The 71738-nt window shown below is 42.8% G+C and overlaps 3 protein-coding genes across 5 annotated transcripts; all 3 read left to right on the top strand.

The window, feature by feature from the left end:
• The first annotated feature begins 6228 nt into the window (after positions 1-6228).
• CCDC105 (coiled-coil domain containing 105) lies at positions 6229-22706 on the top strand. Of its 2 annotated transcripts, XM_021683186.1 has the most exons (7): positions 6229-6798; positions 8195-8299; positions 20680-20878; positions 21282-21448; positions 21582-21677; positions 21767-21880; positions 22458-22706. In XM_021683186.1, the coding sequence occupies exons 1-7, from the start codon at positions 6229-6231 to the stop codon at positions 22704-22706; spliced, it is 1500 nt and encodes a 499-aa protein (XP_021538861.1). The 2 variants fall into 2 exon arrangements, 1 of the variants encoding a protein (XP_021538861.1); XR_002479968.1 differs by lacking the exons at positions 6229-6798; positions 8195-8299; positions 20680-20878; ... (1 more) ...; positions 21582-21677; positions 22458-22706 and adding an exon at positions 22272-22334 and having other exon boundaries at positions 21844-21880.
• A 16864-nt stretch (positions 22707-39570) lies between these two features.
• Positions 39571-39966, top strand: LOC110574484 (60S ribosomal protein L31-like). The gene has a single exon (XM_044917691.1). It carries the CDS (start codon positions 39592-39594, stop codon positions 39964-39966), a length of 375 nt encoding a protein of 124 aa, XP_044773626.1. The 5' UTR covers positions 39571-39591.
• An 8842-nt stretch (positions 39967-48808) lies between these two features.
• CASP14 (caspase 14) lies at positions 48809-55691 on the top strand. Of its 2 annotated transcripts, XM_021683182.1 has the most exons (7): positions 48809-49021; positions 51069-51140; positions 51951-52100; positions 52198-52423; positions 52576-52692; positions 52872-52975; positions 53474-55691. In XM_021683182.1, exons 2-7 carry the CDS (start codon positions 51114-51116, stop codon positions 53576-53578), a joined length of 729 nt encoding a protein of 242 aa, XP_021538857.1. In that variant the 5' UTR covers positions 48809-49021; positions 51069-51113; the 3' UTR covers positions 53579-55691. The 2 variants fall into 2 exon arrangements, with proteins under 2 accessions (XP_021538857.1, XP_021538858.1); XM_021683183.1 differs by lacking the exon at positions 48809-49021 and having other exon boundaries at positions 51875-52100.
• Positions 55692-71738: the final 16047 nt, after the last annotated feature.

Raw genomic sequence — 71738 nt, 5'->3', positions numbered from 1 at the left:
GGCTAGACTGGGAAAGAATATGCTTCTAGGCTCAGTCATGTGGTTGTTGGCAGGATTCAGTTCCTCATGGGATGTTGCACTAAAGGCTTCAGGTCGTTGCTGGCTGATAGCCAGAGGCTCCCTTAATTCTTGCCATGTGGGCTTCTCCATTTCTGAAAGAGTGAGCAAGACAAAAGCCATGATCTCTTTATAACTTAATTCAGAAGTGGCATCTTATCACTTTTGCCATATTCTAGTGGTTAGAAGTGAGTCATTAGGTCCAGCCCACACTCAAAGGGAGGAGATTACACAAGGTATGAAGACCAAAAGGTAGAAACCATTGGGGGCCATCTTCAAGGCTGCCTCACTCACCTGAAGAACACTACGCTTGACAGGTGGATGGCAGACAACCAGCCCATGAAGGACCAAGACCAGAGGCAAAAGGGGAAAGGTGTGAACAAGTAGAGGGGAGGATATTCAAGTTCCAGGTGGTTGATAATTTCAAATGGCACCTAGAGGTCAAGTTGAACGGGAGAGAAAAGAAACTTATGGAATTTGTCAATTGTAAGATGACATTGATGATCTTTTGTTTAAACCATTTCAGGGGACTGATGGGGACTAGAGTCATAGGAACAAGTCTTTATCCCTCACCTACAAGCATGATCACCACCTTCGCAGGAGGTGACTGGGAAGAACCAGGAAGAACCTCCTCTCCTAGCCTGGGGCTTCCCACTGTCTCCTGACACCTCCCCCAGGAGAGTGACCTCATTTCTCAAAGACAAAATTGATTCTAGGTCATATCCCCCTGGAACAAGAGACCAATTGATGTGATTATCTCCAAGAGAAAGGGGGGCACCTACTAAAAGTAGAACCTGGTGCCCCAGAAGGGAAGACATTGGGGAACCTAAAAAGGGGTCTCTGATAATTACCTGCCAAAATTTCAGAGTGAAGGGCATCTCCATGTAATACCAAAGAAAAAAAGAAAGAAAGAGAAGCTAGAAGTTTTAGAAGGTTCTCCTTCCTCATATATCCTGCAATTTCACACTATATAACTGAAGGGCAAAATTCTGTTCCCCACTTTGCAGTACTTGTTGGGTAGAATGCAGGATGGAAGAATGCAGCAAAGATGGCTGAAAAAAGGAGGTGCTGTAAAGTATTCTTCATTATAAAAATCAGAGAGCTAATTTCACAAATATTCCCCATTGGGCTGAGTTAGAAATATTTGAACTTTGGTATGTTGGGAGGAGGGAGATGTGCATAACCACAACTATAGATATGGGGGAAGGAGTATAGGGAAATAGAGTGAAGTCAAAATATGTTCAAAATAGATGTGTCTGGGTGATAAAATTACAGATGATTCTTATTCCCTTCATTCTATTTTTCTGTATTTTACACGTTTTGCACAACGTGTATCTGTTACTTTTGTAGCATAAAAGCAAGCTTATTTGTTAGCTTAAGAGAGTGATTTGTGTTTGAAGGGTAGTGAAAAACTTTCTGAGTCCTCTGCTCATGTATATAAAAGTTTCTGAGGCATTTTCTGAATTTCATCATTTCTGTTCAGCCACACGTAGTTGAATCTCTTGGAGGCTGAATGCTAATCCCAGTGCTGCCATGGCTCTTTCCAAGCACCTGCAGTCTTGGTATATTTGGGATGCTATAACAGAATACCATAGGCAGTGTGGCTTATAAACAACAGAAATGTATTTCTCACAGTTCTGGAGGCTGGGACATCCAAGATCAAGATGCCAGCAGATTCACCATCTCATGAGGACTTCATGGTTCATAGACATCCATCTTTTCACTATGCCTTCTCATGGAAGAAGGGGCAAGGGAACTCTCTGGGGTCTCTTTCATAAGGCACTAATTTCATTTATAAGGGTTCCGCCCTCGTTACCTAATCATCTCTCAAAGGCCCCACCTCCTAATACCATCACATTAGGCGTTAGAATTTAACATACACAAATGTTTGGGAGGACACAAACATTCAGTTTTTAGCAGGTGCCAACCCAGGCTGTGACCAGCAGACTTTGAAAGCAGAGCAGAAGATGGTTCATTCATTCCTTAAACATACACATATATGTGTCAGGCTAGAGAAAAGTATCTAAAACAGGCCATCAGAGCCGGGAACCAGAGGTGAATTTTAGAAGTTGATATAGTCCAACTTGGGTCGGAAGATGAAAATAAGAAGTTGGCATATTGAGCACTGAGCAGTAGTATGCACTGATTTATGTTCAAAAAATGGTGGTATACATTAGGAGTTCGTTGACGTGAACGGGTTGAGCCAACAAAAACCCAGAACAGAACAGACTGTGCACCCACACACACACACTCATAGCCCAAGTGTATTTCACCAGAGACGCTTGTTAGAGCCCAAATCCTTCATATGTGGTCTGGCATAAGAAAGCCTCCTCAGGTGTCCCTCGGGTAGCTTGGCAGGAACAGTGCTCCATACACCAGGCAGCAAACTAACCCAGTACAATCCTCTGGTTGGGAAAATGGAAGCACTTAATGGACAAAGCAAAGGTTGGGTACAGAATGTTGTCCCAACTGGGCTTTCTCCCTGGTTCTTTGGGAAATCCTCTCTGCCTCTCCTGGTGTTAGAGTAGCTCATTCATGTATTCATTCAATTACTGAAAATGAAAAGTAAGCACTTGAATCATGCTTATTCTATGTGAGCCACCATATTAAGCTCTTTTCTCATACTGACACATTTAATCCATGACATGATCCTATTATCCTAGTTGACAGATGAGGAAACGGAGGCGCAGAGAAGTCAGTGACTTACCCAAGATCACACAATCATTATGTCAGAATCATAATGTGAACCTAAGTCATCCAGCTCCAGAATCTTAACCATGGCACTATCCTGACTCTAGTGAAGGGCTGTTGTGCCAGATACCACTGGGCCCAGTGACTATGCTAAATCCACATTCTTATAAACCCTGGAAACAAGTCTCCATCACCAGGGGTCACCTGCCTCCATCCCTCCCTGGTGACCCTGGTAGGTCTCCAGCATGGCTGGCCTGGGAGGCTTCGGTTGACCATCCTATCCCTCCCCATTACTGAATGATCCTTTGTTTTGCAAAGCCAGGGATATTCATTCCCTCTTCATCCTTGCACCTCTCAATCACTCAACAAGAAAACACATACTCATTCCCTTATGCATATGTTCATTTAATAAATGTTTATTGAGTACTTAGTATGAGTCACAATCTGTGCTGGATCCCAGGTACAGTAACATATAAGAGAGACAAGGTCACTACCCTCCTAAAACTCACAGTCTGATGGGGAATATGAACCAAGGAGACAAGTAAAAAAAAAACAAATTAACTGTCCATCAATGGATAAACAAAGTTGTGATATAGAAATATAATGGAATTTGGTCATAAAAAGGAATGAGGAATGAAAAACTGCTACATGATGCACCATGCGCAAACCTTGAAATCATTATGCTAGGAGAAAGAGGACAGACACAAAGGGTCACTGTGTATGATTAATTTACATGAAATATGAGAACAGGCAAATCCATGGGGACAGAAAGTAGACTAGTGGTTGCCTAGAGCGGGGTGGGGAGAATGCGGGGCAGAAATGGGAAGTGACTGCTGATGGGTATGGGGTTTTATGTGGGAGTGATGAAAATGTTTTGGACCTAGATAGAGCTGGTGGTTACACAACATCATAAATATACTAAATGCCTCTGAATTGTGTGCTTTAACATCATTAATTTTATTTATGAGAATTTCATCTCAAAAGAAAGAAAGAAAGAAAGAAAGAAAGAAAGGAAGGAAGGAAGGAAGGAAGGAAGGAAGGAAGGAAGGAAGGAAGGAAGGAAGGAAGGAAGGAAGGAAGGAAGGAAGGAAGAAAGGAAGAAAGAAAGAGAAAGAAAAAGGAGCAGCACCTGGGGCTCAGTTGGTTAAGCATCTGACTCTTGGTTTCAGCTCAGGTCATGATCTCAGGGTCCTGGGATCCAGCCCCACGTCGGGCTCCATGCTCAGCAGGGAATCTGCTTGAGGATTCTCTCTGTCCCTCCCCCCACTCGTGTGCTCTTTCTCTCTCTCAAATAAATAAATAAATCTTTAAAAAAGGAAAGGAAACAAATAAAATGATCACAGCATGTGATTACCATCCATTCCTTCATCGCATGTGTACTGAGAACCTACTATATGCCATGAGCTGTGCTAGGCACTTGAGAGCAAGGTTCCTTCTAGGAGAGGTGGGGGGAGATCAAAAATTAAAAGGAAACAAATGGATAAGAGACTTCCAGGTAGTAATGAGTGCTGTGAAGAAACTATATGAAGGAACTGTAAGACTAAAAGAGCTACTTTTGAGTAAGTAGTCAAGGAATACCTGTCTAAAAGGTGAGACCTCCTTGAGGGACACCAAGTATCCAGCCAGGCAAAAATGTTACGGGAAAGAGATCTGAGCAAAAGATAATAGCAAATGCAAAGGTCCTGGGGTAGGAACTAGCATGATGTGTTAGAGGAATTCAAAGATACCCAGGGAAGCTGGAGCACAGTGAGTGGGCCTGGGGGTGGGAGGTAGAAGATGAGTTAGTTCAGGGTAGTGAGAAAAGCCAGATCATGCAGAGACTTGTGAGTAAAGAGTTTGGATTTTGTTCTAAGTACAGTGGGATTCACTGAAGTGTTTTAAGTAAGAAAAGGATGTGCTCTAGTTTAAAGCATAGTGCTGGCTGTGGTGTGGAGAATGAATTGGAGGAGGCAAGGGGGCAGGTATAGGCAGAGAAACCATGTAAATGAGACATGATGATGGGAGCAAGAATAAGAATGTTGGTTGTTAGGACACCTGGGTGGCTCAGCCGGTTGAATGTCTGACTCTTGATTTCAGCTCAGGTCATGATCTCAGGGTTGTGAGTTCAAGCCACAGGTCTGGCTCCACACTCAGTGCCGAGTCTGCTTGAGCTTCTCTCTCTCACTCTCCATATGCCCCTCCCCATGCTCACACACACTCTCTCTCTCGCTCTCTGTCTCTCTAAATAAATAAATAAAATCTTTGAAAAAAATAATGTTGGTGGTAGCAATGGAGAAAAGGATGATCATATTGGGGATAAATTTTGAAAGTAGGGCTGGCACATCTTGTTAATGGGTTGGCTGCAGCCATGAAAAATTAAGGAAGCTTCTAACTTTTTAACATAAGCAACTGGGGTGGATGGTGGGCCAACTATCAAGTCAAGCAATACTAGTGGAGGAAAAGATCTGGGAGATTAATCAAAAGTTTGGTTTTGCGCCTGTTGAGTTTGAGGTGCCTACCAAATGCTCAAGTAAAAATGCCACGGCTAGAAAGAAACAAATAAGGTGATGTGATGGAGACTTATGGGAGAGGGATGGAGAGCAGTCCTCTCTTTATTCTTCCTCAGACTCCAACCTCCTTCCTATGTTGAAGAAAATCCACATCAGATGAGTCTCAGTAGGAAATAAAGTTCTCCTTCCTGCCATAGAAACAGGAAGTTGAGACATGACTCACTTTCCCAGCTTCCCTTGCAGCTAGGGCATGGCCATGTGACACAGGTTCAACCAGTTAGAGGCAGCCAGCTTAGACTAGAAAGGCAAAGAAGCAGGTGCCACAGAGAGCCGACTCCGTGGGTGGCTGCAGTGGCAGCCTCCAAGACGGACAACACAGCTGAGCTTCTACAATAGTAACCATGATGTTCTCAAGAGCCATTGCTTGTCTTTTTATTTTTTGGCTGTGATTCTGTGAGGCCATCTTTTCTGTTTCTGTGGTTTGCACAAACAAATCCTGAGTGATGGAAAAGAAGAGTTGGGCTTAGAGATAGTACTAATGAAAGAGCCTTTTGACATGGTGATATTTAAGTTGGGTTCTGAAGACTGGAGAAGAGCTAGCCATGGAAAGGACCTGGAAAGGAGTATGCCACCCAAAAGGAACGATGAATGCAAGGCTCTGAGGTGGGAAAAAGCTTAGTGTGGTCCAAGAGCTGGAAGAAGGCCTGTGTGGCTGGGGGTAAGAAGCAACAGAAAGAGATGTGCTCAATGAGGTCGGCTTCCTCAAGGAGCCAAGATTCCAAGCCACCGTGGCCAAGTTCCAAAGCAAAGACCCGGTTCCCCTCCCCCACCCATGGAACTCCTTCTGCGCTGTTGCCACCGTTGTCAGGGTGATAGGCACTGCAGTGCGTTTCACTCACTGTTCAGGCCAGAAAGGAGTTGGCGCGTCTTTGGGAGTCCCTGCCCCTCCCCGTGGAGGCCCCGGGCCAGGCCGAGACAGCAAGCAGGGACAATGCCCGTGTTGATACCCCCAGCTGAGCGTAGCCAGGACACCCGCATAGGGGCTCCAGCATGGCGCGAGGCAGCCAAGGCCATCACGCAGAAGGCGCACCACCTGACCGACCGCTGCGGGCAGGAGGCAGTGACCATGTGGCAACCCAAGGACAGCGTGAGGGACCCACACGTGGCGCGCCATCTCTGCCGCGCTGCCTACATTCTGCCCTGGCGTTTCCGCGTGGAGATGCTCAAGGGCGGTGGCACCTTGGAGAAGCCGCCGCCGGGCGAGGGCGTCACGCTGTGGAAGGGCAAGATGAAGCCCCCCGCCTGGCACGCCCTCCTGCCGCTGCCCATGCACCGCGATGCGCGGGCCCTGCAGACTGCCGAGGTGGTGCACGCGCACGCGCGCGGAGCGCGCCTCACCGCCGCCCGCTTGTGCCGCGCGCAGCACCAGATCAATGGACAGCTGCGGCTGCTGCTTCGCCAGCGGGAAGCTACCGACCGCAGGCTCAGCGAGGTGCGCAAAGGCCTGCTCATTAACCAGCAGAGCCTCAAGCTTCGGGGCTACCGGCCCAAGTCTGAGAAGGTGGGACCATCCTCCCTGCCCTCTCAGAGACCGAGGCCTCAGCGCCCGGATGCTCGGCCTGGGAAAACCCCTCCCCGTAGAGAGAACACCCACCTCCACCCCAGGCCCCAGCTCCCATCGAGTGAGGGCACAAGAAGATGAGGACGCTCCCAAGAGGAGGTGCCTCGATTCCGAGCCCAGAGGGTGAGACCCTCCCGAGGGGATGAGATCCTCAGGCCCCTTGCCCCAAAGGCAGTGTCTATTCCAGTCCCCCAACCAAGGAGAGAAAGTGGGACTCTGAATAATCAGACTAGATGAAATTCTTCCCAAAGGGCAACCACAGCCCTCAGCCCAGGTATGAAATGACCCACCCAGCCCCCAGGCCCAGAAAGTGAGACCCTCCCTAAGACCCTCAATGCCCCAATCCCAGTGAAAACACACCCAAAGCCCCCCGCTGAGGAGAGTGGGTGATGTCCTTGTCCCAACCAATGAAACTCTCCTCAAAATGTTTGTTGTTGTTGTTGTTGTTGTTTTAAGATTTTATTTGAGAGAGAGAGCGCAAGCAGGGGGACAGAGAGGGACAAGCAGACTCTGCACAGAGCACGGAGCCCAATGTGGGGCTCAATCCCAGGACCTTGAGATCATGACCTGAGCTGAAATCAAGAGTCAGCACTTAACCTACTGAGCCACCCTGGCACCCCTCCTCAAAATGTTTTTTTAAACCCCAAGTCCTCCCCCACAGCCCCAGAAAGTGAGAACCCTCCCCAGGCCTCATCTGGGGAGAAAAGAACAGGTCCCACCTACAAGTTGAGACCCTCAGACTCCAAGTCCCTGCACCTGAGAACTAAGTCCCCAGCCAGAGAAAAGAGTGAGACTCCTAGTCTCAGCCCTGGTGAAATCCTCCCCCTAAAGTGAAACTGCAACCATCACCCCAAAAGTGGGGAACATTTTAGCCTCTCTAAGGAGAAATGAAACCCCCACACACCAGGTGGGATTCCTACTCCCAGCCCCCAAATCCAGATAGTAAGAACCCAAAAAGGCAACCCCTCATCATCCCTATGATGAGTCCCCTGTACTTCTGGCCAGGGAGGGAGGATAAGACCATCACCAAGGAAGGGGGGACCCCCAGCCCCAGAGTGAGAACGACCTTCCCCCAAGCTAAATCACCTTCATCCCATCTCACTGGACTCCTACCTATGAAACAGAGAAGCCCCCAGCCCCATTCTCTAAAGGATAAGACCTCCCCCCCAGTGAAAGCCCCCTCAGAGTGAGGTCCCCAAAGGGTGAGAGCACCCCCAACTCCATTCTCCAAACCCAAAGTTTATGACATTAACAAGCCCTCTACTATACACTGGAAGGAGAAATCTCCCTCCAGCCCCCTCTGGAAGGTGTGAGAGATTCTCTCCTTGTTTTCTAGGTCCCTGACAAAGCTGACTGTATGCTTACCTGGGAGAAGGAGGAGCTAAAGAGCATGAAGAGGAAGATGGAAAAAGATATGGAAAAATCAGAGGCTCTGCTCAAGGTTGAGAATACCTAGGGCCAAGTTAGGAGGGGCGGAGGTGGATCCGAATGGGTGAACTGCTCTAACCTTGGGGACTGTAGCCACAGCAAACCCTCAAACCACACCCCTGTCCATCCTGCCCTGACATTCACTGTATTTCCACTTTGTGCAGTGGGAAAACCGAGGCTCTGAGAGATGGAGTTGGGCCCCAAAATAACAACGAACACCCCTTCTGTGCCAAGCCCTGTGTAGTCACTGGGTTAACTTCTTAAAACTCTCCTGTGAAACAGAAACTATGATCCCCTCATTAGAGATGGGGAAACTGAGACTCAGAGAGACACAGACTCACCCAAGGCACAGGGCTAGTCAATGGCAGGGCTGTGGCTTCAGCTCAGGCATCTTTTTGTTTTCCATCTTTACCGAGGTATAACTGACCATTTAAAATTGTATATATTTATATGCAGCCATCAAAAGGAATGAGATCTTGCCATTTGCAACGACGTGGATGGAACTGGAGGCTATTATGTTGAGCGAAATAAGTCAAACAGAGAAAGACATGTATCATATGATCTCACTGATATGAGGAATTCTTAATCACAGGAAACAAACTGAGGGTTGCTGGAGTGGGGGGTGGGGTGGGAGGGATGGGGTGACTGGGTGATAGACATTGGGGAGGGTATGTGCTCTGGTAAGCGCTGTGAACTGTGCAAGACTGTTGAATCTCAGATCTGTACCTCTGAAACAAATAATGCAATATATGTTAAGAAAAAAAAAAGAAGAAGAAGAAGAAGGTAGCAGGAGGGGAAGAATGAAGCGGGGGAAATCGGAGGGGTAGACAAACCATGAGAGACGATGGACTCTGAAAAACAAACTGAGGGTTCTAGAGGGGAGGGGGGTGGGAGGATGGGTTAGCCTGGTGGTGGGTATTGAGGAGGGCACATTCTGCATGGAGCACAGGGCGTTATACACAAACAATGAATCATGGAACACTACATCTAAAACTAATGATGTAATGTATGGGGATTAACATAAGAATAAAAAAATAAAATAAAATAAAATAAAATAAAATAAAATAAAATTGTATATATTTAGTACAACTTGATGATTTGATATATGTATACATTGTGAAATAATCACCATAATCAAAGTAATTAACATATCCATCACATCACATAGTTACCTTTATGTGTGTGTGGAGAGAACACTTAAGATCCAAACTCTTAGCAAATTTCAGTTATAAAATACAGTACTGTTATCTATAGTCACATTGTTCTACATTAGATCTCCAGAACTTAATCATTGGTGCACAACTAAAACTTTGTGCCCCTTGACCAACATCTTACCATTTCTCCCTCCCCTGCCCCAGGCCCTGGCAACCACCATTCTACACTCTGGCGCTCTGGATTTGCCTATTTTAGGTTCCAAATATAAGTCAGATCTTTCTGCATCTGGCTTATTTCACTTAGCATAATAAAGAATCTTCAGGCTCATCTATGTTGTCACAAATGGCAAGGTGTCCTTTTTTAAGGCTGAACAATATTCCATTATATATATTTTATTGTGTATGTTTTACATTATATATTACATATCATATATTCTTATTCTATATTAATATAATACATAATATATAATTACATAATAATTAATATTATAACACATATATTATTATCTATTATTATATAATTTATAATGTCATATATCATATTATATATTAATATATTCTATAACAATATATTATATGCTTTATACTGTATATTAAAACATATGTACTATATAATGTATTCTATATATACTAATATATATTATATACTGCAATATAATATAATATATAACATGTATTAATATATAATGCATATTATATATTAAGTATCTTTTTAATACATATTATAATTATATTTTATATATTATATATTCCATATACAATATATTTTATATATAAATATAATTATATTTTATATTATCTATTATATATTATAATTATATAATTTATTATTATAAATTTTATATGGTTTCTATGATATAAAATATTATATAAAATATAATTTCTATATATCATATTATATATAAATATACAATATATTGTATAAAATAGTACATACTATAATAATATATTATTTATTATATATAACTATTTTATAATATGTTAAGATATCAGTGTTTTGATTATTAATACATTAATATTTTAATAGCATATATATCACATTTTCTTTATCCACTCACCTGTCAAAAGACACTTCTATTGTTTCCATGTCTTGGCTATTGTGGATAATGCTGAAATGAACATGGAGTGCAGATATCTCTTTGAGACCCTGATCTTTTTTGGATATATACCAGGAAGTGCCAGAACTACCTTATGATTCAGGTCAGGTCTTGAGCCTAGCTCTTTACACTGTGATATGTGCTCAATCTTTGTCAGCTCCAGCCAGAGATGGTCTCTCCACTACATCCTTCGCTCTTACAACAAGAATTTCTTTATGAGGGCACTAATGGAGATGAGAGAGCAGCCAGGTTTGATGGAGCCTTTGGAACTGGTTAAAGTTAGCTGGTACTCTGTGTGTGCTTTTGACTCATCTATTTGACAAATATTAATCCAGCACCCTGGTGTCTGGGCACCATGCTTGGCATTAGGGACAAACAGTGAAGAGGACAGAGCTGACCTTGCCCTCACAGACTTCACATTATAAGGACATTCAAATAAGAGACAGATCAGGGTAGTGGGTGAGGATGGGGGAGGAAATTTAGGAGCTGGCGCACCACTGTCCGTGGTTCAGAACCTTCCTTGTGCTCATCCCACCAAACCCCCAGGCCACCAGTCATATTCCTTTAAATCTGGTGAGTCCTGAAAAATCCTTCAAGAAAGTCTGAAACAGACAGGGGAGAAGACCCTGAGGGTGGCCCCAGTAGGGAAGGGTTTGCAAGAGAGAAAGGGGAATGGAGAGATGGGGAAAAAACAGACATAGATGGAAACTGAGAATGGCCACTGGAGAAAAATGCTTACAACCAAACAGATGTGTTTCAGCTTGAGATCGTGAATGCAAATTGGCACTCAGAACTTTCCCAGGGATCTTACCATGTGTCTCTAGAAGGCTTGTTGTCCCACTGGGTAAGTTATTTCATACTTTCTCTTCCTTCAAACCTCTCCAGCTCTCTGCTTTCCTCATTCTCGGTGAATGACCCCAATGCATGGAAGCCACTGAAGGGAACCTCTCTTTTTTTTTTTAATTCTTATGTTAATCCCCATACATTACATCATTAGTTTTAGATGTAGTGTTCCATGATTCATTGTTTGTGCATAACACCCAGTGCTCCATGCAGAATGTGCCCTCCTCAATACCCACCACCAGGCTAACCCATCCTCCCACCCCCCTCCCCTCTAGAACCCTCAGTTTGTTTTTCAGAGTCCATCGTCTCTCATGGTTCGTCTACCCCTCCGATTTCCCCTGCTTCATTCTTCCCCTCCTGCTACCTTCTTTTTCTTCTTCTTTTTTTTTCTTCTATTTTTTTTTTAAAGATTTTTATTTATTTATTTAACAGAGATAGAGAGAGCGCACAAGTAGGCAGAGCGGCAGACAGAGGGAGAAGGAGAAGCAGGCTCTCCGCTGAGCAGGGAGCCCAATGCGGGGCTCGATTCCAGGACCCTGGGATCATGACCCGAGCTGAAGGCAGCCACTTAACCGACTGAGCCACTCAGGAGCCCCCCTTCTTTTTTTTTTTTTCTTAACATATATTGCATTATTTGTTTCAGAGGTACAGATCTGAGATTCAACAGTCTTACACAATTCACAGCGCTCACCAGAGCACATACCCTCCCCAATGTCTCTCACCCAGCCACCCCATCCCTCCCACCCCACCCCCCACTCCAGCAACCCTCAGTTTGTTTCCTGCGATTAAGAATTCTTCATATCAGTGAGATCATATGATACATGTCTTTCTCTGTTTGACTTATTTCACTCAACATAATACCCTCTAGTTCCATCCACATCGTTGCAAATGGCAAGATCTCATTCCTTTTGATGGCTGCATAATATTCCATTGTATATATATACCACCTCTTCTTTATCCATTCATCTGTTGATGGACATCTTGGATCTTTCCACAGTTTGGCTATTGTGGACATTGCTGCTATAAACATCGGGGTGCACGTACCCTGTCAGATCCCTACTTTTGTATCTTTGGGGTAAATACCCAGTAGTGCAATTGCTGGATCATACGGTAGCTCTATTTTCAACTTTTTGAGGAACCTCCATACTGTTTTCCAGAGTGGCTGCACCAGCTTGCATTCCCACCAACAGTGTAGGAGGGTTCCCCTTTCTCCGCATCCCCGCCAACATCTGTCGTTTCCTGACTTGTTAATTTTAGCCATTCTGACTGGTGTGAGGTGGTATCTCATTGAGGTTTTGATTTGGATTTCCCTGATACCGAGCGATATTGAGCACTTTTTCATGTGTCTGTTGGCCATTTGGATGTCTTCTTTGGAAAAATATCTGTTCATGTCTTCTGCCCATTTCTTGATTGGATTCTTTGTTCTTTGGGTGTTGAGTTTGATGAGTTCTTTATAGATTTTGGATACTAGCCCTTTATCTGTTATGTCATTTGCAAATATCTTCTCCCATTCTGTCGGTTGTCTTTTGGTTTTGTTGACTGTTTCTTTGGCTGTGCAAAAGATTTCTATCTTGACGAAGTCCCAATAGTTCATTTTTGCCCTTGCTTCCCTTGCCTTTGGCGATGTTTCTAGGAAGAAGTTGCTGCGGCTGAGGTCGAAGAGGTTGCTGCCTGTGTTCTCCTTTAGGATGTTGATGGACTCCTGTCTCACATTGAGGTCTTTCATCCATTTGGAGTCTATTTTTGTGTGTGGTGTAAGGAAATGGTCCAGTTTCATTCTTCTGCATGTCGCTATCCAATTTTCCCAACACCATTTGTTGAAGAGACTGTCTTTTTTCCATTGGACATTCTTTCCTGTCTTTGTCAAAGATGAGTTGACCATAGAGTTGAGGGTCCATTTCTGGGCTCTCTATTCTGTTCCATTGATCTATGTGTCTGTTTTTGTGCCAGTACCATGCTGTCTTGATGATGACAGCTTTGTAATAGAGGTGGAAGTCCGGAATTGTGATGCCGCCAGCTTTGCTTTTCTTTTTCAACATTCCTCTGGCTATGCGGGGTCTTTTCTGGTTCCATACAAATTTTAGGATTATTTGTTCCATTTCTTTGAAAAAAGTGGATGGTATTTTGATGGGGATTGCATTGAATGTGTAGATTGCTCTAGGTAACATTGACGTCTTCACAATATTTGTTCTTCCAATCCATGAGCATGGAACATTTTTCCATTTCTTTGTGTCTTCCTCAATTTCTTTCATGAGTATTTTATAGTTTTCTGAGTACAGATCCTTTGTCTCTTTGGTTAAATTTATTCCTAGGTATCTTATGGTTTTGGGTGCAATTGTAAATGGGATTGACTTCTTAATTTCTCTTTCTTCTGTCTTGTTGTTGGTGTATAGAAATGCCACTGATTTCTGTGCATTGATTTTATATCCTGCCACTTTACTGAATTCCTGTATGAGTTCTAGCAGTTTTGGGGTGGAGTCTTTGGGGTTTTCCACATAAAGTGTCATATCATCTGCAAAGAGTGAGAGTTTGACTTCTTCTTTGCCGATTTGGATGCCTTTGATTTCTTTTTGTTGTCTGATTGCTGTGGCTAGGACTTCCAATACTATGTTGAATAGCAGTGGTGATAGTGGACATCCCTGCCGCGTTCCTGACCTTAGGGGGAAAGCTCTCAGTTTTTCCCCATTGAGAATGATAGTCGCTGTAGGTTTTTCGTAGATGGCTTTTATGATATTGAAGTCTGTACCCTCTATGCCTATACTCTGAAGAGTTTTGATCAAGAAAGGATGCTGTACTTTGTCAAATGCTTTTTCTGCCTCTATTGAGAGGATCATCTGATTCTTGTTCTTTCTTTTGTTAATGTATTGTATCACATTGATTGATTTGCAGATGTTGAACCAACCTTGCAGCCCAGGGATAAATCCCACTTGGTCATGGTGAATAATCCTTTTAATGTACTGTTGGATCCTATTGGCTAGTATTTTGGTGAGAATTTTTGCATCCATGTTCATCAGGGATATTGGTCTGTAATTCTCCTTTTTGATGGGTTCTTTGTCTGGTTTTGGGATCAAGGTAATGCTGGCCTCATAAAATGAGTTTGGAAGTTTTCCTTCCATTTCCATTTTTTGGAACAGTTTCAGAAGAATAGGTATTAATTCTTGAAATGTTTGGTAAAATTCCCCTGGGAAGCCATCCGGCCCTGGGCTTTTGTTTGTTGGGAGATTTTTGATGACTGCTTCAATTTCCTTAGTGGTTATAGGTCTGTTCAGGTTTTCTATTTCCTCCTGGTTCAGTTTTGGTAGTTAATACATGTCTAGGAATGCATCCATTTCTTCCAGGTTATCTAATTTGCTGGCATAGAGTTGCTCATAATATGTTCTTATAATTGTTTGTATTTCTTTGGTGTTGGTTGTGATCTCTCCTCTTTCATTCATGATTTTGTTGATTTGGGTCATTTCTCTTTTCTTTTGGATAAGTCTGGCCAGGGGTTTATCAATCTTGTTAATTCTTTCAAAGAACCAGCTCCTAGTTTCGTTGATCTGTTCTACTGTTCTTTTAGTTTCTATTTCATTGATTTCTGCTCTGATCCTTATTATTTCTCTTCTCCTGCTGGGTTTAGGCTTTATTTGCTGTTCTTTCTCCAGCTCCTTTAGGTGTAGGGTTAGGTTGTGTACTTGAGACCTTTCTTGTTTCTTGAGAAAGGCTTGTATTGCTATATACTTTCCTCTTAGGACTGCCTTTGCTGCATCCCAAAGATTTTGAATAGTTGTGTTTTCATTTTCATTGGTTTCCATGTATTTTTTTAATTCTTTAATTTCCTGGTTGATCCATTCATTCTTCAGTAGGATGCTCTTTAGCCTCCATGTATTTGAGTTCTTTCCAACTTTCCTCTTGTGATTGAGTTCTAGTTTCAAAGCACTGTGGTCTGAAAATAGGCAGGGAATGATCCCAATCTTTTGGTACCAGTTGAGACCTGATTTATGACCTAGGATGTGATCTATTCTGGAGAATGTTCCATGGGAACTAGAGAAGAATGTGTATTCCGTTGCTTTGGGATGGAATGTTCTGAATATATCTGTGAAGTCCATTTGGTCCAATGTGTCATTTAAAGTCTTAATTTCCTTGTTGATCTTTTGCTTGGACGATCTGTCCATTTCAGTGAGGGGGGTGTTAAAGTCCCCCACTATTACTGTATTGTTGTCAATGTGTTTCTTTGCTTTTGTTATTAATTGCCTTATATAATTGGCTGCTCCCATGTTAGGGGCATAGATATTTACAATTGTTAGATCTTCTTGTTGGATAGACCCTTTAAGTAGGATATAATGTCCTTCCTCATCTCTTATTACAGTCTTTGGTTTAAAACCTAATTTGTCTGATATAAGGATTGCCACCCCAGCTTTCTTTTGGTGTCCATTAGCATGGTAAATGGTTTTCCACCCCCTCACTTTCAATCTGGGGGTGTCTTTGGGTCTAAAATGAGTCTCTTGCAGACAGCATGTCGATGGGTCTTGTTTTTTAATCCAGTCTGATAGCCTGTGTCTTTTGATTGGGGCATTTAGCCCATTTACATTCAGGGTAACTATTGAAAGATAGGAATTTAGTGCCCTTGTATTATTTGTAATGTGACTGTTACCGTATATTGTCTGTGTTCCTTTCTGGTCTATGTTGCTTTTAGGCTCTCTCTTTGCTTAGAGGACCCCTTTCAAGATTTCTTGTAGGGCTGATTTTGTGTTTGCAAATTCCTTTAGTTTTTGTTTGTCCTGGAAGCTTTTTATCTCTCCTTCAATTTTCAATGACAGCCTAGCTGGATATAGTATTCTTGGCTGCATATTTTTCTCATTTAGTGCTCTGAATATATCCTGCCAGTCCTTTCTGGCCTGCCAGGTCTCTGTGGATAGGTCTGTTGCCAATCTAACGTTTCTACCATTGTAGGTTACATATCTCTTCTCCCGAGCTGCTTTCAGGATTTTCTCTTTGTCTATGAGACTCGTAAGTTTTACTATTAGATGTCGGGGTGTGGACCTATTTTTATTGATTTTGAGAGGGGTTCTCTGTGCTTCCTGGATTTTGATGCCTGTTTCCTTCCCCAAATTAGGGAAGTTCTCTGCTATAATTTGCTCCATTATACCTTCTGCCCCTCTCTCTCTTTCTTCTTCTTCTGGGATCCCAATTATTCTAATGTTGTTTCGTCTTATGGTATCGCTTATCTCTCGAATTCTGCCCCCGTGATCCAGTAGTTGTTTATCTCTCTTTTTCTCAGCTTCTTTATTTTCCATCATTTGGTCTTCTATATTACTGATTCTCTCTTCTGCCTCATTTATCCTAGCAGTTAATGCCCCCATTTTTGATTGCACCTCATTAATAGCCTTTGATTTCTACTTGGTTCGATTTTAGTTCTTTTACTTCTCCAGAAAGGGTTTCTCTAATAACTTCCATATTTTTTTCAAGCCCAGCTAGTATCTTTAAAGTGATGATTCTGAACTCCAGATCTGACATCGTACTAATGTCCGTATTGAGTAGGTCCCTGGCAGTCGGTACTATCTCTTGTTCTTTTTGTTGAGGTGATTTTTTCCGTCTTGTCATTTTGTGCAGAGGAGAATAGATTAATGAGAGAACAAAATGCTAGCAGAGTAACAACGTCCCCAGAAAATATATTCTAAACAAATCAGAAAAGACCTGAAGCAGTGGAAAAAGAAAGGGAAAGAGAGAAAAAAGAAAAAGAAAAAGATAAAGATAAAAACAAACAAAAACAAACAAAACAAAAGAACAACAACAAAAAAAACCAGAATGTGATCAAATATGATCAGGCTGGTATATAGATCAGTGCCACACACTAGATTTGGGGTGTATTTTGGTCTGTTAGAAGAAAGTGCCTCCCAAAATTTTAAAGAAAGAAAAACTTATATATGTACAAAAATAAGGGTTGATATGATGAAGGGATGGAATATGACAGTAAAGATGGAAATTATTAAAAATTTTATAAAAGGAATTGATAAGAAGTTGTTTGAAAAAAGAAAGAAGAGGATTTAAAAAAAGAAAAAAAAAGGGAGAGAATGTGATCAGGCAGGGGAGTAGAAAAAACCATATACTAGAGATTTAGGGTATATTTTAATCTGTTAGAAGAAACTATCTCAAAATTTTAAAGAGAGAACAACTTATATATATATCCCAAAAATACGGGTAACTACTATGAAGGGATAGAATATGACTCTAAAAATGAAAAATAAAAATGTTTTTTTAAAAAAAGGGATTGATAAGATGTTGGTTGAAAAAGGGAAAAAGAAAAATTCAAAAAGAAAAAAAAGAAGAAAAGACAGTTAAAAAAAAATTAACTTTGAAAGACTAAAGAATCATGGTAAAAAGGCCATGAATTCTATGTGCAGTATTCTTCTAGCGCTGGAGTTCTGCCGTTCTCATTGATCGGTAAAATTGGTCTTGGCTGGCTGTTCTCGCTGATCTTCTGGGGAGGGGCCTGTTGCCGTGGTTTCCAAGTGTCTCTGCCGGAGGCGGAATTGCCCCGCCCTTGCCCCCTCCCAGCTAAGTAATCTGCTCGGGTTTGCTCTCCGGAGCTTTTGTTCCCTGCAAGCTTTCTGTACAGCTTTGGAGGCGGAGAGTGAAAATGGCGACCTCCCAATCTCCGCCCCAGAGGAGCCGAGAACTCGAGGCCCCGCTTCTCAGTGAGCCCCCAGAGAAAAACCGCCAGTCACTCCCGTCTCCCCGGTCTCTGGCTGCACTCCGTGCTCACCCGGCCTGTGACCGCGCGTTTCTATCTCCGGCACCCGACCCCGGGTGGAGTCTCCAAACCCAGCAGATCCCTGTGGTGCACTCCCGCGCAGCTCCTCCCAGGGGAGGAAGGTGAGTCTCCCCGGATCTGCCACTTGTTGGGTCCCTGCTGGAGGAGCAGTGGCCCGACTGTGCCGCGGATCACAGTTTATGGCAACCCCAAGGCTGAGAGCCCGCGCCTGGGCTCCGCCTCTGCAGCCGGCTTCCCGCTCCGATACCTGGGAGCTCTGCCACACTCAGGCACCCCTGGTCTTTCTGTGACCCTGAGGGTCCTGAGACCACACTGTCCCACGAGGGTTCCACCCCCAGCTTAGCCACCGGAGTGACGTCCCTCAGCGGAGCAGACTTTTAAAAGTTCTGATTTTGTGCTCCGCGGCTCTATCACTTGCCAGAAGCAGCTGAATGAGGCCCCTCCCCCGCCGTCTATCCTCCCGAATATCGCCTCAGATTCACTTCTCCGCACGTCCTACCTTCCAGAAAGTGGTCGCTTTTCTGATGAGAGAGTTGTTGCTATTCTTTTCTTCGATCTCCTGTTGAGTTTGTAGGTGTTCAGAATGGTTTGATCCCTATCCAGCTGAATTCCTGAGAGGAGACGAAATCCAGGTCTCCTACTCCTCCGCCATCTTGCTCCGCCCCACTAAGGGAACCTCTCTTATTATTCCCTGCCAATGTTATAATTCCATCTACCTCTGCATCCACCTTCTCCCCATTCTCCTGCATCACTAATATTTCCATCTTTATTGGATTATCCTCACCAGTGAACAAATGGAGAATTATTCTCTAATGGGTACAGATCTGTTTGGGATGATGAAAAAGTTCTGGAAATGGATAGTGGTGGTGGTTGCACAACATTAATACCCCTGAACTCTACACTTAAAATTGTTAAAATGGCAAATTTTGTTATGTCTATTTTATCACCAAAAACAACCCCTCTGGATCCCATGCTCCCCTCCAGATAATCTCCATTTCTCTGATCCTCTCACTAGCCCATCTTCTCTGCACATATTGACCCCATCCCTTCTTTTGGGCAGGAACGGGATCAGTTTTCCCCACTGCATTCCCCACTCCCTGATACATTGCCCAGCACACAGGAGGGGCTTGATGAATATTTGAATGAATGAATGAATGAATGACTTTTTTAAATCTACTTTTACTCAAATGGATGAACCCCAAAGAGATTATATTCAGCAGAAGAAGCTAGACATAGGATACACACTGTGTGATTCCATTTATATGAAGTTCTAGATGTCAAAAGCATTTTCTTGAAGGGCCAGGTAGTAAATATTTTAGGCTTTGTGCAAGATGCAGTCTCTGTTACAATTGCTCAATTAGGCCAGTGTAGCATAAAAGAGCCAGAGACAATATGCACATGAATGAGCATGGCGGTATTCCAGTAAAGCTTTAGTTACAAAAAGAGGCAGCCGGTCCATAGGCTGTAGTTTATGGACACCTTAAAGTACAGGCAAAACTAATCTGCAAGGCAGCTTAGTAGGGAGGAGGGAAGGGGCACCAGAGATATTTTTGGGGTGATGGAAATATCCTATATTTTGATGAAGGTGGTATTTATATATGGATATATATATTTATATACTGTCCATATATATTATGCATTTATATATTATGTATTTGTAATACATAATATATAAATGCATAATATATTATAAATATATATAAATACATTATAAATACATAATGTATTATAAATACATAATAAATACATAAAATACACAATATATACAATATATAAATATATAATATATATCCATATATAAATACATAATAAATATATATACATTTATATATACACACACAAAAGACTTGTTTTAATATATGGATATATATATATGGATTTATATGGATATATATACAAAAGACTTGTTTTAATATAACTTTCAAATAATTGCAAGTATCAAAGAAATGCAATATGCTTCATTTTATAATGGTGGAAGTAGGGTTTGGATGGGAGTAGGAGTTCAGATGAGATAGATGTTGGTGGGGGAGACACTCTGAGGACAGCAGAGGGCTCCTGATACTAAAAAGAGCAGAGGAGGAGAGACCCTGAGGCTAGGGGAAGGGATCAGCCCTGAATGCAGCTGAGGAGCAAAGGACTGGTACAGGAAGACTATTGGTGTAGGTTCAGGCTACACCTCTCCTCTTTACAGGTGGAACAATTGAAGGGAGCTGGGGTTTTCTTGCAATGCCAGAGCAAAGCCAGGCACAGAATGCAAAAGAAAATGACACCCAGAACAAGGAAGCTACCACCAGTCCCTTCTGCTCCTCCCCTCTCCACCCAGGAATCATTGAAGGCTTCTGGACAGGGGGAGCGGTGTGGGAAGTGTCTGAGCTTCCACCTAGAAATCAATTCTTTCTGCCAGGAACCAGAACTGGACAGGGTCAGTTTGGAGGTGGAAAAGTTTTGCAGCCAGCAGCAGAGTAATCGCTTCCAGCCACCTCTCCCAATCTCCCCACTCACACTCTGCCTTTTTCTCTGCCCCTCTCTGCTTCCTTGCCCCCAGGCCCTGGCGTCCTGCCACGACACTCTGGCCTTCTGCTGTAAGGAGAGGCTCCAAGCTGTGGACTTAATGAACCAGCCACTGGATAAGGTTCTGGAGCAGGCTGGCCGCCACTCCTGGGTGAACCTCTCCCGCGTCCCTTCCCCGCGCACTCAGGGCCAGAAAACGCCTCCCCCAGACCCTGTGGGCACTTATACCCCAGGTAAGCCCCCACAGAAAGAAGCCCACTACTGTAGGTACTCTTGGGTGCCCAGTCGGCCTCCACTTCTCAGCCACTGCCTTCCCTGGGGAATTCCACCCCCTCCCCCCAGACCAAGTGAGAGGGCTGAGAGCCCATCTCCACTGAGGCCATGTTCTTAATTAGCTCTTTCCCTTGCACACTCCTGCTTCCCACACTCCTGTGGGCAAGCACTCCTTCAGTCAATCTGGGACACTACTTATACCAACTCCACCAACAGCCTCTCCCCTGGACTTGCTCCAAGTCCTTCAATAAACCCCCTCGCCCAGGGGCCAACACAACCTGAGAATAGAGAGGGAGACTCAGACAACCAGGATCGGGAAAAGGAGGCCCTGGGTCTCCACGCGTGACCCCACCCCGCCCGCAGAGTGCGCCACTGCGCTGTACGAAGCCAAGCGACTGTTGATGGAGTCCAAGGACACCTTGCTAGAAATGACAAAGAACGAGGAGGACGTCCGGGAGCAACAACAAGAGATAAGCGATCGCGTGTGCGCCTCGCTGGCACAGAAGATGCGTGAGACCTTGGAGCTGAAGGTGGGCGCGGCAGGGGCGACTCCTAGTTGGTGGCGGGAGGCTCGGGTGGACTAGAGCTGACTACGGAGATGGGGACGCGGCAGCAGAGGAGGCCGGAAGTCAGTGTGATCCCTCTGTGCTCCCACCCACCCAGGAAAGAATGAATATGACCTTAGGACTAATGAGGGGAACTATCCATCGGTGCACGAAATTCAACCAGGAAATGTACATCGCTCGTGGCCTCATCAAGGTGTGCTGTGGCGCAAGAGTGTGAGGGGGTGGGGCCAGGGTTGTCCGCCTAGCCTGGGCCTCACTGCTCAGCACACCGCACTCCGCCAGGGTCCTCTGTCAAAACGTCACCTGGAGACTCGAGAGAAACTGGACAGACCTCTGGTTCGAGTGTATCAGAGACACGTGGGCACCCAACTCCCCGAAGCCTCCCGCCTCGCCCAGGTATGCCCCTCGGTGGCCCTTCCGCGCCTTCCCGTCCTCTCTAGTCGCAGCCCCATCCCGGTAACACCGCTTCCTCAAGCACACCTGACCCAGGTCTGCCAGTCCTTCAACTCCCATCCAGAAGGAGGCCCTCTTGTACCCACACCTGACTCAAAAAAGTCCCCTCAACCTCTACCCTCCTCACCCCCCTCATGACAGGCCCTCTTTCAACCTAGCTCCTTCATGCACTCCTTGCCCAGATGCTCTCCCACATCCCAGGTCCTCCAGGTGCGTACCGCGCCCCCCCACCCCCAGCCCCGCCTTGTCGCAGCTTCTCTTTCAAGCGCGTGTTGCCCCCAATCTCTGCGAGTCCCGCCTCTCCTCCTGTGCTCCCTCCTGTGCTCCTTCCCAGGCTGGAACCTTCCGCAAGCACACGTGGCCCAAGTATGCCCCTCCCCTTCCGAGGTCCGCCCCTTCTTAAAGGTATGCTCTTTTCACACACACACCTGGCGCAGGCGTGTTAGGCCGCCGCAGACAGTGCCCCGCTGCCCTTGCTCCGGCTCGCCCGGCCCGCAGCACGGTCCCGCCCCCTCCCCAGGACACTGACAAGCTGCAGCGCCACATCTCGCACGTGGAAAAAAACCTGAAGGAGCTGCTCGCCACGCACAAGAACCTCACCGGGAGCCTCAACTGCAAGAAGATCGGGTATGAAGTGGACTACAATGTAGTGCGCCTGCGCCTTCGCCAGCGGCACCCGCACATGTGCTACGAGCAGGCGCAGCGCCTAGTCAAAGACTGGGACCCGCGCACGCCGCCGCGCGTCGAGTCAGATGCTGCCACAAAGTGACAGACTCGCCCCCTGCCCCAGCCTTCCGGCCCAGTTCTGGCTGGACCTGCTGAGCAGAGACTGACAGCTCAATGGCTCTCCCCCTCGCCTGACCTACCCTCCCTCGAAGCATCCTCTAGAAGAACTATAATTAAAAACGACAATAATTACCATTCATTAGGCACCTACTGTATATCAATCACTTACCCTACAACACGTTATGGGCAGTGTATCCTGGGAGTTAACAGGCTGGACCTGGGCTCCAGATTTCTGGGGTTCAAATCCCAGCTCCCCAGTTTCAACAGTGTAGCCTTGGGCAAGTCACTGTCCCTCTCTGGCCGCAGTGTCTTCACCTGTAAAATGGAAAGTATTACAGCACCCACTTCAAAGGCTTGTCATAAGGATAGTGTGTAATGGTGTAGAATGGTGACTGCCCAATGTTAGACAGCTAGTAAGCAGAAGAGCTAAAATTTTAATCCCTGCATCTAAAGCCTGCACTTGGAGCAAAACTTGAAGCTCCCCTCTTAGATGAATGTACGTTCCCAGCCCACTGGCTGCCGTTATTAACATTACACACACGAGTTATAGAACATAACTACCACAAATAACGAGAATGAACTGTATTCGCAAAGGTGTAGACAAGATAGAAAAAAACCTCAATGGATAGCACAGTACCAAGGTGCTGGTAATTGTGGAGAGCCACCCTTGCCACTCCTAAATCTGAAAGGACAAGGTAGTCAAAAGCAGCCAGCCTTGCAGTGCTGCCGTGTGGATGCTGGGGGAATAAATGTCCCTATCCTCCTCTCTCCATTGGCCAGAGTTCCCTATTTGTTGAAGCCCAAGAGAAACGGCACCTCTGTGTGCAGTTCATATATCCTTTAGGGCACAGAGCTGCCACCATCCTGTTGATTTTGAGCCTCTTGCAGATCCTTCCTGGGGCTGGAAATTGTTCTTTCCCCTGCATCTTTGTCCATTCATCAAGCCTCAAAACTTTGCATAGGAATGCAAGTACTCCTTTTGCACACAAAGCCTTACACCCTGCGTTGCAATCTGCCACCCTCATCCTTGCTGACACAGCCCCATCTTGTCACCTCTGCTCACCCCATATTCCCCAACAGTGATTGCATAATCCCCTCCATTGCCTCGGAGCTGAGATTTCGGCTGCTGCTCTGGATCACATCATGAGCACCTTTTAAGCCTCTCAGTGACACCATAAGGTGTGTGTCATCGTCCCATGGTATTAAGGAGTGCACTTGTTATGATGAGCACTGGGTGTTGTATGTAAGTGATGAATCACTAAATTCTCCTCCTGAAACCCATATTACGCTATATGTTAACTAAAATTTAAATTAAACTTGAAACAAAAAATAAAATAAATTAGAAAATAAAATGGGAATGAAAAACATCATCCCTTTTAAAAAAAAGGGGGGGGAACTAAAACAGCAGTTTTCATCCAAAAGAGGTTGGATGAAATCAGTTCTCAACCAGAGGCGATTCTGCCCCTGACCAAGGGATATTTGGCAATTTCTGGAGGCATTTTTGGTTGTCACAACTCAGGATGGGGGTAGGGGGTAGGGGATGCTGCTAAGTATCCTGCAGTGCCCAAGGCAGTCCCTACTATGACAAATAATAACTTGGCTGAAAATAGTCAATTGTGTCAAGGTTAAGAAACTCTGGACTAAACTAAGTGCTTCTCAGAGTCATCTTCAAAGTCAAAAAAACTTTTAACAGCTTTATTGAAGTATGATCAACAAATAAAAATTGCATATGTTTAACAAGTACCACTTAATGTTTGATATATGTATACATGGTGAAATGATCATCACGATCAGTCTAATTAACATATCCATCACCCCACACTTAGCTACCATTTTCTTCTTTTTTTGTATGTGGTGAGAACACTTAAGATATACCTCTTTGAAAATTTCCAGTATACAGTATAATAGTTAATTATAGTCGCCATGCTATGCATTAGATATCCAGAACTTATTCATCTTGCATAACTAAAAGCTTGCATCCTTTGATCAACATCTCCTCCACGTCCGCCTTCTCCCAGTCCCTGGCAACTACCATTCTACTCTCTGCTTCTATGAGTTTGTGAAGCCAAAAATTCTTGAGCAAATCACAGGAGGAAATACAAGATGTTGAGAGTGGTTTTTCAATCCATCCTTCTTTCCATGTAGGGTGAGACCCCAGAGTCCCATTATAAATACATCTACCTCAAACTCCAGGACCTCTGGACAATGCACAGTTTTCTCCATTAGGTCTAAATGTAGTGGTTCAAGGTCTTGTGGTCAGCAAACCAAACAGTAAATTATCTGCCCCATACACATCAAATAAACAGTGATGGGATTCAAACAAGAGAGTGGGGATTTAAAAACCCCCATTATGAAATGGGGAGAAGAGTTGACACGGATCAGCCCATGGTCATTAGCAAATGACAAATCCTTCTGTGCAGAATATTAAAGAATTCTTTCTCTGGGAATGGAATAAGCTCCTTTTCTTCAAGAAAAATTTGGGATGTTGTTTAAGGGCACATACAACTTTTAGATAAATCAGGCTTAGAGATGTAATACACAGTACAGTAATGACAGAAAACAAAACTATATTATAAATATCAAACTTGCTAAGAGAATAAATCTTCACTGTTTTCACCACTAGAAGAAATGATAACTTTGTGATGTGACAGTGATTAGCCAATGTGAATTGGTTAGCCAATCACATTGCAACATAAATATATCAAACCAATATATGTCAATTATATCTCAATTTTTAATGGTAAAAAGAAAAACTCAGGAATAAATTTGAGAGCTGAGAATTTTTTTAACTTACAAGAGAGTCTCACCTTCAGAGAATCAACTTGTTCAGTATTCTAATTGGTGGGAGAAAATAGCAGTTCTTCAGTGTGGTTATATGTAGGGATCAGCACTGCAAAAATTTCAGCAATATACAGTTTTCTTTTAAGGAGTCAGCAACATATGGTTGTATTAGTTATCTTTGCTATGTAACAAATTACCCCAAAAATCAGTGGCTTGAAATAACATTATCCCTCAGTCTTCTGTCATAGGGTCTCTCACAAAGCTGAATGCAAGATGTCAGCTGGGGTTCTGGTCTCATCTGATAGCTCTACTGGGGGAGGCTCCGCTTCCAGACTTACTCACCAGGTTATGACAAGATTCAGTTCCTCACAGGCTGTTGGCCACATGGGCCTTTCCAATATAGCAACTTACATCCTCAGAGTGTGAAAAATAAGGCAAATGAGACAAGTCAGAGACAGCAAAAGTCACAGTCTTTTTGTAACCTGATCTCAGAAGTGACATTCCATCACTTTCACCATATTCTATTCATTAAAAGTCACTAGGTCCAGCCCAAACTGAAGGTGAGCAGGTTACACAAGGAAGTAACTACCAGGAGGTGAGGATTCTTGCCAGCAATGTCAGAAGCTGCCTACCACAGGGCCCAATATTTCATCCATTTGAGGATTGTTAAGCAAAACTATGGAACAGTTTAGGAAAAGACAAGGTGCAATTCTGGGGTGGTTTTCTCAGGATGCAAGGCATTTTTCTGACTATGACATGATGTGCATATTTAGCCATGATGGAAATTTGGATAAGCTACAGATAGATTGGAAGTTCCACTTTCCCGCTTCACTCTTTTCTTTTGGAGAAATTTCTTTGTCCACTGTCCTCCATGATTTCTTGCTTTGCCTCAATAAGGGTCTTTCTTGTTCATTTTTCTCCAAAAATACATTTTAGGTGGACATAAGAAGTGGACCTTGAGGAAGGAGGGTGCAGATCTCAAAGTTTACTTCCTGCCAGTATCAACTTAGAGCCAGAGGTGTTTTGGGATTTGAACAATCATAGGCTTTTTGACAGAAGCCACACTTGTAATTTTTTCAATATTTGGATTTTTCCAAAAAGTTAGTAGACTTTCAGTCTATTGATTTTTGGTCAGTTCTATCTGTGATAAATAACCATAGCCAACAAGTTCATCCAAATATACTTAATACGTCTAAAAATTCTAGATGGCCTCTCCTTCTCTCTCTCTTTCTCTCTCCCTCTCTCACAGCAAACTCTCCTTCAGCAGAGCTTTCTCTCTTACATCCCCAATGTTGGCAACAATCACCACCATCTAGCTCCAAAACATTTTATCACCCCAAAATAAAACCACATGCCCATTAAGCAGTCACTCCCATCCCCCTCCTCCAGCCCCTGGCAACCGAAAATCTACTTTCTCTCTCTATGGGTTTGCCTATTCTGGACATTTCATGTAAAAGAAATCATACAATATGAGACCTCTTGTGTCTGGCTTCTTTCGCTCAGCATGTTTTCTCCTTCTTTTTCTGCTTGCACACTGGCTGACCATTCTGAGTCTGTCTTTCATTTTTACAGGACTGTGCTGATGACAGCAAGAAGCAGTCAACACCCTCCAACATTCTAAATTTTTTAAACCATTTCCTCTAGAGCTACAGGCTCTGCCCACACTGTAATTAACAGCCTTATCAAGTTTTATCATAGCAAAACATGAGTTACCAGCTTTCCAGCATGTACCCATGTGTCCTCACCACTTCTTGCTAAGCCAGATTGTCTCATTGTGACACTGTTGACATTTGAGCCAGATCATTCTGTGCATTATGGGGCTACCCCGTGTATTATAGGGTATATAGCAGCAACCTTGGCTCAGTAGATGCCAGTAACATCTCCCCCCAACTCTAGACAACCTAAAATGTTTCCAGACTTTGCCAAATGTCTTGGGGGAAGGGGTAGCCAATGTCATATATTTGCAGTTCTGGCACTAAATTTGCAGTCTCTTGGTACTAGATTCCATGTTTGTTATGATACAGATGTTATTTTTAAGCCACATAAGCCCAGTAAAACGGAATAGCAAGGTAAAATTCCAGGTAGACACTCTAGCCTGGAGTAAGGATGGGAGCTTCATGATTATCTTGCTAAAGCTTTCACCTTGTATTCCACCTTGTGCCCCTCCTCACACCTGTGGCCAGCAGACATAAAAAGAGGGAAGAAGGAAAGGGCATGCTTCTCCCCTTTAAGGGCATGACCTAAAAGTTGTACATACAAGTTCTGTTCATTCATAGTGGCCACTACTTACTCATACGGCCACCCTTAGCTTCAAAGGAGCCTCGGAGATGTAATCTGTTCTTGATGATCATATAGCCAGCTCAAGTTTATATTACTCCACAATCAGATGGGGTATGGATTTAGGGGGAAACTTGACGTTTTTGTGACACTCTCCAGCCATCAACAAAGGTTTGCTTGAGGCTGAAGCTCTTGAATGAATGCTTGAAAGATGGAATAAACAGTTGGGTGATCAGAATAACCATGGTTGGAATAGGGGCAAGCATCTCAGTCCTCACAAAGTTGTTAGTCCATGGAATTCTGTGGAGCACGGTGAAGAACTTTCTAGAACCCGGAAGGAGATGAAAGGCAAAGGGGCCAATCACTTCATTTTATAAGTAGAGATGCTGAGACCCAGAAAGGAGAAGCAATTCAATTTAGGTCTCAAACTGTGCTTGTAGCAGGTTAGGGCTAGAGTTGAGGTTCCCCAAATCCCTGCTGAGAGCTCTCTTCAAAACCTCATTCATTCTGTAAAGCTGTGGTCTTAAGAATTAAACCATGAGGCTGTGGTTTTGACATGTACAAAGCAGGACACCACTAGATCCTTGAGAAGGAGAATCTGAGCTGAGGATGGGTTGGAAGGTTATGGAGAATCCAGAGAGGCTAGGTGTGGCTATAGAACAATATTTTGGCTAATGAAATGTAAGTAGAAATGACATGTGCAATATCCCTCATTCCCTAAAAGAAAGGAAGACACTCTCCCCTTCACCTTTCCTCTTTCCTGCAAACTGGAATGTAGGATGTGATGATGGGAGCTGGAGCAGCCACTTGGGGCCACAAGATGAAAGCTGCATATTGAGGGAAGCCTAGCAACAAAATAGAGTGAGTTTGGTTCCCTGATTGCTGAGTTTCTGTTCCAGCTCTGAACCATCGACTTCTATTTTTTACCTGAATGAAAAAAAAAATGACCTTTTATTTCTTAAGCCAGCTATAACACCCACACTTTTTTCTAAATAATATATTTTTTTAAAAAATATATGATTCCATGGGATGCCTGGGTGGCTCAGCCCGTTAAGCATCTGCCTTCAGCTCAGGTCATGATCCCAGGATCCTAGGATGGAGTCGCACATCAGGCTCCTTGCTCAGCGGGGAACCTGCTTCTCCCTCTGCCTGCCACTCCCCCTGCTTGTGCTCTCTCTCTCTCTCTAACAAATAAATAAAATCTTTTTTAAAAAAAGATATATGATTCCTTTTGGTTCCTACTTCGTGCCAGAATGAGAAGTGCAGGGCCCCCTATGTCTCTTTCTTCCAGAGACATAACCATCCACCACTGAGCAGCTACCTGCTCCCACCTCCCCCAGTTCGTCACCTGAGTTGCTTACCAACTCGACCCTTAATATGTCCCTGCAAATCATCCTATCTCTATTTGGTGAGAACTAGCATGGGACTTAATGATCCCTGTTTTCTGGGGTAAGCTCTGAGTGTCAGGTAGCCTGGAAATAGTAGACCCATCTTGCTCTGAGAAGCCCCTGAATAATTCTCCAGCCTTACCCTTCTTCCTTTTATGCTGCAAAAAGTAGTAAAGAACATGGACACTGGAGTCAGATATCAGTTCAAACCCTGGAGCAGCCAAGTATTCACTAAGAAACCTTGGCCAACTTACTTAACCTCTCCATGCCTATTTCCCCAACATACGAAACTGGTCAGAGTAACAGTTCTTACTTCACAGGGCTATGAGAATTCAATGAGACGATGTATTTAAAGTGCTTAGGATAGTGCCTGGGACACAGTTAGCACTCCATAAAACAGGACAAATTTTGATCTGCATAATCAGAAGTGTTATAAAGGAGAGGAGCAGGGCACCTGGGTGGCTCAGTTAAACATCTGACTCTTGATTTCTGCTAAGGTCATGATCTCAGGGTCATGAGATCCAGCCCCATAGCAGGCTCCACGCTGAGTATGAAGCCTGCTTGGGATTCTCTCCCTCTCTCTCCCTCTGTCCCTCCCCACCCACTCATGCTCCCTCTCTCTTTAAAAAAAAAGAGAGAGAGGGGGGAGCAAGGTGTAATGTGTGCATAAAACTAAGGGGATCTTACCTACAAGAGAGAAGGCAGGTCAGGAAAGGCTGCCCTAAAGAAGCTGACAATAAAGCTGTCACCTGAAATATGAACAAGAATCAGTCAGGTTTTAAAAAGGAGAGTAGGAAAGAATGTTTAAGAAAAATGAACAGCCTGGGCAAAGGTCCTGGGGCAAGAAAGAAAGTATATGAAATAACAAGTGTTGGCAAGGATGTCGAGAAAGGGGAACCCTCATGTACTGTTGATGGAAGTAAAATTTGGTGCAGCCACTATGGAGAACAGTACAGAAGTTCCTCAAAAAATAAAAATACAACTACCATACAATCCAGCAATTCCACTTCTAGGTATTTATCTGAAGAAAATGAAAATAATAATTAAAAAAAAAAAGATACATGTGCCCCTACATTCATTGCAACACTATTTACAATAGCCACGATACGGGAAGCAATCTAAGTGTCCATCGGTAGATGGATAAAGAAAATGTGGTATATACACATACACACAATGGAATATTACTCAGCCATAAAAAAAGAATGAAATCTTGCTATTTGTGACAATATGTATGAACCTAGAAGGTATTATCCTAAGGGAAATGAATCAGACAGAGAAAGACAAGCACTGTATGATTTCACTTATGTGTGGAATCTAAAAAACAAATGAACAAACAAAACAAAATAGAAACAGACTCATAAATGCAGATAACAAACTGGTGATTGCCAGTGGGGAAAGGGATGAGGGACGTGGGTGAAACAGGTGAAGGGGATTAAGATAAGTAAGTCCGAAGGACGTAATGTAAGGAAGATAGGGAAAATAGTCAATAATATTGTAATAACTGTGTAGTGACAGATGGTTAACTAAACCTATCACAGTGGTTATTTCGTAATGTATAAAAATATCAAATCACTACGTGCTACACCTGGAACTAATATCATATTGTATATCAAAAAAATTAGACTTCAAGACAAGTTTACCAACAAAGATCTGACATTTTATGAGACAGAGAGAGAAGAAAGGAGGGAGGGAGGGAGCGAGGGAGGGAATAAGAAAATGGTACATTTGGGAAGCTGAAAAATATTTTTAGGATGGTGGTGGATGGGGCTGGAGAAGTGGTCAGGGACCCAATGTGGCAGATCAGATTCTGATTTGGATGTGGTTCAAATGCCTCCTCCCTTGTACGAATTTAGTGTAGGACCTCCCTCTTCTGCATGTGCCTTATTGTTTTCCTCACATGCTCTCTGTTGGAAAGTTCCTTTCTTCCATTAAAGAGGGCACGCGTGGTGATGAGCACTGGGTGTTATACGCAACTAATGAATCATTGAACATTACATCAGAAACTAATGATGTATTATAGGCTGGCTAGTTGAACATAATTTAAAAATTAAAAAATAAAATAAAGAATCTCATTAGCAGCTAAAATTAGCAACACAAGAAACAATAGGTGTTGGTGAGGATGCAGAGAAAGGGGAACGCTCTTACACTGTTGGTGGGAATGCAAGCTGGTGCAGCCACTCTGGAAAATAGTATGGAGGTCTCTCAAAAAGTTAAAAATAGAGCTACCCTATGACCCAAGAATTGTACTACTAGGTATTTACCCAAAGGATACAAAAAAACAGATTCAAAGGGATACAGGCACCCTAATGTTCATAGCAGCATTATCAAAAATAGACAAACTAGGGACGCCTGGGTGGCTCAGTCGGTTAAGCGTCTGCCTTCAGCTCAGATCATGATCCCAGAGTCCTGGGATCGAGTCCCGCATCGGGCTCCCTGCTCCGCGGGGAGCCTGCTTCTCCCTCTGCCTCTGCCTCTCTCTCTATCTCTCATGAATAAATAAATAAATAAATAGACAAACTATGGAGAGAGCCCAAATGTCCATTGACTGATGAATGGATAAAGAAGATGTGGTATATATATCATATATGTATATGTGTGTGTGTGTGTGTGTATATACAATGAAATATTACTCAGCCATCAAAAAGAATGAAATCTTGCCATTTGCAACGACATGGATGGAACTAGAGGGTATATGCTAAATGAAATAAGTCAGTCAGAGAATGACAAATACCTATGATCTCATTCATATGTGGAATTTAAGAAAGAAACAGATGAACATATGGGAAGGGCGAAAAGAAAAAGGAGAGAAGGAAACAAACCACAAGAGACTTTTAACAATAGAAAACAAACTGAGGGTTACTGGAGAGGAGGCAGGTGGGGAGTGGGCTGGATGGGTGATGGGTATTAGGAGGGCACTTGCTATGATGACCACTAGGTGTTGTATGTAAGTGAAGAATCACTGAATTCTACTCCAGAAACCAATATTGCAATGTATGTTAAATAAATAAAATTTAAATTTAAAAAAAAAAGAATCTCATTAGCACTGATGAAAAATTCTGCAATCCATCAGTATACTTGAGGGCTCAAGTACTGTCGGGATCAGCAGTCCTGAGGACCCAATCTTTATCAACAGACTTCTAAAGAGGTTCACTGCCTCCAGGACACTTACAAAGCACCTGGTCTAATGCTTTATGAATTGGGAAAAGACTCCTCTGGGTTTGCTTTGAGTGATCTTGGAGGAACTGATCTTATGCTAAGATCAAGTGTTCTCATTGATTCTCTACCCAAGCCACTCTTTCTCACTCCCCACACTCCATCTCACATCTCTCCCCAGAAGACACCCACTCAAGCACGTCCCTTCCTCAGGGAAGCCTTTCCAGATTCCTTAGTAGTCCTGGTTGGCCTCAAGTTCTCCTAGAACCATATACTACTCTCCTTCAGCATGCTTATCTTAATGAATCATATATTCATTAGTGTGATTGTTTTCCAGGTTCCCCCGCTTTTCAAAAGTTCACGTTATACCATCTCACTCTTAGGAAAGACCTACATCAGTACCTGTTTTTGCTAACTAAAGGGAATTTGAAGATTTCTGCTTTTATGAAAAAAGGGTGAAAAGTGAAAATAGCATTCAGCATTTGTTTTGTGAGGAGTGGTTACAGACGCAGCACACACCCCAAGCGGCGAGAGTGTCCCCACCAAGCTCCTTCCCCAGGGACTGCTCTCAGCATCTCTCAGCATCCAGCCACCAGAGCTTTGCACCACGTCTGTGAGCATCTGTGCCTTATCTCAATTTATTGTGTGCATGCATTAGCAAGACGTGCCCTAAGGTATCAGAAAAGCCTAAGAGAGGTTATTTTGGGGGTCCTAAGAACACTCAAAAATTTTTCCATACAAATTAATAGTAACTGCTTCTTCATTGTATGCCTTTTGGGCTCAAGAAAGGTTTCATAGGCGTGCTCCACTTTGGGAGAGTGGGAGACACCTGCTAATGACCGTCTCCACTGAGTAAATGTAAAGTCCAGCACAGCATGGACAGTATCTCAATTTTCTCCATTATATTCACCATGCTTGACATAGTAGACAGTTAATAAATGCAGCGGGAAGGAGAGAAGGAAGGGAGTGAGGGGAGGAGGGGAATAAGGAAGTCCTACCTAAAAATGCCCCACCCCCGGTGTGGGAGGAAAAAAAACACTTTCTGTGTAACACCATTAAGCCTTCCCCCAGCTGGAAAGGCTCCACGTCTTGTGAATCTCAAGGGGGAATCTGTTGGTGAGATATCTCACCAACAGATTCCCCCTTGAGATTCAAGATGTCTTATCAATTGATATGTAGCTGACCGCATCAGGACCTCAGCTCTGTGAGAAATGGCTCTGTGAGGGCAATCCTATCATAATCCCTCTTCCAACAGTAGATTTCCACGTACTTGCTGGGATTCTCTCTCACTCATTCCTTCCCAGGTCTTTCCTCACCCATTTCTGAACACAAAAACATGTTTGTTCTCTCCATGGCAAGAGTAACCACAACTGCAAATTCTGCTTGTTCACGGCAGTAATACATTATAATTATTCTTTTATCTGCATCTCGTGCCTTATCAATAACACAACTTATAGCCATCATTAATTGCTCTTAAGTCATTGCATCCCACTGTAGTGTGAACCAGGTCTCTTCCCAGCAGACTTGGCTCAGCCCATTGATAGTATTGATTTGTGGCCACCTCCTTCCCCTCTCCTTTGCTCCACCCTCATTTTGAAAGAGACATACAGTGCACACATCACAAAGCTTCCAAAACACCAACTGGCTGACCGGAGTCAATCTCCTCGTGTACAGTGAAAGGCAGGTGTCCCAGAGTGTGTCAGAGGCTTGTGCAGGTCTCACACCAGCTAGTGGAGATCAGTTAGGAATCTGCAGCCACTATCCAGGTCCTGGATATCAGCCCTCTCAACTAGGAAGTGATATTGGAAAGAAAGAGTTGAATCCAGGAGGTATTCAGGAAGTAAAATTGGGTGTTTTCTAAATAACAGACACTTTTTTAAGTGCTTTGAGTATATTAACTCCTTACAACATTCAAGCAAGATGGACATTACTGTCTCTTTTTTACAGATATGGAAACTGAGAGTCCAAGAGGTTATATTATCTGTCACTAGGTCAGGCATCCAACACAGACAGTCTGATTCTGAAGCCTGTGTGTTTTACCATTATGCTATTGTAACTCCGGCTGAATTATCTGCTTGCTATAAAGTGAAGATTGCCCACTTATTTGCAGCCCCTCTACCTGCACCCCTTTACATACATACACACTCATACACACATACACCCACATCTACATCAAATTGGCAGGGTTGGGAGCAACTAGACATGTAGATACCCACGGGGTGGACCAGACCAGAGAAATTGGCCATACACAGTGGGCTCACTTAATCAAGGTCAGAGAGAGAACTGTTTTTGTCACCCTGAACAGTTTGGGCTAGTTCATTTATCCTGCTAAGCTTACGTGATCTTCTCAGGCTGGACTTGGGGAAGTAGTCAAGCCCTTCTTTGATTTCTTTTTCATTGATCTGACCCTTGAATCATGAAGGAAGGAAAATAAGAGGCCTCAGAAGTCTGAGAGAGCTGCCTTCTGAGTCCAACTTACTCAACTTTTCTAAGCCTCAGTTTTCTCCATGCAATTTCAAAGTTGTCAGGATTGGGGTTCCCATTCTGCAAATGCTCCAAGTGGGTGCCTGAGAAATGACAGCTGCACATCTGTGCTCCCCATTGTATTACAAGCTCCGTGACTCACAAAACTTTGATACGTTCGGGGAGGGAAGGAGTGCTTGGAGCACATGGGCGTCTTCCCAGACTGTGGCCAACAAAATCCTGCATGATGAGATGCCAGTCTTATCTTGTCGGGTGCTCTGGGGTTGTTTACCCCTTGAGGGAGGCTGTGATGACAAGAAGTTTCCAAGTCTTTGAGCAACACCACCTTCTTTCAACACCAGGAGATCTCACAGCTGAGCCCTGACACAAGCAAAGGGGGACCCAGAGGTCAGGACCTGAGGTTCAAATGGAACCGTGGGCTAGTTGAGAATAAAGGGTTGCTAGAGGAGGGGGGATGGGAGATGGGGCAATTGGGTGACGGGCATTAAGGAGGGCACTTGATGTAATGAGCACTGGTTATTATATGGAAGTGCTGAATCACTATGTCGTACACCTGAAACTAATATTACACTGTATGCTAACTAACTGGAATTTAAATGAAAACAAAAATAAAAATAAATTGGGGTGCCTGGCTGGCTCCATCGATTAAGCATCCAACTCTTGGTTTCAGCTCAGGTCATGATCTTAGGGTGGTGAGATTGAGCCCCTGGTTGGGTTCTGTGCTCAGCAGGGAGTCTGCTTGAGATGCTCTCTCTCCCTGTCCCACTACCCCTCTCCCTGCTCATGCAATAAATAAATAAATAAATAAATAAATAAATAAATAAATAAATAAATAAATAAATAAAATCTTTAAAAATAAATAAAAGTAAAAGACCCAGAGGATGGGGGACCAAGAATAAAGGCACCAAGCAAGGAAAGGGCTCTATTGCTATAAAAATGGATTCATGCATGTGCCCAGGGGTGAGCACTTTTTGGGTACATGGCCATTCTCTTGGTGTGTGTAGAGGCAGGATGTTGCCACTATGCCTGTGAACTCACAGGAAAATGATGCCCAGGAAGCATGTGCAGGTTCAGTGAAGGATCTCCCCTCACTTTTTGCAAAACAGTGCAAGAAACTGAGCAGTGTGAGGACTGGGCACCTCACCCACATTGACCTGAGAAATATGTCCATTTCAGGTCTGGGATGTCATTGTTCATTGTGATTATGAATCATATCAACCTATATCTGAACATCAATCTTTGATCGATTGAAATGCAATATGGTATAAGGTGGTGGTTTGCAAGCTTCGCTGCATGTCATGGTCATCTGGGGCTTTTAAAACTCCTGTGGCACCATACACTGTGTGCCTTTTTGTGTCTGGCTCTTTTCACTTGAGGGTAATGCATTCAAAGTCTATCCATCCTGTAGCAAATACAGATCTTCATTGCTTTTTATGTCTGAATAATAACCTGTTGTATGGATATATCACATATTGTTTATGCAATCATCCATTTATGGACATTTGGGTTACTTCCACCTTTTGGCCATTAGGAATAAGAATAGGCAGATTTACAGAGACAGAATTAATTCAGAGTAATAGTTGCAAGGGCTGGGAGAAAGGGAGAATGAACTGCTTAATGGGTAGGGGATTTCGATTTGGGGTGATGAAAATGTTCTAGAATTAGAAGTGATGGTTGCACAACATTCTAAATGTATTCAATGCTACTGAATCATATCTTTTAAAATGCTTACAATAAAAAAATTTATGAAATTAATAACCTATAACCCTGCTGCAAAAAAAATATTTTATTTTTTTAAGTAGGCTCTACTCCCAGCGTGGAGCCCAATGCAGGACTTGAACTCAGTACCCCAAGATGAAGACCTGAGCTGAGATCAAGAGTTGGACACTTAACCAACAGAGCTACCCAGGCGCCCCAAGATTTTAAATAAAAATAAAATGGTTACAATGATAAATTTTATGATTTATGTGTCCTGGGCCCCACTAAATCAGCTCTCTGGGGATGGGAGCCAGGCATTTGTATTTTTAACACCTGCTCAGTGACTCCAATGTGCAGCCATGCCGGAGAAGCAGGAGTATAAGGGAAGGAGGAAGGGGCCATGTGAATAAATCACATCCACTTCCCATGACTGGCTCGAGTGTCCTCTCCTCCAAAACCCACCCTGACCATCCTGTCCCCATGTGTAGTCCTTCTCCGTCACCCTATCGGGTCTACTTCCATTTTAAACATGGGTCACCATCCAAATTATCTTGTTTATTAATTTGTTCAGTTATTATCTGTCCCTTCACACAAAACCAATGGTTTTCAACCTGGGTTCCTTTTCAAAAATATCGATGTCAAGGGGCGCCTGGGTGGCTCAGTAGGTTAAGCGTCTGACTCTTGATTTTGGCTTAGGTCATGATCTCAGGGTTGTGAGATCGAGCCCCATGTCTGGCTCCACACCCAGCTTAAGATTCTCTCTCTCCCTCTCCCTCTGTGCCCCCATCCCCGTGAGGCGTGTGCGCATGTATGTGTGCGGGTGCTCTCTCTCTCTCTCTCTCTCTCAAAAAAAAAAAAAAAGCCTAATGTCAAGACCCCGCCTTGATCATTTAAATCAGAATCTTCTGGAGGAGGACTCAGGCATCTATATTTTTAAGAGCTTCCCAAGTAATTTCAGGATGCAGCCATGGAGAATTGTTGCCCTGGTATGTAAGCCCCTAAAGACCGTGTATCCAGAGCTCCAAAAACAGGTTCAGACCCAGTGTCTGCCCACTGGTCAGGTGACTCCTGGTCACTTTCCAAAAGTTGTTTGATTTCTTCCTTGGAACAGTTCTCCAAGTAGGTATTAACAAGTGAGGCAATTCCAGCCCAGACAGGTTATGATTTGCCTGCCACACAACCAGAATGGGAATGCAGTGTGGGGACAGCTCAGCCCCACCATGGGCCAGGTCAGGGGTCTCCTCGGGGCTCCCACAGCCTGCTGTAACCCCGTCTTGCCACTGGTCACCCTAAACTCTGTCTATAGGCTCTCTAAATTCCCCATGAGAGCTCCATGCAGACAGCTCACCATCATAAAATAAAACAATATCATCAATTAGACCACTATTAAATTAGTAAATATAAATACAGTTCATCAATTTAATTAAGTGATTAATTAACTAACAGTTACACCCAGCCCATGGTGACTCACCCTTTCCTCCTTACCATTCTGATTCACAGTCCACAAAGATTTCTTGAACACCTACTCTTGAGCCCCCACCCCAAATCTTGTAGTAGATGTTTTCATACTACGGTCTTGATGAGGGAGGTGGTATTATTCCCAGCTTATACTGTAGGGTTATGGAACATGAGGGTCAATTCTGACAATGCCAGGCACTCTCTCCCAATTCACAGAAATTTATTGAACATTTCCATGAGCCATGCTGGGTGCTGAGTAAAAACTACATGTGTGGCTCACTGTCTTATCAGCTAGCTGTCCCCTGGGGAGGGCAGACATCAAATTGGCATCATTTATAAAAGCAATGTGAATGCCCAGAAGTGGAGGGAGCCCTGGAAATTGGGATCCCAGGGAGGGTTCAGAGATGGCCTCCTACAGAAACTTCATTTTACCTGACAATCAATTGATCTTTTAACAACCAAAAGAAGTGGTTATCACTCCCCAGCTGAGAATTCCTCAATGGCTCCCTATCTGATAGGGGACCAACTCATTTCACAAGTTTTTTAGAACTAAAATCCTCACATCGGGGGCACCTGGGTGGCTCAGTCGTTGGGCGTCTGCCTTCGGCTTGGGTCGTGGTCCCGGGGTCCTAGAATCGAGCCCTGCTCGGCGGGAAACCTGCTTCTCCCTCTCCCACTCACCCTGCTTGTGTTCCTTCTCTCACTTTGTCTCTGTCAAATAAAATCTTTAAGAAAATAAAATAAAATAAAATCCCCACATCTCAGAAAACCCATAAGTCCTGATCAAACAAGGATGATCGGTCTCCCCACAACCCAAAAAAACCCAGACTCCCTAGAGTGAATTCAAGCCCATTCATTATCCCATCCCTCTCTGGACTTACCACCTGGACTCACTTCTCACCACCACTGTCCTTTACAGTTGATTCTCCAGCCACATGGGAGCAGGCATGGTACCTTGAAGCCACCAAGTCCTCTCCTTCACCCCCACTATTGCCCATGCTGGGTTCCCTCTGCCTGGGCTGCTTCTTCCATATGCCCACCTTAGAAAGCACATATTCATTCCTCAGGTCTTGGATGAAATGCCAGCTCCTCTGGGAAGCCAACCTGCAACCCTATAACCTCTAGGCATGTATCACTTCATGGAGTCTTTACATGAGGTTGTTTTCTTCTGGATAACTAATTGTTGGATAACTCTGATTAATATAATTAATTTCCTAGTTGATTAATTAACTCAGAGTTCCTAAGGCCCATAGTGACACATCCTTCCTTCACACACTGACACTGTGTAAATATATATCTCATCAGAGAAGCCAGGACCTTCTTAAGTCTTGTCATTGGTGTACTAAGGAACCATCTCTGCCACTCCTCATTTCAGGAAACAACTGGACATCCCAGAGCATTCATCCACCCATCTCTCCCTTCTTATGCACCTACCTAACTCTGAGTGACATGTCCAAACATGGACCCACCCCCAGGACTGGATCTACCTGCTTCCATGAAGAAGGGGTGCCTCAGGAAATATCCTTTCCAATTCTGGCCATATGAGCTGGATCCTCCTTTTTTTCCTTCTTCAGTTTTTTATTTAAATTCTAGTTAGTTAAGCTTCCTTTCCAACCAGGGCCCGGCCAAATGTCTCCTGTGAAGAAGGGTGGCAAGAAGAAGAAGGGCCATTCTGCCATCAACAAGGTAGTGACCAGAGAATACACCATCAACATTCACAAGCACATCCATGGAGTGGGTTTCAAGAAGCGTGCCCCTCAGGCACTCAAAGAGATCCGGAAATTTGCTATGAAGGAGATGGGAACTCCAGATGTGCACATTGACACCAGGCTCAACAAAGCTGTCTGGGCCAAAGGAATAAGGCATGTTCCATACCGTATCCATGTGCAGTTGTCCAGAAAACATAACGAGGATGATTCACCAAACAAGCTCTACACACTGGTTACCTATGAACCTATCAGCACTCTCAAAAATCTACAGACAGTTAATGTAGATGAGAACTAATCACTGATTGTCAAATAAAGGTATAAAAATAAATAAATAAATAAATAAGTAAGTAAATTCTAGTTAGTTAACATACACTGGAATACTGGTTTCAGAAGCAGAATTTAGTGATTCATCACTTACATATAACACCCAGGGCTCACCACAAGGGACCTCCTTAATGTCCATCACCCTTTTAGCCCATCCCCCACCCACCTCCCCTCCAGGAAGCCTCAGTTTATTCTCTATCATTAAGAGTCTCTTATGGCTTGCTTCCCTCTCTTGCTTTTTTCTCCTTCTCTTATGTTCATCTGTTTTGTTTCTTAAATCCACATATGAGTGAAATCATATGGTATTTTTTTTCTCTGGCTGACTTATTTCCTTTAGCATAATACACTCTAGCTCCAAACATGTCATTGCAAATGGCAAGATTTCATTTTTTTTTTGATGGCTGAGTAATATTCTGTTGTATATGTATACCACAACTTCTTTTTTTTATTTAATTTTATTTTATTATGTTATGTTAGTCACCATACAATACACCATTAGTTTTTGATGTAGTGATCCATGATTCATTGTTTTCTTATAACACACAGTGTTCCATGCAGTATGTGCCCTCCTTAATACCCATCACTGGGCTAACCCATCCCCACACCCCCCTCCCCTCTAAAACCCTCAGTTTGTTTCTCAGAGTCCATAGTCTCTCATAGTTCGTCTTCCCCTCTGATTTCCCCCCCTTCATTTTTCCCTTCCTTCTCCTAATTTCCTCCATGTTATTCCTATGTTCCACAAATAAGTGAAACCATATAATATTTGACTTTCTCTGCTTGACTTAGTTCACTTAGCATAATCTCCTCCAGTCCCATCCATGTTGATGTAAAAGTTGGGTATTCATCCTTTCTGATGGCTAAGTAATATTCCATTGTATATATGGACCACATCTTCTTTATCCATTCATCTGTTGAAGGGCATCTCGGCTCTTTCTACAGTTTGGCTATTGCGGACATTGCTGCTATGAACATTGGGGTGCATAGGGCCATTCTTTTCACTACATCTGTGTCTTTGGAGTAAATACCCAGGAGTGCAATTGCTGGGTCATAGGGTAGCTCTATTTTTAATTTTGTGAGGCACCTCCACACTGTTTTCCAAAGTGGCTGTACCAACTTGCATTCCCACCAACAGTGTAAGAGGGCTCCCCTTTCTCCACATCCTCTCCAACATTTGTTGTTTCTTTCCCTGTCCATTTTTGCCACTCTAACCGGTATAAAGTGGTATCTCAATATGGTTTTGATTTGAATTTCCCTGATGGCTAATGATGATGAACATTTTTTCATGTGTCTGTTAGCCATTTGTATGTCTTCTTTGGAGAAGTGTCTGTTCATGTCTTCTGCCCATTTTTTGACTTGATTATTTGTTTTTTGGGTGTTGAGTTTGAGAAGTTCTTTATAGATCTTGGAAATCAGCCCTTTGTCTGTAGTGTCATTTGCAAATATCTTCTCCCATTCTGTCGGTTGCCTCTTTGTTTTGTTGACTGTTTCCTTTGCTGTGCAGAAGCTTTTTATCTTGATGAAGTCCCAAAAGTTCATTTTTGCTTTTGTTTCACTAGCTTTTGGAGATGTATCTTGAAAGAAGTTGCTGCGGCCGATGTCAAAGAGGTTACTGCCTATGTTCTCCTCTAGGATTTTGATGGATTCCTGTCTCACATTGAGGTCTTTCATCCATTTTGAGTTTATCTTTGTGAATGGTGTTAGAGAATGGTCGAGTTTCATTCTCTGCATGTGGCTGTCCAATTTTCCCGGCACCATTTATTGAAGAGACTGTCTTTTTTCCATTGCATATTTTTTCCTGCTTTTCGAAGATTAGTTGACCATAATGTCTAGGGTCCATATCTGGGCTCTCTATTCTGTTCCATTGGTCTATATGTCTGTTTTGTGCCAGTACCATGCTGTCTTGGTGATCACTTTGTAATATAGCTTGAAATCAGACAACGTGATGCTCCCAGCTTTGTTTTTCTTTTTCAACATTTCCTTGGTGATTCGGGGTCTTTTCTGATTCCATGCAAATTTTAGAATTGTTTGTTCCAGCACTTTGAAAAATGTCATTGGAATTTTGATCAGGATGGCGTTGAAGGTATAGATTGCTCTGGGTAGCATAGACATTTTAACAATGTTTATTCTTCTGATCCATGAGGATGGAATGTTTTTCCATCTTTTTGTGTCTTCTTCAATTTCTTTCATGAGTGTTCTTATACCACAACTTCTTTATCCATTCATCAGTCAATGGAAAGTTGGGGAACTGGACCCTCTTAGGAAGTCTCTCTAAAACACTCAGTGGTGTACTGAAACCAGCTTTTCATAACTCTACATTCAGTGATGCTGTGTTGATAACTTGAAATCAGCCGCCATGGGAATATTTACATGATGGAAATTGACCAACACTGAAAATCAGGACTTTTTTGCTTTGGGTTGTTTCTTTGCTTGCTTGCTTACTTGTTTGTTTAGAACAAGCCAGTTGTTAAACACTTTCCAGCACATCATTGCAAACACCCACATTCTCAATTCTTTCCCCTAAGATCCAGTCTTCTTTGCTGACTAGACCCTATGAAAGAATGAGATTTCAAGAAGACAGAAGGTGGCACAAGTATAGTTTAGCTAAAATGTTTGGTCTGACTCAGTGTGAGACAGGAGTCCATCAAAATCCTCAAGGAGAACACAGGCAGCAACCTCTTTGACCTCAGCCGAAGCAACTTCTTCCTAGAAACATTGCCAAAGGCAAGGGAAGCAAGGGCAAAATGAACTATTGGGACTTCATCAAGATAAAAAGCTTTTGCAAAGCAAAGGAAACAGTCAACAAAACCAAAAGACAACCGACAGAATGGGAGAAGATATTTGCAAATGACATATCAGATAAAGGGCTAGTATCCAAAATCTATAAAGAACTCATCAAACTCAACACCCAGAGAACAAAGAATCCAATCAAGAAATGGGCAGAAGACATGAACAGACATTTTTCCAAAGAAGACATCCAAATGGCCAACAGACACATGAAAAAGTGCTCAATATCGCTCGGTATCAGGGAAATCCAAATCAAAACCTCAATGAGATACCACCTCACACCAGTCAGAATGGCTAAAATTAACAAGTCAGGAAACGACAGATGTTGGCGGGGATGCGGAGAAAGGGGAACCCTCCTACACTGTTGGTGGGAATGCAAGCTGGTGCAGCCACTCTGGAAAACAGTATGAAGGTTCCTCAAAAAGTTGAAAATAGAGTTACCATATGATCCAGCAATTGCACTACTGGGTATTTACCCCAAAGATACAAAAGTAGGGATCCAAAGGGGTACATGCACCCCGATGTTTATAGCAGCAATGTCCACAATAGCCAAACTATGGAAAGAGCCAATATGTCCATCGACAGATGAATGGATAAAGAAGATGTGGTATATATATACCATGGAATATTATGCAGCCATCAAAAGGAATGAGATCTTGCCATTTGCAACGACGTGGATGGAACTGGAGGCTATTATGTTGAGCGAAATAAGTCAAACAGAGAAAGACATGTATCATATGACCTCACTAATATGAGGAATTCTTAATCTGAGGAAACAAACTGAGGGTTGCTGGAGTGGGGGGTGGGGTGGGAGGGATGGGGTGACTGGGTGATAGACACGGGGGAGGGTATGTGCTCTGGTAAGCACTGTGAATTGTGCAAGACTGTTGAATCTCAGATCTGTACCTCTGAAACAAATAATGCAATATATGTTAAAAAAAAAAAGAAGAAGAAGAAGAAGAAGGTAGCAGGAGGGAAATAATGAAGGGGGGGAAATCGGAGGAGTAGACGAACCGTGAGAGACGATGGACTCTGAAAAACAGGGTTCTAGAGGGGAGGGTGGTGGGAGGATGGGTTAGCCTGGTGATGGGTATTGAGGAGGACACATTCTGCATGGAGCACTGGGTGTTATGCACGAACAATGAATCATGGAACACTACATCTAAAACTAATGATGTAATGTATGGGGATTAACATAAGAATAAAAAAAATGAAAAAAAAATGTTTGGTCTGAGATGAGGATGGAACGTTGGGTCCTGTTTGATTAGGTCTTTCTCTGGCTTTTATTTCTCTTCCAATGAACAACGTGTGCTTTTTACACCATCACAGAACAAGGTGACATCTTCCAGGTCACCTCCGCAGATGATTCCATGTACTCCCATGTGTGTTGTCCTGTCCGCTTTTGGAATGGCCAAACCTACCTGGGTCATTGTGAAGAAACATGGGATGGGATGCTTCCCTGCATGTTTTACACAGCCCCCAAGCCCTACCCCTGCACAGAAAGCTCATGATTGGGACATATTCTGTAATTAATATTTATTACAGTGCCAGGGATGAGATCTGTGGATGCTATTGTGACAATGAAGATAAGATTGTAATCTTCACAAAGACTACTGAGTTTTATTTACCAACATTGGCCTGGGATCAGATACAATACCCAATAAATATTTGTTGAATAAATTAAGTGAAGAAGGAGGAGAACCAGGAAGAGGAACAGGGGATGATGGAAAAGAAGAAAACATAGCATCCTTCTATATGCAAAGAAGGAACATTGCTGGGTGTTTTACATACGGGCTATCTCTGAATCTCTCAGCAGTCCTAGAAGGTAGGTCTTCATTTCTTACAAAAGGAAACTGAAGCTTATAGGAATATCTTATATTGTTAATGACTTAGGGATACGGGCACATGCTCATATATTATTTGAGATGGAAAGCAAATTGCTAGAGCCTTTTGAGAAAGCAAATTAGCAGCCAAAATTTAGCAAGATTTTTGACATATTATGCCCTTTAAACCGGTAATTCCACCTGTAGGAACTTCTCCAAAAAAGACTCAATCTTGTGCCTGAAGAGGAATGTACAGGTTGTTCATGTCAAACAGCAAGGTTATCTGCCTTGGCAAAAAAAACACTTGAATGTCCAATCATCAAGGAAATGACTTAAAAAATTACTGTCCGTCTATTCTATGGGATGTTGTGCCCTTTATAAAACCAATGATACAACACATGCACTGGAGTGGCTAAAATGAAAAAAAAAAAGAAAATACCAAGTGTTGGCTTGGATTTGGAACCCTTAGGGACTGCTGATGGAACGGTAAAAAGTGATACAACCCTTTGGGAAATGGTTTGGCAATGACTACTGAAGTTATACATATATATTCTCTATTATCCAGCACTTTCACTTATAAATGTATACCCAATAGAAATGTGTACATATGTGGGCGCCTGGGTGGCTCAGTTGGTTAAGCGACTGCCTTCAGCTCAGGTCATGATCGTGAAGTCCCTGGATCGAGTCCCGCATCGGGCTCCCTGCTTGGCAGGGAGTCTGCTTCTCCCTCTGACCCTCCTCCCTCTCATGCTCTCTGTCTCTCATTCTCTCTCTCTCTCAAATAAATAAATAAAATCTTTAAAAAAAAAAAAAGAAATGTGTACATATGTTTATTAAAAGGCATATACTAGGTGTACATATCTCCATGGCTCATAATCTCAAAGAAAAAAAACAGAAACTACCCAAATATCCATTAATAACAAATTGGATAAATAAGCGGAATACTATAAAGCACGCATCTTCAGTGAAAGCAATATTTTACGTCCCCAGGGGCAAAATTGACTTGGGGGAAATAAAAAATATACAGATACACATAAAATATAGAGATAGAGATAGAGATAGGTAGATATATGATAGACACATAGATAGATAGACAGTATATCTGTGGTATTAAAGTTCATGAAGGGACAATTAGGAAAAATGTCCAAAATGGCTTCTTGTGAGGAGACAATACTGAAAAAAGATTGAAAAATACTGTTATAAAGCAATAATATTGAGGATCTCCAGCCGCATGCAGAAAAGATTGAATCTCACAAACATAATGTTGGAGTGAATGAAGCCAGATGCAAAAGAGAACATATCGTGTGATTCCATTGATATAAAGTCCCAAAAGGAGAAAAAGTTAATCTGTATTGTTCTGTATCAAGATAGTGTTTGGGGAAGGCAGAATCAGGGTAGTGACAAAAAAGGAAGCAGGACAGGAAATCCAGGGTGGGGAGCTTTTCCTTGATTGGGTCCTAGTTGCAAGGTTCTAGCGTGTTTAATGTGTGAAAATTCATCGAGTTGCATGCACATTTTTTATTTGTGCTCTTTTCTGCATGTAGGATATTCTTCAATGAAAAAAGAATTTTTTAAGATTTTATTTATTTGGGGGCGCCTGGGTGGCTCAGTTGGTTAAGCGACTGCCTTCGGCTCGGGTCATGACCCTGGAGTCCCAGGATCGAGTCCCGTGTCGGGCTCCCTGCTCGGCGGGGAGTCTGCTTCTCCCTCTGACCCTCCTCCCTCTCATGCTCTCTGTCTCTCATTCTCTGTCTCTCAAATAAATAAATAAAATCTTTTTTAAAAAAAAGATTTTATTTATTTGACAGAGAGAGAAAGCACACAAGCAGGGGAGCGAAAGGCAGAGGGAGAGGGAGAAGTAGGCTCCCCGCTGAGCAGGGAGCCCAACATGGGGTTTGATCCCAGGACCCTGGGATCATGACCTGAGCCAAAGGCAGATGCTTAACCAACTGAGCCACCGAGGTGACCCTCAATGAAAAATTTTTTAAAAGAAAACGAAAAATGAGTTTGTTCCATATGGAGTGACATGGGAAGATGACTCAGACATATAATTAAGTGAACAAAGCAAGTAACAGAACAATTTGGTGGAAAGAGACAACATACATATAACAAACAGCTCTAAGTATGTATATCAATGCAGAGATGGGGATTTGGAGAAAAACTACCCAGTCTGGTGCCTGCATTATCTTGAAACAAAAAGAAGAATTGGGGGGATGAGAATGTTTCAGGGTTTTTTTTCATTTTTGTTATTGTGGTAAGATATGCATAACATAAAATTTACCATTTTAACCATTTTTAAGTGTCCAGTTCAGTGTCATTAAGTACATTCACATGGTTGTGCAGCCGTCACCACCATCCATCACCAGAACTTTTTCATCTGCTGAAAACTGAAACTCTGTCCCCATTAACACTAACTCCCCACTCCCAGTCCCCCGGCCTCTGGTGCACACTATTCTATTTTCTCCCTCTGTGAATCTGGCTACTAGGGATTTCATATAAGTGGAATCAGATAGGGGTGCCTGGGTGGGTCAGTCAGTTAAGCGTCTGCCTTCGGCTCAGGTCATGATCCAAGGGTCCTGGGATCAATTTTTGCATCTGGCTCCCCGCTCAACGGGGAGCCTGCTTCTCCCTCTGCCTCTGCTGTTCCCCTGCTTGTGCTCTCTCTCTCTCTCTGTCAAATAAATAAATAAAGTCTTTAAAAAAATAAGTGGAATCAGACAGTATTTGTCCCTTTTTTTGTCTGGCTTATTTCACTTAGAATAATGTCCTCGAGTTTCATCCATGTTGTAGCCTATGTCAGAATGTCCTTCCTTTTTGAGGCTAAGCAATACTCCATTGCATGGATGCACCACATTTTGTCTATCCATTCATCCACTGGTGAACATTTGAGTTGTTTCCACTTTTTGCCTATTGAGAAAATTTTGCTCTGAACGCTGGTGTTCAAATATCTGTTTGAAACCCTGTTTCAATTATTTTGTGTATATACACGGAACTGGAATTGCTGTGTTAAACGGTAAGTCTATGTTTACTTTTTTGAGGAACAACCATACTGTTTTCCACCGTAACTGCAGCATTTAATTGAATGTTCTGGTTTTGCTGAATACATTTCAGTATTGTTTGAATATTCCACTCCTAGATATAAGCCCAAGAGAAATAAAAACATATAACCACACTAAGATTTATATACATACTAGTGTTTATAGCAACATCACTCATACTAGCCAAAAGGTGAAAACAACCCAAATACCCATTAATGGATGGATGAATGGATAAACAAAATGAGGTATATTCATAGAATGGAATATTATTCAGCCATAAAAAGAAATGGCATACTGACACATGCTATAACATGAATGAAACTTAAAAATATTATACTAAGTGAAAGAAACCAAACACAAAAAAAAACACATATCCCGTTCATGTGGGATGTCCAGAACAAGGAGATCTACAGAGACAGAAAACAAGATTAATGGTTACCAAGGGCTGGGAGGTGTGGGTGGGGGAAAGACTGGGGGCAATAACTAAAGGGTACAGAGTTCTTTTTGAGGTGATGAAGATGTTCTCAAATAGGCTGTAGTGATGATTGCACAGCACTGAATATAGTAAAAACCATTGGACTTTACACTTTAAATGGGTGAATTGTATGGTGTGTGAATTATATCTCTTTAAATCTGTTAGCAAAACATAACATAAAGCGAACTGAAATTAAAGCTAAGAAAGAATCGAGGAGGAAGGTGATGAGAAGAGAAGACAGCAGTTGAGTCTGATGATGCAGATAGATCAGACCCACTGGTGCTGAATGGCAACTGTGCCAATCATTAGTTGGGTGACCTAGGGCAGTCATTTCATTTCTATGAGTCTCAGTTCCCTCATCTGCAAAGTGGGAGCAACAATGTTGACCTCTTGGGGCTGTTGAATGCTTGACAAAGTAAAAAACAAATGAAGTTGGTATTGTCTGCCTAGTTGAATGGAGAAGGGATGGAAGAGAGCATAATGATGGAAATGATGGGCTGATGGTAGTCAGATGGGCTGGACCCGAGGGTTGCTTTTTGGGTGGGCTGACATAAAAGCCCTGGCTGATTTGAATGCTTTGCCTCAGCCTCCTTAGCCAGGGGGTGTTGGTTAAGTTTTGCCATGACTCATTCCATAGGCATCTGGTTCCATCTCCTCACCAAGGCTGTGCCAAGGGTGTGTCCCTCCCACCATGAGGTTTCTTGAGCGACAGAAGACTTGCTGGCAGTAAAGGGTCAGATGGCTGTGCTGCCCAATTTATACACAGCTTTCTCAGGAGAAACACTGTCAGCCCCATCTCCAAGGTCAGCACGTGGACTTGACCCCTCCTCGGTGCCTAGCTCTGTTGGCAGCTAGCAGAGTGGCAAGACTTGGACTGGCTTTAAGGAGCAGCCATTTCTAGAGTCAGTAAGTGATTTGGCAGATACTAGTTCTCTCTCTCTCTCTCTCTCTCTCTCCTCTGCTTTCCTCCCCTCTCCTCTCCTCTCTCCTCCTCTCCTTTTTTCTTCTCTTCTCTCTCTCTTATTCTCTCCCTCTCCCTGCATGAATGAGTGCTCTGGCCAGTTTTGGCAGAACTAAAGAAATTTCTATCCATCCAGTCAGCCATCCATCCATCCATCCTTCCTTTATTTGTTCATTTGTTTATTATTTGCTTACTCAACAAATCTCCTCAGACACCACGTCTGTGCCCATTCCCACACTGGTGACCCTGATGGAGACAGAGATAAAGAAATTAGGCTTTCAGTCCTAAAAACTGAGCTTCCGGCTCAGCCACTAGAAAAAGACTACGGTCACACAAGTATAAACATGCAGGGCTCTGAGAGTCTGGAGAAGGGAGAGGCGACTTCTAGTAGGCTAACAGGGATCAAAAAGCCTCCCTTGCTGTGCCATTTCTGTAAGGCATCTAGGGCTCCTTCAGGGTCCTTTTCAGATGCGAAAACTGAGCTGGAGAGGAGAATAAGATGTTCAGGTCACACAGCTGGGAAGGGGCAGGGGCAAGACTTGATTCTGGTTTATCTGGCTCCAAAAACCACGCCCCTTTCACTTTCTTTCTCACAGTGTTTGATTCTTCTTTCCTCATGGCACCGGCTTCAGTGTGTGTGTGTGTGTGTGTGTGTGTGTGTTGTGTGTGTGTGTCTAAGAGAGAACAAGAGAGATTTTTTTAAGATTTTATTTTTAAGTAATCTCTACATCCAACATGGGGCTTGAATTTACAACCTCAAGATAGTCACACACTCCACTGACTGAGCCAGCCAGACACCCTGAGAACAAGAGAGATCTAATATTCATTTCTGTCATAGACTAGAGCTACATGAGGGTAGGGAGCATGTCTGTCTTACACAGTTTATTCCCAGTGGCTGGCAAATAATAAGTACCCAGAAAATATTTGCTGGATAGATAGATATATGGGTGGGTGCTTAGATGAATAAACGGATGGATGGAGGATGGATGGATGGATGGATGGATGGACGGATGGTTGAATGGATGGATGAGTAGATGGCAGAGGGAGGGTATAACAAACATGATGCCATCCAAATTGACAGAGAAGGGTCTTGACTAGTAAAGACACATTCCAGGCTGAAGAGGAAGTGGAAAAAAAGGCAAGGAGGTGAGAAAACACCAAGGATATGTCAAAAGTCATTCTGTTCAGCCAGAGAGTAAAACAGAACTCAGAAATGAGTATGAAGAACTCAGACAGATGTTCAGACTCAAGGCAGAGGGAGGGAAGTGGATTGATCTGTTTGGGTTAGAGACACACTGGGACAGTTCCGAAGCAGTATTCCCCACTTTGATGACATTCTCTCTCTTTTTTTTTTTTTTTTTTTTTTTTTTTTTTGACAGAGAGAGAGACAGCAAGAGACAGAACACAAGCAGGGGGAGTGGGAGAGGGAGAAACAGGCTTCCTGCTGAGCAGGGAGCCTGATGCGGGGCTCAATCCCGGCTCAATCCCAGGACCCTGGGATCATGACCTGAGCCGAAGGCAGATGCTTAACAACTGAGCCACCCAGGCGCCCCGACATTCTCTTTTTAAACCTAATCCCAAAGTATCTCCCTGTTGATGTCTCCCCAGTCTGTCAGCTCCTGGGCAACATAGGGGAGTACATGGGGCTGCTTTCCCCCTCATCAGTCCAGGTCCTTGGGATGGGGAGGAGAGTCACAAACTGGTGAGTGTCCTGAGGGAGAGATAGGGAAAATTCCAGGGGGTATGGCATTTTAGGGGGGGCCTAGCAGGAGTTCTGGGAGCATCCAAGGATGGAAGACACCACTGGGGTGTCACGCTAGAGAAGCCATTCTTCACGGACTGTCATCTCTTGCCCACATCTGACTATGAACCAAGTCCCCACCACTGGGTTTCTATTCAGTCACAAAAATCTGGATAGACAAACTAGTCTGTTCGCTGAGCCCTTCTGCCTTCCCTTGGAGACCTTCAAACTATCTTCTTTTGAACCCCCAGGTTCAGCCAAGAGTGCTGAGAGCCGGACTGAGAATCAGAGGAAAGATGAGCAATCCTCGGCCTTTGGAGGAGGTGGGCTGGGTGCAGTTTGGGGGAGGGGGTGGAAGCATCTGGATAGAGAGAAGGTGAGGAGCTTAATGTTTCAGAGATAGTGGAAAGGGTGAAAAATCATGATGTGGGTTCAGAGCTAGAAGGTGCTCTGTGATCATTCAGATGGAGAAAAAAACACAGAGATGGAAGCCAAGCTGGGGTAGGGGGGCCTGCTATATCTGTCTTGACAATCAAATTCTTATCACTAAGGTTGATAGTGAGGATAAGAGAAGAAATTTTGACCCCAATACCCTTCTTCCTCAGACAGGACAAGGTGGGATCTCAGTATTGGCCTCAGAAATTCTGAGACCTTTTCAGAAGACTCTTGGGAAGGACAGAGAGAGAGTCAAAGCCACCAGTATGCTAGCTGGAAGGGACCCTCACAATTCCCCATAAACACAGTCATTGTCTGTGTTTGAAAACTAAGGCTCAGATGGGAGCAGTGACTTGCCCAAGTTCACACAGAGCTAAAACAGAGCCAGATCCCAGGTTAAGTCGCCAGATTCAGCAAACAAAAATAAAGGATGCCCACTCGAATTTACATTTCACATTGACAACAAATAATTTTATAGTATAACTATATCCCATACTATATTTGGGATGTACTCATACTAAAAAAAAAAAAAAAAAAAACCAACAACACTTTTTTTTTTTTTTAATTTGAAATGTGATTGTAACTGGGCATCCTGTATTTTACCCTGCCACCCAAACCCCAGGTCTCTTTGGACCACATCCTCTGCTTCTCCTTGACTTCCTCATCCTTTTGATGATTTTTGTCAACTCTTGGCCCAGGAGGTATACGACATGTCAGGCGCCCGCTTAGCCCTGACACTGTGCGTCACCAAAGCACGGGAAGGTTCAGAGGCAGACCTGGATGCTCTGGAACGCATGTTCCGGCAGCTGGGATTTGAGAGCACCATGAAGAGAGACCCCACTGCCCAGGTACTGTGTTGCCAGCCCCAGGCCAATGAGGGAGAGGGCTGGACCAGAAGGTGGGCTCTGGGGCCACCCCTAAGTCTGGCCATTCTTCTCACTCCAGCAATTCCAGGAAGAGCTGGACAATTTTCAGCAGGCCTTGGATGCCCGGAATGACCCCGTCAGCTGTGCTTTTGTGGTGCTCATGGCACATGGGTTAGAAGGTCGCCTCAAGGTGGAGGATGGACAAATGGTGGAGCTGGAAAACCTTTTCGAGGTTCTGAACAACAAGAATTGCCGGGCCCTGCGAGCCAAGCCTAAGGTGTACATCGTGCAGGCCTGTCAAGGAGGTGGGGACAAAGCCAAGAACACGGCGTTTGTGTTCCTAATCCAGCCTAACCCTAGATCCAGAGCCCCAGCTAAGCCTTGGTTTGCCACTGTGTCTCATGATGACCTCCTTTCCCCATCTTTTTCTCTGACTTTCCTCTTCTTGATGTTTCAGAACAAAGGGACCCCGGTGAAACAGTAAGTGGAGGTGATATTGTGATGATCACAAAGGACAGTCCCGAGACTATCCCAACGTACACAGACATCCTCCACGTCTACTCCACCATAAAGGGTATGGACTCCCACCTGACATGGGGTGGCCTCCTGCTCCTCCTCCATGCACACCACTTCTGACCCCTGACCCCTGAGCTCCTCCAAGACCCACCCTTTTCCACAGCCTCTTGCACCACACACACCAACCCTCCCACTCCCGTTGGAGCTCTCCTGAGCCCTCTTCTCTGGAATCCTCAGGGTACATCGCGTACAGACACGACAAAGAGGGCTCCTGCTTCATCCAGACCCTGGTTGATGTGTTCACAGAGAGGAGAGGACCCATCCTGGAGCTTCTGACAGAGGTGAGTTGGGACAAGGTACCTGGAACCCTCTCCCAGCCTAAGCAGGGAGGCTGAGCCTCTTCCAAACCTGTCTGCGTTTTCCCCCTCTCCTGTCCCCAGCCCCAAATCCAACCTAGGTCCCAACACAGAAACTAGGACACCCATATCCTAGCAATGAGTTTCCCTAAAGCAGGAAATTCCAAATGTCAGAGTATGTGAGATAATTTAGATGAAATACAGATACATTTCTGTAAACAAAAACTATAGGCTTAATCATTGGTTGAACAAACTTTTTTTTCTTCTAATGGTTATATGCTTTTATGGTAGATTAGAAAAAACATAACAAGAATGTCCAACCAATGATTCCATAAAGATTATGGCATAGGATGAGGCAATAAAGGTCTCCCATTTTAGGACATGCAAACCCACCTCCCTTGTTCTCTAACCTTCTCCCTATAAGCCCACCACACCAGCTCCCCCAGGGACCCAACTCCAAGCTGACCACACCTCTTGCTGCAGGTGACCCGGTGGATGGCCGAAGCAGAGCTGGTTCAGGAAGGAAAACCAAGGAAAGTGAATCCCGAAATCCAAAGCACCCTTCGGAAACGGCTCTATCTGCAGTAAAAGTAGAAAGGGCAGGGAGAGGTTGTCTTTCAAGTGCTCTCTCTGCCCCATGGATATTTAGAGGCAGCTCTCACCATTCCCCTAAAATCTTCTCTTCCCAAGGCCAAATGGCACCCAGACCCTTTCATCGCACCCCTCATGCAAGTCCTCTTTCTATCTGTCCCTGTCATTCTTAAAGCAAGCCAGCCAAAACATAGCACAAGGCACAGCAATAACATTAACATTCACCTCCCTCAGGCTGGAATCTCCACCTCTGTTAATACAACCTAAGAGTATATTCACTTATCCTAGTTTCTGTTCCTATCTTCCATTGAAACCTTTTTCTTTCTCCCATTAATTATACCTATGCAAATGTAACTGGATAAACCTCACTGATCAACCAATGCCCACTTACCACTTCCCACCCCAATCAAACTTCCACTGGATCTTGAATCTCACTTGGAGTTATAACCTCCTCCTGAGAACCATATCCATTTCCATCTTCCAGAGATTCCCTCCCAACCCCTGGAAAATTAGTAAAGCAAGAATCATTCTCTCTTTTCAAGACTCTTCTTCCTTGGCAAGCTGGTAACTTGACATCATTCTCCTTTTAGCTCATGAGCTCTCTCTGGCTGATAGAGATGTTTCATTCTTTTTCTGAGTTTCTCTCTACTAACTAATGCTCCCCCAAGGCCCTGGGCTCTGCCTTCTCTCCAAGAAAATCCATCCATTTATTTCTTCTCAAGTCTTCAACTTTTAACCACTCTGAATCAGGGCATGTTGGAGCTATGGCAAATCCTCTAGTGTCACCCTGTTTTTCAGACAGTGTGGTAGAGACCCAGAGAGGTTAAAAGGCTTGTCAAATGCCACATAGCAGGGCAACTGGGTGGCTCAGTTGATTAAGCATCTGACTCTTGGCTTTGGCTCAGGTTGTGATCTCACAGGTCATGGGAGAGAGCTCTGGGTCTTGCTCTGCACTCAGCGGGGAGTCTGCTTGAGGATTCTTTCCTTCTGCCTCTTTCTCTCTTTCTCTCTTTCTCTCTCTCTCTCTCTCTCTCCCTCTCATAAATAAATAAATCTTTTTTTTTAAATGCCATGCAATAAGTCAGTGGGAGGGTCAAGGTCTGGTTTGCAGCCCAGCACCCTTGCCACTGCCTGCTAAGTCTTGAAACATCAGAAAACTTCTTTAATTTGAGGAATTTTCTAATAAAGTTCTCCCTACTTGGCAGTAGGAGCTCCTTGGAAGACCCACAAGTCCTCGATACCCAGCAGTAAAGGCTCCCCCCATGAGATTCTGACACTGGGCGGGTATTTGAACCAGAGGCATTGCCTTCCAAGTCTATGACTCATCTCCAGCCTTGACCTTCCCCACTGAAATAACCTGCAGGCATATCTGCCATCATTGAAAATTCATGGCTAAAGATGAGTCTTTTCTCCCCAGTTCCTCCTCCAAGTGTTCCCTGGTACCCTCACCCTCAGACCACAGGTTCAGAATTCTGCAGTTATCTATGACTCCCCTCTTCTTGTCTCCTTTAAAATGCCACCAAGCACAGTGTTCAGCACAGCCTGACTTTGAAACAGTTCTCACATCTGTCTTTCCTTCCCTTACATGTCGTTCTTCAGGCTCAAGTCCCATCCTCTATGTCTGCATCTTTGTACCATCTTCCTTCCTTGCCTCTCTGCCTGCCCACTTCACCTCCCCTCTGCCCTCCATCTACAACTCCAGACCTCCCTAGAATACTCAAGAACACACAACGGTGCCCTGTCACTTACATATCAAGGCCAAACTCCACATCCTGATTTCTCACATCCTTACAATTTCCCCCTGTACCAGCAATCAGCTAAACTCATCTCCTACCTCCCCCACCATGAATTCACTCCTCCAACAACACGAATGTCCTCTTACTCATTCCTGCCTCTGAGGCTTTGCTTATCACCATTTTCCCAAGCTGGGGTGCCCTTTCTCTCACTACCTCCCACCCATACGCATTCCAAAGAGCCATTCTTAGTATTCTTTCTAGTTGATTCTCCAGTCTCACCCAGGATGAGACACTGATGATTACAGGATTGAGGGCAGGAACAAGTCTTGGATCAACATAATGGATGTTCAATAAACAGATGTTAAACTTTAAAAGTATGTGTTGGAATCTGCTCTGTGCTTAGAACAGGAGGCTAATGTGAAAGGCATTATAGATTTAGTTCCTTTTTCCCAATGGTCCATGCCTCCCAGACCTGTCTATCATGAACAGAGAATCAGGAGCCTCATCCTAACTTTCCCAAAAAGGCAGGTGTGTAGGAAATTTATAGTTAGAGGCCACCCTTCCATTCTAAATGGTTATGTTTTACATGATTGTGTCATCTCCAGAATGTCCCTGAAGAAGTATCCAGACACAGAACTGTAGCTTTTCAGAACCGTAAGGGACCTTGGAGATCAGCTAGTTACAGGATGACAAATATTTAGCAAGTATGTCACATCTTTCTCGTCCAGGTGCCCATGGCAAACATGACTAATCAATCACACCTTTCCCACTGAACTTGGGTGCAGCCTCAAAGTATTTCTTCTCTTAGCACTCCAGGAAACATAAGCACATCACTAGTGAGGGAGTTGTCTAGAGTCACCAAGTTCTTAAGTAGTAAACTCAAGCTCCTCATTCTACAGTAATAGCAGTAATAACATTCTGCACTAATAGTCATGGCTGCAGTGAGGGCTTTATCAATGAAAATGGCAGAGCAAATGGCTGAGGCAGGGCTGAGTACACAGGGCCAAGTAGATCTGGGATGATGCATATACTGAATCCTATACACCCACCCATGTGAAAGCCTGTGGTCCAAACACCCAATGATTCCAGGGTCTCCAAATAAACACAAAGATCAGCAAACTATGTTTCACTTGCCAAATCCAGTCTGCAACCTGTTTTTATGAACAAAGCTTTATTGGCACACAGTGATGCTCATTCATTTACACATTGTCAATGGCTCCTTTTACCCAAAAACGGCAGGCTTAAGTAGTTACAACAGACAACATATGGCCTGCAAAGCTGAAAAGATTTACTACCTGGACCTTTTCAGAAGTGTGCCAGCCCCGGCCCTAATGTCCTTCCAACAAATTCCCATTTTGCTGAAATCAGCCAGAGTTGCTCATCGCCAAAACCATACCTGATACAACAGGTGACAGCACTGAAATCAATGATTTAATTCTTTTAAGACCTCTCCTTAAGTATTTCCCCCAAGTATTTAGTAAGGACTTGAAAGTGTATCCTGGAAGTTTATTACTGAGTATGAAGGGCACACCCAGGTTTTGCAGGACCTGTACAACTGCTGCAGGAGGAGTTCCTCCTTAAGAAAAATACAGAAGTACCAACACAGAATTAGTACAGCCATATGAGTGCATTGTCAGGTCTCTCCCAAGGCCCTGGAGGGGGCCCATGAAAGTGAGGTACCAGCAGCTTATGCTTTGTTAGCTTCACAGAAAACCCACCTCTGTCCACCACCTGTTCTTTAAGCCATTCTCCAAAGGCAGCAGGGATGGTCATTTTTTAAAATGAAAATTTGAGCTGTGGGGCCTGGGTGGCTCAGTTGGTGAAGCATCTGACTCTTGATCTCAGCTCAGGTTTTGATCTCAGGGTCATGAGTTCAAGCCCCATGTTGGGCTCCATGCCCCCCCAAAAATGAAAATCTGACCTGCCATGCAACTTCTTAAAATCTTTCAGTGGTTTCCACCACCCTTTGAATAAGGAAAACAGTCTTAATTTGACTGCTAGGTCCCATGTTTTCATCTCTATCCCTTCTCTCTTTCTGCCCCAATCACATTGGCCTTCTATTTTTCCTAAAATAGGCTCTTTCCCTCAGGTCTCTCTGTCTAGATCATTCTTCCCAACTACCACTTTATCCTTCATATCACAGTTCAAGTATCATTTCTTCAGGGAAGTCTTGTCCATCTCCCCAGACAAGATCAATGTTTACAGTTCTCTGTAGACTTTTTCTTCAAACCACAAGTCACCCGAAAATCTGCACTTAATGGCTCCAAGACTAGACTTCTGTTGTCATAAGCCAATGCACTTCAGGGGTCATTTGTTACTGCAGCATAACCTAACCTATGTTGACTGATACACCAGACAAGGTTGAAGGTCTAAAGTGGAGGATCCAGTTTAAAAGTGCACATTATAATGAAAGATGCTCTGAGGTTGCTAGCAGCCAAATAGGAAACTCACAGAATCCATGAGATAAAAACAAATCCCCTTCCTATATCTATAAATACATTGAACCTTATTAAAAGTTTATTCTCTTAATCATCTCACAATACACACATATATCAAATCGTCATGTTGCATACCCTAAACTTACACAGTGTTATATGTCAATTATATCTCAATAAAGCTGGAAAAAATTTAATAATTTTTTTTATTTTTAAAAAGTATATCCACTAATAAGGGAAGCTCAAGGAACCAATGACCTAAGCCATTTCAAAGGCCTCCAGTTCAGCATAAGATATGAGAAACGTGATGGGATGTCTGTCCTACAGAACTTGGAATACAAACTGGTCTGCCTTCATTCTGATTGACTAGGTTATTTGGGGAATAAAACATGTCAGTTGTTTCTGAAGTTGTTCTTACAGATGTTCAATTAAAGGAAACATGGTCACCCTCATTTTGGTCAATAACTAAGCCAATCACCATCCTGCTATACTTCCTTGCCCCACAGTCCACACCCACGGCCTCAAGTCAAGCTCCTTATGCCCATCTGGTTTCCTGTTATGTTCTGACTGCACTGGATACAAGAGGAAGATAGGCAGGATGAGGAGCAATGCATGACTTGAATCTTCTGGTTTTGATGGCCAGCAATATCAGATCATTCCAGTTTCTAACTTTTTTGCCCCACATGCAGAACCAGCATCATCGTGAACTCTCAAGTATACCAGCACCAGCTGATCAGAAACCCCTCCTCAGAGCTACCTATGGGTACCAGATCCACATGATATCCACCTCTCCCTCCTCTAAGCTTCTGCGATCTGATAAATTCAGCTCTTCTGTTTTTTCTCCAGGCTAGGCTGATCCACTGATTCCCACAGGATATCTCTCTGTTTTAACTCTAGTATTAGAATGCCTTTTCTGTCTTCCACTACCTATTTAATCAATTCCCGTCTTCAATTCTTTCTGTTAAAATACCTTGAGTGTTTCTATACATGGATGAACCTTGAAAACATTATGCTAAGTGAAATAAGCCATTACACAAAAGGACCAATATTATATGATTCCACTTATATGCAGTATACCCCAAATAGGTAAATTCACAGAGATGGGATGTAGATTAGGGGTGCCTAGGTGACTCAGTCAGTAAAGTGTCTGACTCTTGATCTCAGCTCAGGTCTTGATCTCAGGGTTGTGAGTTCAAACCCCATGTTGGACTCCATGATGGGTGTGGAGCCTACTTAAAAAATAAAAATAATAATGAACACTGGGTGTTATATGCAAATGATGAATCACTAAACTCTACCTCTGAAACTAATAATACATTATATATGTTAATTAATTGGTTTTAAATTTAAAAATAAAAATAATAAAATAAGATAAAAATAATTTTTAAAAGAGATGGAATGTAGACTAGAGGTTATCAGGAGCTGGAGGCAGGAGGGAATGAGGGTCTATTGTTTGATGATTACATAGTTTCTGTTTGAGGTGAAGAAAAGGTTCTAGAAATAGTGATGTCGGTTGTACTTTATGAATGTAATTCATCCCACTCAATTGTACACTGAAAACTGGTTAAAATGGCAAATTTTATGTTATATATATTTTACAACAATTTTTTAAAAATTAAAAAGGTGTCTATTTTTTTTAAACAGCTTCAGGAGAATAGGTATTATCTCTTCTTTGAATGTTTAGTAGAATTCCCCAGGGAATCCATCAGGCCCTGGACTCTTGTTTTTTGGGAGGTTTTTGATCACTGCTTCAATCTCATTACTGGTTATTGGCCTATTCAGGTTGTCAATTTCTTCCTGTTTCAGTCTTGAGAGTTTATAGGTTTCCAGGAAGGCATCCATTTCATCCAGGTTGCTCAGCTTATTGCCATATAATTGTTGATAATCATTTCTAATAATTGTTTCTATTTCCTTGGTGTTAGTCATGCTCTCTCCCCTTTCATTCATAATTTTATTAATTTGGGTCCTTTCTCTTTTCTTTTAGATAAGTCTGGCCAGTGGTTTATCGATCTTATTAATTCTTTCAAAGAGCCAGCTTCTAGTTTCATTAATCAGATTTACTGTGTTTCTCGTTTCTAATTCATTGATCTCTGCTCTAATCTTAATTATTTCTCTTCTAATGCTTGGCAAAGGAAAGCTTCCAGACTCATTCTATGAGGCCAGCATTACCTTGATCCCCAAACCAGGCAAAGACCCCATCAAAAAGGAGAATTTCAGACCGATATCCCTGATGAATATGGATTCCAAAATCCTCAACAAAATCCTAGCTAATAGGATCCAACAATACATTAAAAGGATCATCCACCATGACCAAGTGGGATTTATCCCCAAGATGCAAGGATGGTTCAACATTCGCAAATCAATCAATGTGATAGAACACATTAATAAGAGGAGGGAGAAGAACCATACGGTCCTCTCAATTGATACAGAAAAAGCATTTGACAAAATACAACATCCTTTCCTGATTAAAACTCTTCAGAGTATGGGGATAGAGGGAACATTCCTCAAGTTCATAAAATCCATCTTTGAAAAACCCACAGCGAATATCAACCTCAGTGCGGAAAAGCTGAGAGCCTCTCCCTTAAGATCAGGAACACGAAAAGAATGCCCACTCTCAGCACTATTGTTCAACATAGTACTAGAAGTCCTAGCAACAGCAATCAGACAACAAAAGAAATAAAAGCTATTCAAATTGGTAAAAAAGAAGTCAAACTCTCTCTTCTCACAGATAACATGATACTTTATGTGGAAAACCCCCAAAAGACTCCACTCCCAAATTACTAGAACTCATACAACAATTCAGTAATGTGGCAGGATACAAAATCAATGCACACAAATCAGTTGCTTACTTATACACTAACAATGCATCTGTAGAAAGAGAAATTAGAGAAACAATTCCATTTACAATAGCACCAAAACCCACAAGATACCTCAGAATAAACATAACCAAAGGGGTAAAAGATCTATACTCTAGGAACTACAGAACACTCATGAAAGAAATTGAAGAAGACACAAAAAGATGGAAAAATATTCCATGCTCATGGATCAGAAGAATAAACATTGTTAAAATGTCCATGCTACCCAGAGCAATCTATACCTTCAACACCATCCTGATCAAAATTCCAGTGACATTTTTCAAAATGCTGGAACAAACAATCCTAAAATTTCTTTGGAATCAGAAAAGACCCCGAATCACCAAGGAAATGTTGTAAAAGAAAAACAAAGCTGGGGGCATCATGTTGCCTGATTTCAAGCTATATTACAAAGCAGTGATCACCAAGACAGCATGGTACTGGCACAAAAACAGACACATAGATGAATGGAACAGAATAGAGATCCCAGATATGGACCCTCGACATTATGGTCAAATAATCTTTGACAAAGCAGGAGAAAATATGCAATGGAAAAAAGACAGTCTCTTCAATAATTGGTGCCGGGAAAATTGGACAGCCACATGCAGAGAATGAAACTCGACCATTCTCTAAGACCATACACAAAGACAAACTCAAAATGGATGAAAGACCTCAATATGAGACAGGAATCCATCAAAATCCTAGAGGAGAACATAGGCAGTAACCTCTTTGACATCGGCCGCAGCAACTTCTTTCAAGATACATCTCCAAAGGCTAGTGAAACAAAACCAAAAATGAACTTTTGGGACTTCATCAAGACAAAAAGCTTCTGCACAGCAAAGGAAACAGTCAACAAAACAAAGAGGCAACCCACAGAATGGGAGAAGATATTTGCAAATGACACTACAGATAAAGGGCTGGTATCCAAGATCTATAAAGAACTTCTCAAACTCAACACCCAAAAAACAAATAATCAAGTCAAAAAATGGGCAGAAGACATGAACAGACACTTCTCCAAAGAAGACATACAAAAAGCTAACAGACACATGAAAAAAATGTTCCTCATCATTAGACATCAGGGAAATTCAAATCAAAACCACACTGAGATACCACCGTACACCAGTTAGAATGGCAAAAATTGACAAGGCAAGAAACAACAAATGTTGGAGAGGTTGTGGAGAAAGGGGAACCCTCTTACACTGTTGGTGGGAATGCAAGTTGGTACAGCCACTTTCTAAAACAGTGTGGAGAGCGCCTGGGTGGCTCAGTCGTTAAGCATCTGCCTTCGGCTCAGGTCATGATCCCAGGGTCCTGGGATTGAGTCCCACATCGGGCTCCCTCCTCGGCGGGAAGCCTGCTCTCCCTCTCCCACTCCCGCTGCTTGTGTTCCTGCTCTTGCTATCTCTGTCTCTGTCAAATAAATAAAATCTTAAAAAATAAAATAAAATAAAACAGTGTGGAGGTGCCTCAGAAAATTAAAAATAAAGCTATCCTATGACCCAGCAATTGCACTCCTAGGTATTTACCCCAAAGACACAGATGTAGTGAAAAGAAGGGTCATATGCACCCCAATGTTCATAGCAGCAATGTCCACAATAGCCAAACTGTGGAAAGAACCGAGATGCCCTTCAACAGATGAATGGATAAAGAAGATGTAGTCCATATATACAATGAAATACTACTCAGCCAACACAAAGGATGAACACCCAACTTTTCCATCAACATGGATGGGACTGGAGGAGATTATGCTAAGTGAAATAAGTCAAGCAGAGAAAGTCAATTATCATATGGTTTCACTTATTTGTGGAACATAAGGAATAGTATGGAGGACATTAGGAGAAGGAAGGGAGAAATGAAGGGGGGGGGAATTGGAGGGGGAGTGAACCATGAGAGACTATGGACTCCGAGAAATAAACTGAGGGTTTTAGAGCAGAGGGGGGTGGGGGATGGGTTAGCCCAGTGATGGGTATTAAGGAGGGCACATACTGCCTGGAACACTGGGTGTTATACGAAAACAATGAATCGTGGATCACTACATCAAAAACTAATGATGTATTGTATGGTGACTAACATAACATAATAAAATAAAATTTAAAAAATTAAGAAATAAAATAAAGAGGAAAAAATATATTAAAAAGGTATCATACCTGCTGCAGAGCAAGATGGTGGAGAAGCAGGAAACCTGGATCTCGTCTCCTCTCAGGAATTCAGCTGGATAGGGATCAAACCATTCTGAACACCTACAAACTCAACAGGAGATCGAAGAAAAGAATAGCAACAACTCTCTCATCAGAAAAGCGACCACTTTCTGGAAGGTAGGACGTGCGGAGAAGTGAATCCCTGGCGATATTCGGGAGGATAGACGGCGGGGGAGGGGCCTCCATCGGCCGCTTCTGGCAAGTGATAGAGCCGCGGAGCACAAAATCGGAACTTTTAGGAGTCTGCTCCGCTGAGGGACGTCACTCCAGTGGCAAAGCGGGGGGTGGAACCCTCGTGGGACAGTGTGGTCTCGGGACCCTCGGGGTCACAGAAAGACCGGGGGTGCCTGAGTGTGGCAGAGCTCCCAGGTATCGGAGCAGGGAAGCCGGCTGCAGAGGCGGAGCCCAGGCGCGGGCTCTCAGCTCAGGGTTGCCATAAACTGTGATCCGCACCACAGTCGGGCCACTGCTCCTCCAGCAGGGACCCAACAAGTGGCAGATCCGGGGAGACTCCCCTTCCTCCCCCGGGAGGAGCCGCGCAGGAGTGCACCACAGGGATCTGCTGGGTTTGGAGACTCCACCCGGGATCGGGTGCCAGACATAGAAACGCGCGGTCACAGGCCAGGTGAGCACGGAGTGCGGCCGGAGACCGGGGAGACGGGAGTGACTGACGGCTTTTCTCTGGGGCTCACTGAGGAGCGGGGCCCCAAGTTCTCGGCTCCTCCGGGGCAGAGATCGGGAGGCCGCCATTTTCACTCTCCGCCTCCAAAGCCGTACAGAAACCTAGCAGGGAACAAAAGCTCCCGAGAGCAAACCCCAACGGATTACTTAGCCCAGACTGGGCAAGGGCGGGGCAATTCCGCCTCCGGCAAAGACATATGGGAACCACAGCAACAGACCCCTCCCCCAGAAGATCAGCGAGAACAGCCAGCCAAGACCAAGTTTACCGATCAATGAGAACAGCAGAACTCCAGCGCTAGAGCAATACTGCACATAGAATTCATGGCTTTTTTACCATGATTCTTTAGTCTTTCAAAGTTAATTTTTTTAAACTGTCTTTCTTTTTTTTTAATTTTTCTTTTTCCCTTTTTCAAGCAACATCTTATCAATCCCTTTTTAAAAAACATTTTTATTTTTCATTTTTAGAGTCATATTCTATCCCTTCATAGTAGTTACCCTTATTTTTGGCATATATATATAAGTTGTTCTCTCTTTAAAATTTTGAGATACAGTTTCTTCTAACAGAACAAAATATACCCTAAATCTCTAGTGTATGGCTTTGTTCTAGTCTCCCGCCTGATCACATTCTCTCCCTTTTTTCTTTTTTTTTAAATCCTCTTCTTTCTTTTTTCAACCAACTTCTTATCTTATCAATTCCTTTTATAAAATCTTTTATAATTTTCATCTTTACAGTCATATTCCACCCCTTCATCATATTAACCCTTATTTTTGTACATATATAAGTTTTTCTTTCTTTGAAATTTTGGGAGGCACTTTCTTCTAACAGACCAAAATACACCCAAAATCTAGTGTGTGACACTGATCTTTGCACCAGCCTGATCATATTTGATCATATTCTCTTTTTTTTGTTTTGTTCTGTTTTTGTTTGTTTTTATCTTTTTCTTTTTTTTTTTCCCCCTTTTCTTTTTTCTTTCTTTCCCTTTCTTTTCCCCTGGTTTCAGGTCTTTTCTCATTTGTTTACAGTATATTTTCTGGGGATGTTGTTACCCTGTTAGCATTTTGTTCTCTCATTCATCTATTCTCCTCTGGACAAAATGACAAGATGGAAAAAATCACCTCAACAAAAAGAACAAGAGGCAGTACTGACTGCCAGGGACCTACTCAATACGGACATTAGTACGATGTCGGAACTAGAGTTCAGAATGATGGTTTTAAGGATATTAGCTGGGCTTGAAAAAAGCATGGAAGTTATTAGAGAAACCCTTTCTGGAGAAATAAAAGAACTAAAATCGAACCAAGTCGAAATCAAAAAGGCTATTAATGAGGTGCAATCAAAACTGGGGACGCTAACTGCTAGGATAAATGATGCAGAAGAGAGAATTAGTGATATAGAGACCAAATGATGGAAAATAAAGAAGCTGAGAAAAAAAGAGATAAACAACTACTGGATCACGGGGGCAGAATTCGAGAGATAAGTGATACCATAAGACAAAACAACATTACAATATTTGGGATCCCAGAAGAGGAAGAAAGAGAGAGAGGGGCAGAAGGTATATTGGAGCAAATTATAGCAGAGAACTTCCCTAATTTGGGGAAGGAAACAGGCATCAAAATCCAGGAAGCACAGAGAACCCCTCTCAAAATCAATAAAAATAGGTCCACACCCCGACATCTAATAGTAAAACTTACGAGTCTCAGAGACAAAGAGAAAATCCTGAAAGCAGCTCGGGAGAAGAGATATGTAACGTACAATGGTAGAAACATTAGACTGGCAACAGACCTATCCACAGAGACCTGGCAGGCCAGAAAGGACTGGCAGGATATATTCAGAGCACTAAATGAGAAAAATATGCAGCCAAGAATACTATATCCAGCTAGACTGTCATTGAAAATTGAAGGAGAGATAAAAAGCTTCCAGGACAAACAAAAACTAAAGGAATTTGCAAACACAAAATCAGCCCTACAAGAAATCTTGAAAGGGGTCCTCTAAGCAAAGAGAGAGCCTAAAAGCAACATAGACCAGAAAGGAACACAGACAATATACAGTAACAGTCACCTTACAGGCAATACAAGGGCACTAAATTCCTATCTTTCAATAGTTACCCTGAATGTAAATGGGCTAAATGCCCCAATCAAAAGACACAGGCTATCAGATTGGTTAAAAAAACAAGACCCATCGACATGCTGTCTGCAAGAGACTCATTTTAGACCCAAAGACACCCCCAGATTGAAAGTGAGGGGGTGGAAAACCATTTACCATGCTAATGGACACCAAAAGAAAGCTGGGGTGGCAATCCTTATATCAGATAACTTAGATTTTAAGCCAAAGACTGTAATAAGAGATGAGGAAGGACACTATATCCTACTTAAAGGGTCTATCCAACAAGAAGATCTAACAATTGTAAATATCTATGCCCCTAACATGGGAGCAGCCACTTATATAAGCCAATTAATAACAAAACCAAAGAAACACATCGACAACAATACAATAATAGTGGGGGACTTTAACAGCCCCCTCACTGAAATGGACAGTATCAGTCTAAGCAAAAGATCAACAAGGAAATTAAGACTTTAAATGACACACTGGACCAGTTGGCTTCACAGATATACTCAGAACATTCCATCCCAAAGCAACAGAATACACATTCTTCTCTAGTGCCCATGGAACATTCTCCAGAATACATCACATCCTAGATCACAAATCAGGTCTCAACCAGTACCAAAAGACTGGGATCATTCCCTGCATATTTTCAGACCACAATGCTTTGAAACTAGAACTCAATCACAAGAGGAAAGTTGGAAAGAACTCAAATACATGGAAGCTAAAGAGCACCCTACTAAAGAATGAATGGGTCAACCAGGAAATTAAAGAAGAATTAAAATAATTCATGGAAACAAACGAAAATGAAAACACAACTATTCAAAATCTTTGGGATACAGCTAAGGCAGGCCTTAGAGGAAACTATATAGCAATACAAGCCTTTCTCAAGAAACAAGAAAGGTCTCAAATACACAACCTAACCCTACACCTAAAGGAGCTGGAGAAAGAATAGCAAATAAAGCCTAAACCCAGCAGGAGAAGAGAAATAATACAGATCAGAGCAGAAATCAATGAAATAGAAACTAAAAGAACAGTAGAACAGATCAACAAAACTAGGAGCTGGTTCTTTGAAAGAATTAACAAGATTGATAAGCCCCTGGCCAGACTTATCAAAAAGAAAAGAGAAATGACCCAAATCAACAAAATCATGAATGAAAGAGAGATCACAGCCAACACCAAAGAAATACAAACAATTATAAGAACGTATTATGAGCAACTCTATGCCAGCAAATTAGATAACCTGGAAGAAATGGATGCATTCCTAGAGATGTATCAACTACCAAAACTGAACCAGAAGAAATAGAAAACCTGAACAGACCTATATCCACTAAGGAAATTGAAGCAGTCATCAAAAATCTCCCAACAAACAAAAGCCCAGGGCCAGATGGCTTCCCAGGGGAATTCTACCAAACATTTCAAGAAGAATTAATACCTATTCTTCTGAAACTGTTCCAAAAAATAGAAATGGAAGGAACACTTCCAAACTCATTTTATGAGGCCAGCATTACCTTGATCCCAAAACCAGACAAAGACCCCATCAAAAAGGAGAATTACAGACCAATATCCCTGATGAACATGGATGCAAAAATTCTCACCAAAATACTAGCCAACAGGATCCAACAGTACATTAAAAGGATTATTCACCACAACCAAGTGGGATTTATCCCTGGGCTGCAAGGTTGGTTCAACATCTGCAACTCAATCAACATGATACAATACATTAACAAAAGACAAACAAGAACCATATGATCCTCTCAATAGATGCAGAAAAAGCATTTGACAAAGTACAGCATCCTTTCTTGATCAAAACTCTTCAGAGTATAGGCATAGAGGGTACATACCTCAATATCATAAAAGCCATCTACGAAAAACCTACAGCGAATATCATTCTCAATGGGGAAAAACTGAGAGCTTTCCCCCTAATGTCAGGAATGCGGCAGGGATGTCCACTATCACCACTGCTATTCAACATAGTACTAGAAGTCCTACCCACAGCAATCAGACAACAAAAAGAAATAAAAGGCATCCAAATCAGCAAAGAAGAAGTCAAACTCTCACTCTTTGCAGATGATATGATTCTTTATGTGGAAAACCCAAAAGACTCCACCCCAAAACTGCTAGAACTCATACAGGAATTCAGTCAAGTGGCAGGATATAAAATCAATGCACAGAAATCAGTGGCATTCCTATACACCAACAACAAGACAGAAGAAAAAAGAATTAAGGAGTCAATCTCATTTACAATGGCACCCAAAACCATAAGATACCTAGGAATAAATCTAACCAAAGAGGCAAAGGATCTGTACTCAGAAAACTATAAAATACTCATGAAAGAAATTGAGGAAGACACAAAGAAATGGAAAAACATTCCATGCTCATGGATTGGAAGAACAAATATTGTGAAGATGTCAATGCTACTTAGAGCCATCTACACATTCAATGCAATCCCCATCAAAATACCATCCACTTTTTTCAAAGAAATGGAACAAATAATCCTAAAATTTGTATGGAACCAGAAAAGACCCCGCATAGCCAGAGGAATGTTGAAAAAGAAAAGCAAAGCTGGAGGCATCACAATTCCAGACTTCCAGCTCTATTACAAAGCTGTCATCATCAAGACAGTATGGTACTGGCACAAAAATAGACACACAGATCAATGGAACAGAATAGAGAGCCCAGAAATGGACTCTCAACTGTAAGGTCAACTAATCCTTGACTAAGCAGGAAAGAATGTCCAATGGAAAAAAGACAGTCTCTTCAACAAGCCACATGCAGAAGAATGAAACTGGACCATTTCCTTACACCACACACAAAAATAGACTCCAAATGGTTGAAAGACCTCAATGTGAGACAGGAGTCCATCAAAATCCTAAAGGAGAACACAGGCAGCAACCTCTTTGACCTCAGCCGCAGCAACTTCTTCCTAGAAACATTGCCAAAGGCAAGGAAAGCAAGGGCAAAAATGAATTATTGGGACCTTATCAAGATAAAAAGCTTTTGCACAGCCAAAGAAACAGTCAACAAAACCAAAAAGACAACGAGAGAATGGGAGAAGATATTTGCAAATGACATATCGGATAAAGGGCTAGTATCCAAAATCTATAAAGAACTTCTTAAACTCAACACCCAAAGAACAAATGATCCAATCAAGAAATGGGCAGAAGACATGAACAGACATTTCTGCAAAGACATCCAAATGGCCAACAGACACATGAAAAAGTGCTCAACATCACTCGGCATCAGGGAAATACAAATCAAAACCTCAATGAGATATCACTTCACACTAGTCAGAATGGCTAAAATTAACAAGTCAGGAAACGACAGATGTTGGCGGGGATGCAGAGAAAGGGGAACCCTCCTACACTGTTGGTGGGAATGCAAGCTGGTGCAGCCACTCTGGAAAACAGTATAGAGGTTCCTCAAAAAGTTGAAAATAGAGCTACCATACGACCAAGCAATTGCACTACTGGGTATTTACCCAAAAGATACAAATGTAGGGATCCGAAGGGGTACGTGCACCCCGATGTTTATAGCAGCAATGTCCACAATAGCCAAACTGTGGAAAGAGCCAAGATGTCCATCGACAGATGAATGGATAAAGAAGAGGTGGTATATATATACAATGGAATATTATGCAGCCATCAAAAGGAATGAGATCTTGCCATTTGCAACGACGTGGATGGAACTGGAGGGTATTATGCTGAGCGAAATAAGTCAAACAGAGAAAGACATGTATCATATGACCTCACTGATATGAGGAATTCTTAATCTCAGGAAACAAACTGAGGGTTGCTGGAGTGGTGGGGGGTGGAAGGGATGGGGTGGCTGGGTGATAGACACGGGGGAGGGTATGTGCTATGTGAGTGCTGTGAATTGTGCAAGACTGTTGAATCACAGATCTGTACTTCTGAAACAAATAATACAATGTATGTTAAAAAAGGAAGAAGAAGAAGATAGCAGGAGGGGAAGAATGAAGGGGAGGAAATCAGAGGGGTAGACGAACCATGAGAGACGATGGACTCTGAAAAACAAACTGAGGGTTCTAGAGGGGAGGGGAGTGGGAGGATGGGTTAGCCTGGTGAGGGGTGTTAAAGAGGGCACGTACTGAATGGAGCACTGGGTGTTATACACAAACAATGAATCATGGAACAGTACATCAAAAACTAATGATGTATGGTGATTAACATAACAATAAAAAAATTGGGGGGGCGCCTGGGTGGCTCAGTTGGTTGGGCGACTGCCTTCGGCTCAGGTCATGATCCTGGAGTCCTGGGATCGAGTCCCACATCGGGCTCCCTGCTCGGCAGGGAGTCTGCTTCTCCCTCTGACCCTCCCCTGTCTCATGCTCTATCTCATTTTCTCTCTCAAATAAATAAATAAAAAATCTAAAAAAAAAAAAATTTTTTTTTGAAAAGGTATCATACCTAAATGCAATGAATTGTAACACTTTAAATGGTAAATTGTATGGTATGTGAATTATATCTCAATAAAGCTGTTTAAAAAAAGTGATGAGCACTGGGTGTTATACGCAACTGATGAATCATTGATCACTACATCAGAAACTAATGATGTACTAAATGTTGGCTAATTGCATTTAAATTAAAAAAAAAAAACCTTGAGTGCTTTGCAGTGAAGAAAATCAACCAAGTGAAGGAGGAGTTCATGTGGATTTCATGTAGCTTCTGAAATGATATGATAAAAGGGACACTTCACCTCTGGTGTATTTTTTCCAAAAATCCATAACCACAATCTAATCATGGGGAAGATATCAGACAAACTCAGATTGGTTGACATCTCATAGGCTGCCCAACTCGTCGTCCTCAAGACTGTCAAGGTCATGAAAAACAACGAAAGACTGAGAAACTATCACAAACTAAAGCAGAATGGAGAGACATGACAATTAAATACCATGTGGTACCCTACATCGGAGCTTGGAACAGAGAAAGGACAATATTGGAAAAACTGGTCAAACTAAATAAAGTCTTGAGTCTCGTTTTTAAAAAATAAATGGGGTGTTTTCATTGTCAATTCCGTAACACCATGCTAACGATAAGAAAAACATCAAATAAGGGACAAACCTAAAATAAGGGACATCTAATAAAATATCTGACCAATGATGCTCTTTAAAACTGTCAAGGTCATGGAAGACATGACAAGACAAAGAAATTGTCATATATCGGAGGAGACTAAGCAAACAAGATCATAAACGCAATGTGGTATCCTGCTTTGGATCCTGGAACAGAAAAAGGGCATGTGTGGGTAAATTGGTGAACTCTAAATAAAGTCAGTAGTACTGTGTCAATGCTAGTTTTAACAAATGCATCTAGGTTACATAAGATGTTAACATTAAAGGAACAGAACATAAATTCTCTGTATTATTTTTGTAACTTTTCTATAAATCTAAAAGTATCCCAAAACAAAGAGTTTAATGAAAACAAACAAAAATTATAACTGGAGTAGTTTTTGTTTCCCTGACTTAACCCTGATTGCTAAAGAATGTAATCATCACTGAATATAAAGTAGGGAAAGTAGACCAACAGTTTCTAATCTATGTAAATGATTTCATCATTTTTAATCTGTTGCTATTAGCATACAATGTAATTTCCAAGGCATAATAAAAGATTGGCAAATCATAAAATTTTGTGCACTGCTTGCTATTTGTGCAAAGATAATTTTTTCAGCATTTTAACATTTCATTTAAATGTTTTATTGAGATAATATTAACATCCAACACTACATAAGTTTAAGGTATACAGCATAATTTCTTGACTTATATATATTGTGAAATAATGACCATAGTAAGTTTAGTCATTTCATATAGATACCAAAGAAAAGAAGAAAGAAAAAAAGAAAGAGAAGAAAGAAAGGAAGGAGGGAAGGAAGGAAGAAAGAAGAAAGAAAGAAAGAAGAAAGAAAGAAAGAGAAAGAAAGAAAGAAAGAAAGAAAGAAAGAAAGAAAGAAAGAAAGAAAGAAAGAAAGAAAAAGAAAGAAAGAAAGGCGAGAGGGAGGGAGGGAGGGAGGAAGGAAGGAAGAAAGGAAGGGAGGGAGGGAGGATGGAAGGAAAGAAGGAAGGAAGGAAGGGAGGAAGGGAGGAAGGGAGGGAGGAAGGGAGGGAGGGAAAGGAAGGAAAGGAATGGAAAAAAAAGAAAAGAAA

Source organism: Neomonachus schauinslandi, chromosome 1, assembly GCF_002201575.2.
Source record: "Neomonachus schauinslandi chromosome 1, ASM220157v2, whole genome shotgun sequence".
Taxonomy (NCBI): Eukaryota; Metazoa; Chordata; class Mammalia; order Carnivora; family Phocidae; genus Neomonachus; species Neomonachus schauinslandi.
Note: the sequence above shows the minus strand (reverse complement) of the source record. Positions and strands in the feature narration are given on the sequence as shown.

What these genes read in the sequence shown, in the direction of transcription:
- CASP14 (XM_021683182.1), top strand. Translation starts at nt 51,114, where the DNA reads ATGAGCAATCCTCGGCCTTTGGAGGAG. An exon ending in ATCCTCGGCCTTTGGAGGAG is followed by an intron (nt 51,141 to 51,950) that starts GTGGGCTGGGTG and finishes CTCTTGGCCCAG; the next exon opens with GAGGTATACGACATGTCAGG. An exon ending in CGTGCAGGCCTGTCAAGGAG is followed by an intron (nt 52,424 to 52,575) that starts GTGGGGACAAAG and finishes TTGATGTTTCAG; the next exon opens with AACAAAGGGACCCCGGTGAA.
- LOC110574484 (XM_044917691.1), top strand. Translation starts at nt 39,592, where the DNA reads ATGTCTCCTGTGAAGAAGGGTGGCAAGAAGAAGAAGGGCCATTCTGCC.
- CCDC105 (XM_021683186.1), top strand. Translation starts at nt 6,229, where the DNA reads ATGCCCGTGTTGATACCCCCAGCTGAGCGTAGCCAGGACACCCGCATA. An exon ending in TGTGGGCACTTATACCCCAG is followed by an intron (nt 20,879 to 21,281) that starts GTAAGCCCCCAC and finishes CCCCGCCCGCAG; the next exon opens with AGTGCGCCACTGCGCTGTAC. An exon ending in TCGCTCGTGGCCTCATCAAG is followed by an intron (nt 21,678 to 21,766) that starts GTGTGCTGTGGC and finishes GCACTCCGCCAG; the next exon opens with GGTCCTCTGTCAAAACGTCA.